This window comes from Grampus griseus (genome assembly GCF_964374135.1).
Source record: "Grampus griseus genome assembly, chromosome: 5".
Lineage (NCBI taxonomy): Eukaryota > Metazoa > Chordata > Mammalia > Artiodactyla > Delphinidae > Grampus > Grampus griseus.
Window position 1 is genome coordinate 115,102,432 of NC_138998.1, and position 72,089 is coordinate 115,174,520.

The window sequence follows — 72,089 nt, forward strand, 5'->3', positions numbered from 1 at the left end:
AACTTAACCTAGTATCTCTTCTAACCTGAAAACTTCCCCCAAGCAATTCTTATAAAGTAGAATATCAAACAAAACTAATTAGTTCTAGTGTCTCAAAGAACAAATCTTTGTGATTTTTCAGGGGACTTCTGGGAAATTCCAAATATAGCTTAAGAGTAAAAGAAATGCTGAAAATTTTATTTTACTTTTTCTGTACTTAAGACCTGAATTTGGGAAGGCTAAAATCAAAACATTTTAAGAGGAGATCTGGAACATGATTAAAATAAGATCATGAATGCCTGAGAAATAATACTTTGTTACCTATTTAAGTAAAGTGACAATAAAATATTTTAAAATAACCATGACTGTAGAAAGCTTAGCTCTTTCATAAGTGAGGAACCTTTGTTCTTTCTTTTTTTTTGTTTTGCATAATAAGGAAATCAAGTCAACAAAAAGCACAGAAAATTATTCTGATAAAATACAGAATCTCTGCTATCATCTGGATTGCTTAGTAGAAGGATAGCAATTGTATTTCCACTGGGCAAAATTCATTTGTATGTCTGTGGACAAGAATCATTTACATTGCTATTAGTTATCTACAATGAAAAGAACTGTAAATAGCTCAAAGACAGTGAAAGGACAGAGAATCTGTGGAATCTTAGAATAAGATAACCCATAGTATATGCTTATAAACAATCTTCTTAACCCATTGTAAAGTCTTTCATGACTTCCTTCTATATCCATAAAAGGTAGTTTTAAAATGATCATTCATTTCTAACTTTGTTATATTTTAAAGGCCAAAACGATCTAGAAACTCCAAAAAAAGTATTTACACAGGAGTAATCTGAATGATAAGAAAGTATGATATTTCTGAGAAACAGAAATCAAAACTCTCAAGTGAGTGTTAAGGTCCCATTTCTGTAAATGAAATTCATTGTCTAGTCCTCTTGAAATGCATTATACTTATGATTTGTTTCAATTTAGCTGTAGGAAGAATAATTAAAGTTATATTAACTGAAGGAATCTAAAATGGTAGATCATACAAATAATCTAAGATAAAAATGTGAGTTTGAATGAAACTTAGTTGATTACTATATTATGATAGAAATGCTAGCTGCTCTAACAAACACTCATATCTCAGTGTTAATAAAGTTTTATTTCTTGCTCAAAGAAAATTCTTGTGCATTGGGCAACTTTCCTGTCTCCTTCAAGTGAGACCCAGGCATCTGAGTTCCTTCCATTGTGTGGTTCTGTCATTTGGAGTCTTTCATTTCCAGACATACAGGGTAAGCAAATGAAGAATCTCATGGGAGATTTTAGGCACTAAACCTGGAGATGACTTTCAACACTTTCATTCCCATTGTCTTTGTCTGAACTAGGTACGTGGCCCTAACTCAATGGCAAAGAATGCAGAGAAATGTGTTCGTATTTTGTGCATAGAAAAAGGAACAGGCTTCTGAGTAGCACCAGTCACTTCCACAATCATTATGACTAATTTAATTAATTTTCAGCTAAAAACAATTCCTTACGAACTATGGTAATTGATTTATCTTTTCTGAATTCTTTTAATTTTTTATCTCTATTATTTTATAGTCAATGGAAAATTGCCCAACTCCCTGATCCCTTGTCACTCTGAAGACCCCATCTGGAAGACTATTAACAGAGCAAAAGCTCTATCACATTCAGAAGAGGACAACCATGTGGAAATAAATGAGCAATGGAGCCTACATGGGTATCAACGTGTCTTTCGATGCTTCGTGCATCATCAGCTATTTATTTCAATATTTTGTATGTCATCAGCACTTTGTCTGACAGCTCCATTTGTTCACTTTCATACTTCTTTTGGGTAAACAGCACATGTAATAGTTCCATTTTAGAACACCACATTAATCTTCCCTTGTTAAGGGATGACTTGTCCTCGCACTTATCATCACACTTCCCCTGTGATATGACATCATCTCCTCATTTGCTGAGATAAATTCCAAACAGCAAAAAATCACAAGGGCCTTTGAATTTCTACATTTGTCTACTTGATTTGCAGCACAATGTGGAAATATAGGGAGAGGGGGAAACTAGTCATTGATAAAGCATTTTTTTCTTGGGACTTTTATATTTCTCTCAGTGTTGAGAGACTCTAAGAGACCTAAGCTAATTGCGTGGATTGGCCAGTAGATTAAATCAAGCCATGCCAGGAAAGCTAAATGTCCACCCATCTACAGCACAGTGGACTGGTGGTAACTTGCCAATCTGCAGCCATAGGAATTCTGTCTTCTGGAGCGCTGAGCAATAACAGCCGTAAGCTGATGACTACACTTAAAGCAATTCTGGAAGTTTTCCTTACAGACAACAAGCCATAAAAGTTGTGATTCATTTATACAGTAATGTATGAGTTAAGTCCTGTCCAAAAGGTAATGCAGAGAAACGGCACATTAACAGTGTTTGTGGGCTCACAAAGGGCATTCGGCAGCCACGTTTCACTCTAAGTTAAGCACTATCATTAAGTTCCTATCAGATTCTATTTGAACCTTTAATTTACTACGGTGACTCTGAAAACTTCACCTCTACTCCACCTCTCACCCTTCCTGTTTGTGAGCTCAGCTTGGAATTTGACTACTCTAAAATGTAGAGGAAATTTGCTAGGTTTGGCATTTTAACATGTCACTATGAAAGATATATTGCAACTGAATATGTGTGCAGTAATATGTGTGTAGTAATCCTTGCCCTTAAAAATCTAGTGTGATAATGAGAAATATATATTTGATCTTTGTCCCCAGTTCTTGACACAGATTTTCTAAAACCCTTGGAATTTCCTGAGTGATAAAGATGATAAGAGCATATTTTGTTATTCACAAAGCTTCTTCCAAGCATATGTGAGTTTATACTAATAAGGTGACTCTTGGTATGTCCCTGAGTAGCTTCAGGTGGGGGCTGGTTGCCAAACAGACCAACCATGTGATTAGAGGATTGGAACTTTCAGTCCCACCCAAGGTCACCTGGGAAGGAAGGATTGGGTTCGATCACCTACGGCCAGCGATTTAGTCAATCATGCCTACATAATGGAACCTCCATAAAACCCTTAAATGATGGGGTTTGAAGATCCTCCAGGTTGGTGACCACATTGAGGTGCTAGGAGAGGGGCATACCCAGAGTGGGCATGGAAGTTCTGTGCCTCTTCCCTTATATCTTGCCCTATACATTTCTCCCATTCGGTTGTTCCTGAGTTGTATCTTTTATAATAAACTGTTAATAGTAAGTAACTATTTTCCTGAATTCTGTGAGCTTGTCTAGAAAATTATTGAACCTGAGGAGGGGGTTGTGAGAACTCCCTGAACTTATAGCTAGTGAGTCAGAAGTATAGATGGAAGCCTGAGACTTACTGTGACAGTCCTATGGGACTAAGCCCTTAAGCTATGGGACCTGTGCTAACTCTTTGTAGTTAGTATCAGAAATTTGAATTGTAGGACACTCGGTTGCGTCCAGAGAATCTGAGAATTGGTTGCTGGATGAAAGAAAAAACCCACACATTTCATGTCAGAAGTTTTGTGAGTAAAAATGTTATCACGTCTAACTATGGAGAAAACACGTTTGCACATAAAAAAGCAGATGACAATCCAAAATTACAAATGTATATATTTGAATGAGTCTTACCAATATTATTTCTGGAGTGTTCAGGAAAATTTTCACAAAGAAGATAGAAGATCTTATTATCAAAGAGGAAGACTGAAGCAGCGAGAGGACTAAGAAGAATGAGATCCATATCCCTATAGCCATAATGTATTGATATATCTTCCCACTAGAATGCCATCCCCATGAGCATAGGATCATCTGCTGTATTCAGAGGATCCCCAGTCCCAGGCATATCCTATGTCATCTCCATGTAGAATGGCTTTGATGGAAGGAAGACTGGCATTCCCTAACATCCAGGACTCTAGCCATAAAGAACACACACGCACGCACGCGCACACACACACATATTGACCAGTTAGTCATGGACTTTATGCAGTGGTTATTAACCTCATAGAACTCTTTCCTCCAGAACTATCTACATACAGTAGATAGTTCAGGTTTAACATTTATAGCTGATATATCAACAATGGATTAGAAGGGAAACTTAAGGGTATATCTAAGAAAGCAAGTATTCTGATCCCTTAAAATGAACCTGATGTTCCTATAAGAAACAAAAAATTAAACATCTGGAATGACAAAAAAAGACACAGCAAAATCTAGACCACTTCAACTATTAGTGTCAAAAGTACTGAACTGAGAATTAGTGAACCTAAAATAAGAGTTTCTTTATAGTTTACACTTATTTTTTAATTTTTAAAAAATTTTATTGAAGTACAGTTGACTTTAAATATTATACTAGTTTCAGGTGTACTGTTTATAATTATTGTTCCCAAGGTGGAATGGAGAGAGAACAGAAACAGAAAATATTGATATGTTTTAAATAGTTCTAGGTAACTTAAAGAGAAAAGAGCAGGCCTCAGAGTCATTTGAAGGCTCTACATCACAAGATGAAACAAAAGGGGAGCGCTCTAAAGTGACTTGGCCAAGATGTGTGTCCACAGGATGCCCAAGAAATCAGAAGATTTGGTGCATTAAGTCAAACAACTATAAATTCAATGAAAATTCAATCTCGTAGCGGCAGAAGCTTATTTGTGGGCTATCTTTTCCATCTCATTTATTTATCACTCTGGCAACACACAAACCTGAAACTGCATGCACTTGAGAATTAAATGTATATGATGTATAAAGCACTTAGAACAGTCTACCATATAAGTTCTCAATAAATACTGACGACTCTGCTAAAATAATAAGTATATTAATAAATGTTTTTGGTTTTGGATATCCAAAATATTTTGTTGTACTCATGAAATCTCCTTCAGTGTCATCACCTATTTTAACCATGGCTTCATATTACCCTGTCATGAAATTCTACTTTTCACCCAGTATCCAGCAAGGGGTTCTTGCACCAGAATGCACTAACACCAAAGAATCTGAAGCATGCATAATAAAGGCCATTTCTACAGTGAATAATAAACAGTATTTATGAAATTTGGTTGGCGCTCAGCTCCCCAGGGTATATTCTTTGGTCTCTGTTCGTCCCACTATCTACTGCTTTGCTCCTATTTATATCATCTTCATCAAATAATGTCTAGCAGGGGAGTTGGAGGCGGGGCGTGAAGGTAGAAACCAAATGTATGAAATCTTCAATCCACCACAATGGCTTCACTTTATCAGTACTGGTAGGAGGCTTGTTATAAGATTAAAAAAAAGAAGTGCAGAAATATTCATATAAGAATCAGGAGATCCAAGGCATAGTTCAAATTTTGCCACTGAGTGACGTTGGGACTAGTTACTTAACTTCTGTGACTGCAACAATATGTTCAAATTAGAAAATCTTCCATATCCCTTCCAGTTGTAAATTCTCTGACCAATTAATCCACTATTTCCCAAGATACTCAAGAATAACCTATAAATAGGAAGGGGCAGGTCTTTCTCCCACCTCATCACATGGTCATTTCCAACATGCACTATTGCTTTCTAATTTTTTAAATGAAATCCTCTAACAAAGCCAATGATTCCTCCATTACTCACCATGAACAAAAGGGCCATATTTGTTTTCCAGTCTCCAGAAATATTTGAATAAACATATGGTATAGCAACAAGATCCCTGGACCCAGAAGATCTGGATCCAACCTCTGATTTTACCACTTGCTAGCAGTTTCACTATAAAAAATAATATCAGTTAAAGAATTGCAGTTACATTGGAGATTTTTGTGTTTGATTTCACTTACTTTAGAGAAGAGCAACACATCCTGAGTGATTAATGATACACACTTCTAGAGATATAATGGAAGCCTAGTGGGCTTTTTTTTCAATACTTTGAAACCAATGGTTAAGAAAACAAAATTAGCACCAAAAGATGTTCTTCAAATAAAATCCAACATTCAACTTCAACATATGATCAGATCACAGTGATGCCAGACCTCAAGGATTCCACTGGACCTCTCCACACCTTCCATCTTAGCCCTGAGGCAGTACAAATTCAGTCCTAGAACTTCCAAAACCCCTTCTCAAAGTGTCCATCAGCATCACTGGGGAGCAGAGTAGAAGTGTAGGATCTCAGGCCCCACCCCAAGCTCACTAAATAGAATCTAACACGTGACACGTTCCCCAGGTGTTATGTGTGCAAGGTAAACATGAGAAGCACTGATCTAGAATACAATTTTAAAACCGCTGAATTACCCCCTGCTGCTCCCCCTAATTAAAATCGCTGGTTTAGCTTTCTTATTGCCTACCTCAGAGTGTTGTTGAGACCATAAGTGTGAACTCATTTTGTAGAGTACACAGTTTATAAACAAAAGGTACTCTTGTTAGCTCAAGTTCCTAGAAGCTTCTGCTACCTTCCTACTTGTGCTCTAGCTAAAATTTCCTCAAAATTCCCATTGAAAAGAATAAATCTACATGATAAAACTATACCTATGTCTTAACAGATATTCCACAGGGGAAAAAATGTTTATTTCATCTAATTATAGAATTTTTTTATAAACAATAATTCCATGTGTGCTTTTTCTCCAACTTCCGCTGATCTAAGTCACTTTCATTGGTTGAAATATTTTATTGTTTACTGTTTTCACTGTATACCAGGTGGGCTATATTTGTTAAGTTAACAAGTGCTTTATCCAGTTAACATACTTAAATCCCCTTTCCTCAAATATTTAAAGTCATGAAGTAAAACCAGTTAAAAACAACATAGCTAAACAAAATATAGAAAAAAGGTCATTAATAACTAAGAGACACTCAAATAAATACACTGAATGACTAAATGAAAAAAAAATGAAGAAACAGACTTGAAATAGGTTGACCATATCCATCTCCTAATACCCCTCTCTTATCCTTTCGCATTAAAATACTAGTTTTTATTTGAAAATTCACTTCCAAGAGGCTACTCCTTAATGCTAGATTTTTCCAACTGATAATGTGATACACAACAATGTAGTTATTTTGACATTTCCAAAAAGCTCAAAACCATGCAGTTAACTTAGTTTATCATGAGTAGATTTGACCCATTATGCTTTTCTTGTGTTCTCCCTATTCAATTAATTTAAGGAGAAAACCCATTTATATACCTGAGCTATGAAATGGTTGAATGATCTCATGATTCCTCTTTCATCCCTTGATTTTTTCTTTTTTTTGCTTTTACTTAATTTAAGAGTCGGGCTTCCCTGGTGGCACAGTGGTTGAGAGTCCACCTGCCGATGCAGGGGACGCGGGTTCGTGACCCCGTCCGGGAAGATCCCACATGCCGCGGAGCGGCTAGGCCCGTGAGCCATGGCTGCTGAGCCTGCGCATCCGGAGCCTGTGTTCCGCAACGGGAGAGGCCACAACAGTGAGAGACCCGCGTACGCCAAAAAAAAAAATAAATAAATAAAAGACAATACAGATATGCACACAGTACCTGGAGTATAGCTGAAGGACATCTAACTCAGCGCGGCAGAGGGAGGTTGAACAGGAATGCCAGTGTTATAGTGGTTATGCTAAAAGAAATGGAGAAAATGACATTAAACTAAAGATGAATAGTAGATGGCTGGCCATGGAGGCAGGTAAAAGGGGGAGATCAGCCAGGTAGGGGAAGGGATATCTCCAGGTAAACAGACCACAGGACCAAGGACACAAACATGAGGAAAAAGTTATAGAAAACTGCAAGTAATTCAGTGTCGCTGAACCAGAGTTCCAGGGGGATGAAGCTGGATCATGGATGACTTGTACGTATTGTCAAAGCAGTTTGAAATTTAGTCTGTAGATAATGAGGAACAGCCTGATGTAGTGTTACTGACATCTTAAATAGCAGCTTTTTGTCAGTTCTTCAGAGGATGGGCTTGAAGGTGACAAAATTAGAAGCAGGAAGACAGTTTTGATGGTCCAGCCAGAATTGAGGTAGCGTAGATAAAAGGGAAAGAAGCTGAAAATGTTAAGAAGTACTTAAGCATTAAAATTATCAACTTATGACTGTGTAGATACGGAACTGTGGGAGATGAAGATGATTAAACAGGTAGTTTACAAAGACGAGGAATTTTGAGAGAAGCTGACGTGTTCTGTTTCTGAAATATTAGGATCAAGGTGATGATGAGTGGTTGACAGAAAGTCGGATATATGAATCTAGAGCATGAGGATTAAGGCTGGGGTATATGGGTTGAAATAAGAGAACGGATAAGATCACCCCCTGAGTATTTAAAATGATAAATGAGTCAGGGATAGAATCCCGAGAAACACTGACTTTAAAGGATAAGTCATGTGCAGTAAGCCCATGGAAGAAGCAGGGAAGAGAGGAGAACCAGCAAAACACTGGGTTAGAGAAGACAAGTGTGCAAAAAATCAAAACAGACTGTTACCTCTGATGCATGCTCATTGGATATGCTACATAGAACATTATTTGTGACCTTAGAGATGTCAGTGTATGTATTGTGAGGTAGTGGGAAAACAAGCAGATTGTAGTGAGTTCCTTTGAATAGGAGACGGATGTCTGGAAAGACGTTAGAATCTCTTTTGGCTTACACAGGCAGGAGGTAATGTCCCATCACCTGGGGTGATAGTATACTATGGGATGAAGCAAACACAGAGACAGAAGTGTCCAAAGTAAGCAATGTGAAGAGAAGTCTGACCCAGAGGTAGAATTATGGTTCAAGGCTAGGATTCCTAGCCTAACACAATGTGTCCTTATCTGAGAGAAAAAAAGGATTTCAAGTGGAGAACTAGTGACTGAAAAAAGCATTATCATTCGAACTTGAAAACAAAGGAACCACAAGCAGAACTAGTAGTAAGATTGACTTTTATTGTTGTCTCCTGCAAGTTACTCAGAAAAGATCCCTTAAGTATACCCAGATTAAAGGCAGATCAGGTTACAAAGAATGTAAGGGGCTAGAATACGCAAGCAAGATCAAGTGACTCTAACAAAGGGAGAAGAGTGCGGGATAAGGAGCCCGGGAAGCAGAGAAAGGGATTGAAAGGAGAGAAACACGATGAAAGTGTTCAATCTGGCAGAAATATGCAAGAACATCATAACTAAATTGCCAGAATACATGTCAGGAAAGTAAATTATCCAAAGAAATAAGAAATGGACAAACCAAGAGAGATTAGCACTTCGGAAGTCAAAGATTTGTGAAAGCATCCATCTCAGGCACGCACAAATTACTCCATAAAGACTTGTTGAATGAATAAGCAAATTAAGAGGAAAAAATAAGATTTTTTTTACTGTGGATATTGGCAACAGTTTTATTCTGTTCTACTTTAAATTAGGATGGTTAGATAATATCTATTTTTCATCTAAAATTTTCACTTTTTAAACTGTGCATGAATTATCCCACACTTCCCTAGATGTGTTATTTTATAAAAGTGATCATTTTTACCCTGGAAAATTAAATGGAATCAGTGGAAGCCATTGATAAAAAACACTAAAAATTAGTTTTTTCTCTACTACTGCCCTATTTCTTAATGTCCTCTCTCAGCAGGAAAGGTATTAATCTGTTCAGTTTTATCCTAGAACCATATTTTTACATTTAATTAAAGATACAACACATGCACAAAGCATACCCTCACTAAAGGGCATACCTTAATAAAGACAGTATAACATGCTTCTATAACCTAGCAAAGTCAATCTATGAGAAGAATAAATTAAGGAATAATTTAGTAACTGCTAGAATAATCTGAGAAGATCTTGTCTGGAGGGCAAAACAATAGAAAAATAACTACAAAATGATTAAATCGAAAGGTATATTTTCAATTTAATAAAATGATAAGGAGAACTGGACTTTGAGTCAGAAGGAAAATGTTCTAGTTCTATGACTTACTTTGTAGTCTAGGACAAAACATTTTAGTGCATTTGTGTTTACGTTTCCCAGTTCTTGCTTCCGTTCCTTGCCCTCCTCATTTGCTATGCAGTAGCCATAATGATCTTTTTCAAGACATAAATCAAACCATATCACTTCCCTGCTTAAAACTCTCCAATATTTTCTTGTTACAATTAGAATAAAATTAAACCCATTCCCCATGACCTTCATCACCCTACATGAACAGAGCCCTGCCTACCTCTCTGAACAGATGTCTTTCACTTTTCCCCACATTTACCATTCCTGGCTTGCTTTATGTTCCTTAAACCATACAAAGCTCATATGTGCTATTTGTCTGTCTAGAACACTGAGCCCCAGGTCCTCCTTTGGTTGGTTGGTTTTCATCATTTAGATGTCAACTCAAATACTACCACCTCAAAGATATCTTCCTTGATTTTCTACAGGAAAATAGTTAGCCCACCATCATCCATCTATCTCTTATCATATAACAATGACTTTACTTTATAAAACTTACCACTGTTGAAAATCATGCTTTCACTATTTAGTGTTTTATATGGGGTGTGTCTCACCTATACAACATCTCCTTGCCTATCTTATTCATCACTGAAATCTCTGGGTCATAACTGATGCTCAGTAAGTATTTGTAGAAGAAAGAAAAGAAGGAAGGAAAAAAGGAAAGGAACGGAAAAAGGAAAGGAGGGAGGCAGAAAGAGAGAACTAAATAAATTCAATATTTGATAATAAAATGAGACAAAAATATGCAAAGGAATATTGGAAATAACCATCAAGATATTATTTAGATATCATAACATGCTTGAATATATTTAAATACCACACACTTGCTATGATTTAAAAGAACTCCATATACTATTGTTTTCATTTTCTTGATATTTCAGTGAAACCTAAACAATGCAAATATTTTATGCATATGTGAGGGAGTGGGTGTGGATATACATTTTAATTTTCATGCTTTATTTGGGTGAATATAGGGTATAAAGAAACATAAGAGACACCCCCAGAGCACCTTCAAGATGTCAGCATACCCATGTGCTACCCCTCTAAATTACATTTCTCCAGCTGGCTTGGTTAATTTTGAAGTGGATAAGCTAACAGTGCCATATCACACCCAAGCAGTATGAAACTGTATAAAAACACAATGAAATAGTGATAAACAATGGATTATTTCAGTGGCATATGGCAGAAACACAGTCAGGCCAACGTCAAATACAACCCTTGGATTCTGTCTAAAAATCAGTGCTTGAATTATAGACTTAGCATTCAAGGCACTCCTTGTAAGCAGTAAGCAGTTTTTCCAAAGAGGAGAAAAGGAGGGTCAGGTAAAGGAGAAAAAGAAAACACACTGGTCATTGGAGAAGAAAGATAAACTAGAATTAGTGAGTAGTGCATGCATGCCAATTTATAAAGGGCAACATAAAATGCATGACACATTCAACAGGATAAAATGGCAACAAATAGATTGATAAGTATGAAGGAAAATAAATATAGAGGATATCAGGGGACAGAGAGCAAAGGAGAAAGAAGATAAACAAACAAAATTTTAAAATGTCCTTCTATACAGTCTCTCTGGGTATAAAATTGAAATTTTTACACTAAAATGATGACCAAAATTCCATGTTGCACATTAAAGAAAGGTTAGAAATATGTTGCTAAAATCTGATCTCCACCATCCCTTTGTAAAAAACCCCTCTCCAGGACATGTCTTCCCCCTTTCTTCAATCCCCAACCATCTTCTTCTGGGGAAGGTATGCTTCAGAACAATGAGTACTCACTCCAAATTTCTGAGATTAAAGCTTCCATGTGAAGAACTCATAGTGTAGCCCACTTTTTGCCTCTTAATATCTTATTTATAAACTGTAGTTCAATGTCAACAAGACTTTTTCAGTAACAAGTGAGAGATTGCACACACTAATAAGCCATAATAAAGTATTTTTTTCCAGAAGGAGTAGATTCTTGACTATTTGATGCCAGTGGCTACCCACATGTTTTCAAGTGAGAGTCTTGTTGATGCAGAGTTTCTTGATGATGCAAGCAATCTGAATAAGGTGAATTATTAACATATTGAAACATTTCAAAATAGTTTGTGACATCAGCAAGATGACCCAGCCCTTGTTTACCCATAGAAACACTGATTTACCAATGATGTATCAATCAGGATACCTTTATGAGAATTCCAGAATCCAGTTAAAAAGTTGCAGTGCAGCAGGTGAGAACAAAACCGAGAACAGCCACACTGAAATAAGTAAGAAGAGTAATTTCACTTTACTTGCATCAGCCTCTCCCTCAAGCCAGCACAGCTCAATACCAAGATAGAATGCTCCATGCCATGACTACTCCCTCAGAGGGAAAGTGAATAATGGAACATGCCTCCAATGTTTTGGCTTTCTGGAGAGCTGCATGAGGAACTGGTTTCTGTCTCACCTCAGGTGGAGGACTGACAAAACCAGTATATTTTATATGTCTAGAAACGTCTGAAAACAAAGAAAACCTTTGGGTAGATTGTTGTAGCCAGCACAGCTAAGTGCAATTGGGAAAAGCAGCCCAACCTTAGGATTCTACCTCAGGAGGGAGGGAGAAGAGTGGAGCATGTGTTCAGCTTTCCAGCTCTTTAGAGGACTGCTCAAGAGACTGGTTTCTGTCTCAGCTCACTTGGAACACTGATGGAACCAACATAGTTTGGATGTCTGGGGACCATTCAGAACACAGGAAAGAGACGGGTGGCTTGCCACAGCTGGCACAGCACAGCATGATCAAGAGAAGGTGAATAACTTGAGGTTTCTTCCTCAGGAGGGAGGGAGAAGAGTGGAGTGTGTTTTCAGGGTTTTGGCTTTCAGAGGACTGCCCAAGTGACTGGTATCTGACTCAGAGCACTGAAAGAGAGCTGCTATACTCCTGAGGCCTTGAGGCAATGACAATAAAGAGGACTGGGTGGCTTGCTTCTGTAAAACTAGAGAACTTGCAGAGCCACAGACAGTCAAAATATTACAGACTCCTGAAAAAGAAATCAACAATTGAGAAATTGTCCATACAGGCCCAGAGAAGTCATATTGCCCAGAAAAAAGGTTTCAGAGGTCCTTGGAATCTCCAGTTGGCTAATTGGCAAGGGTCTTAGCCTCCATGAAGCCAGTCTGTAAAGACTGGGAGAGGTGGCTGCTTTTTCAAGTGCAAAAATCCCAGACTTCCCTGGTGGCACAGTGGTTAAGAATATGCCTGCCAATGCAGCGGACATGGGTTCAATCCCTGGTCTGGGAAGATCCCAAATGCCATGGATCAACTAAGCCCACACACCACAACTACTGAGCCTGTGCTCTAGAGCCCATGCTCTGCAACTACTGAGCCCACACGCTACAACTACTGAAGTCCAAGTGCTTAGAACCCGTGCTTGCAACAAGAGAAGCCACCACAATGAGAAGCCTATGCACCGCAACAAAGAGTAGCCTCTGCTCACCGCAACTAGAGAAAGCCCATGTGCAGCAGCAAAGACCCAACACAGTCAAAACTAACTAACTAAGTAAATAAAATTTATTTAAAGAACTTAAATAAAATTTTAAAAATCCCAACAAAAATATATAAAATATATGCAGAAAGAAGGAAACATGGCCTAATCAAAGGAACAAAAGAAATCTACAGAAAACAAACATAAAGAAACAGAGGTATATGACTTACCTGAAAAAGAATTTAAAATAACTGTCATAAAGATGTTTAATGGGCTCCAGAAAACAATGCATAAACAACATGAGAATATCAACAAAGAGATAGAAAATATTTTAAAAGAACCAAACAAATTTTGGAGCTGAAGAATATAAACCTGCACTGAAAATGTCACTATAGGGGTTCCACAGCAGATTTTATCAATCAGAGAAAGTGTAAGTGAACTTGAAGATAGGTCGTTTAAAATTATGCAACCAAAGGAAAAACAACAATGAAGAAGAAGAAGAAGGAGGAGGAGGAGAAGGGGAAGAATGAAAAAGAAAATCCAAGGGATTTATGGGACACTGTTAAGTAGATCAGTATATTCATTGTGGGAATCTCAGTAAGAGAAGGCAAGAGAAAGGGGTAGAAAGTTATTTTAACAAACAGTGGCTGAAAACATCCTAAATCTGGGAAAGGAATGGACAACCAGATTCAAGAAGACTAACAAATTCCAACTAGAATGAATCCAAAGAAGTCCAACCAGAGACATATTTTTAATCAAATTCTCAAAAGTCAAACACTAAGTAAGAAATAATTTTGAAAGGAGCAAGAGAAAAGAAACTCATCATACACAAGAGAACCTCCATAAGACTTGTGATATTGTGGCTTATAAGAAATATATATTTGGTCTTCATCCCTGTTTCTGGCATGTTGCACTCAAAACCCTTGGAATTTCCTGAGTGATGAAAGTCGTAAAGGTGTCTTTTTTATGTTAATGAGGTGACTTTTGGACCCCTAAGAATGGGGGTTTCCAGTGGAGCCAGCCATGTGATTAGAAGTTTAGAATTTTTAGTCCCACCCTTCAACATCCAAGGAGAGGAGAGGGACTGGAGGTTGAATCAATCACCAATGGCCAATGAGCTAATCAATCACTCCTATGTAATAAAGCCTCCATAAAACCCCAAAAGGATGGGGTTTGAAGATTCCTAGTTGGTGAACATGTGTAGATTCAGGGAGAGTGACACACCCAGAAAGGGCACAGAAGTTCCACACCCTTTCCCCATATCTTGCTCTATGCTTCTTCCATCTGGTTCTTCCTGAGCTATATCCTTTTATAATAAACCAGTGATCTAGTAAGTAAAATAGTTCTCTGAGTTCTATGAGCTGCTCTGGCAAATTAATCAAACCTGAGGAGATCATGGGAACCTCTGATTTATAGCCAGTCAATCAGAAGTACAGGTAATAACCTGGTCTTACACTGGCCTCTAAAGTTGAGGGAGATGATCTTGTAGAACTGAATCCTTAATCTGTGGGATCTGATGCTATCTCCAGGTAGATAGTGTCAGAATTGAGTTGAATTCTCAGACATGCTACTGGTGTTGAAGAATTACTTGGTGCTGTGTGGGAAACAACCCCTCCCCCCCAACAACACACACACACACCCATAGCTTTGGAATTGCTACCAGAACCAAAAGATTATAAGTGAATTTCTCAGCAGGAACATTACAAGCAAGCCAGGAGGGAGTGGTATGATATGTACAAAAAGCTCAAAGAAAAACCTGCCAATCAAGAATATCATTCCTGGCAAAGCTGTCCTTTAGAAATGAAGGAAAGATAAAGACATTCTGAGACAAACAAAATCTAAGAAAATTCATCACCACTAGACCTGGCTTAAAATAAATGCTAAAGGGAGTCTTTCAAATGGAAACAAAAGGGCATTTAACAGCAATACAAAAGTATAAATATTGCTGGCAAAGGTAGATATTTAGACAAATAGAGAGTGCTGTAATACTCAATGGTGTGTGTAAATCACTTTTAATTCTGGTATACAGGTTAAAACACAAACTATAAAAAATAAATATACCCTGTAAATCAACTATGCTCCAATAAATCTTTTTTAATAAAAATTAATAAATAAATAAACAAACCCAACAAATTGTGTAGAGTAGGATTGTACCTCAACATAATAAAGGCCAGGTACAACAAACTCAGAGCGAACATCATACACAATGGGGAAAGATTGGAAACTTTTCCTTCAAGATCAAAGATAAGACAAGGGTGCCCACTCTCACCATTTTTATTCAACATAGTACTGAAAGTCCTAGCTAGAGCAATTAGACAAGATTAATAAATTAAAAATATCCAAGTTGGAAATGAAGTAAAACTGTCATTATTTGCAGATGATGTATCGTATATATAGAAAATCCTGATGACTCAATGAAAAAAAAACTGTTAGAATTAACAAATTCAGTAAAGCTGCAGATATAAACTTAACATACAGAAATCAGTGGCATTTCTATACACTAACAACAGAATACCTGAAAAAGTAATTTAGAAAACTATCCCATTTATAATAATAACATCAAAAACAATAAATTACTTAGGAATAAATTTAATTTAACCAAGGAAGTAAAGGATCTGTGCAATGAAAACTATAGGACTTTGATGAAAGAAATGAAAAAAAAAAAACACAAATTAATGGAAAGATATCCCATGTTCACAGATGGAAAGAATTAATATTGTTAAAATATCCATACTATCCAAAACCATCTATAGTTTCAATTCAATTTCTATCAACATTTCAGTGGCATTTTTCACAGAAATAGAAAAATATTAAAATTTGTATGGAACCACAAAAGACCTTGAATAGCTAAAGCAATCCTGAGAAAGAAGAAAGCTGAAGGCATTACACATCTGGATTTCAAACTATATTACAAAGCTATTGTGATCAAAACAGTATGGTACTGGCCAAAAAATGGACACAGATACCAATGAAACTTTTATCTTACACAATACACAAAAATCCACTCAAAATAGATTAAAGATTTAAATGTAAGACCTGAAACTATAAAACTCCTAGAAGAAAACATAGGGGAAACTTTTTATGACATTGGTCTTGGCAATGATTTCATGGATATGACACCAAAAGCACAGGCAACAACAATAAAATGGGACTACATCAAGCTAAAAAGCTGATGCACAGCAAAGGAAAGAATCAATAAAGTAAAAATACAATCTATTGAATGGGAGAATATATTTGCAAACCATATATTGGATAAGGGGTTGATATCCAAAATACATAAGAAATTCTGACAGCTCAACAGCCAAAATAAGTAAATAAATCTGATTTTAAGAATCAGCAAGGGGGCTTTCCTGGTGGCACAGTGGTTGAATCTGCCTGCCAATGCAGGGGACATGGGTTCGAGCCCTGGTCTGGGAAGATCCCACATGCCGCGGAGCAACTAGGCCCGTGAGCCACAACTACTGAGCCTGCACGTCTGGAGCTTGTGCTCCACAACAAGAGAGGCTGCGACAGTGAGAGGCCCGCGCACCGCTATGAAGAGTGGCCCCCGCTCACCGCAACTAGAGAAAGTCCACGCAGAGAAACGAAGACCCAACACAGCCAAAAATGAATAAATAAATAAATAAATAAGAATCAGCAAGGGACTTGAATAATCATTTCTCCAAAGAAGATATATAAATGGTCAACAGGTATGAAAAGATGTTCATCCTCACTAATCACAGAAATGCAAATCAAAGCCACAATGAAATATCACCTCACACCTGTTAGGATGGCCATTATAAACACACAGACACACATAAACACACACACACACACACACAAACACAAACACACTCTAACCAATGTTGGTGAGGATGTGGAGAAATTTGCACCCTTATTAGTCAGAATGTAAAATGGTGAGTTGCAATGGAAATCAGTATGGAGTTTCCTCAAAAAGTTAAAAATAGAACTACTATATGATTCAGTAATCCCACTTCTGGATATTTATCCAAAAATCTGAAATCAGAATTTCAAAGAGATACTTGCACTCCCTGTTTATTGCAGCATTATTGACAATAGCCAAGAGGTGGAAATAACCTAAATATACATTAACAGATGAATGGATAAAGAAAATGTACATATATATATATATACACACACACACACACACACATATATATATATACACACACACACACACATATATATATACACACACATATATATATAACACAGTGGAATATTGATATTCAGGTATAAGAATAAAAGGAAATACTGTCCTATGCAATAACGTGGATAAATCTTGAGGACATTATGCGAAGTGAAATAAACCAGTGAAAGAAGGGCAAATAATACATGATTCCACTTTTATGTAGTGGAGTCACTTATATGACTATCTAAAATAGTCAGACTCACAGAAACAGAAAGAAGAATAGTGGTTGCCATGGGCTGGTGGAAGGGGAAAATGGAGAATTGCTGTTCAACAGATTTAGAGTTTCAGTCATGCAAGATGGAAAAGTTCTTGAGATCAGCTATACAACATTGTCCTTATAGTTAACAATGCTGTTTTGCACACTTAAAGTTCTGTAAAAAGAATACATCTCAAGATATGTGTCTTTTTCCACAATTAAAAAATAATTTGTAACATTCACCAAAAAAGAATTTCCTTACTTTATTTATAAATATGAAAGGACCTTTTAATCTATAGCTTATTTTAATTTATATACACAGTTTAATGATTTAAAAAGTAATCATTGTAGGGGCTTCCCTGGTGGCATAGTGGTTGAGAGTCCGCCTGTCGATGAAGGGGACACGGGTTCGTGCCCTGATCCAGGAAGATCCCACGTGCCGCGGAGCGGCTGGGCCCGTGAGCCATGGCCGGTGAGCCTGCGCGTCCGGAGCCTGTGCTCCGCAACGGGAGAGGCCACAACAGTGAGAGGCCCACATACCGCAAAAAAAATAAATAAATAAAAATAAATAATCATTGTAAAATTAAATTATCTTGGCAAATATGGCTTCTTACAGTAGGAAATATTTACCTTCATACAGTGACTGAAAAATAAAGATGTCCTAATCTCAACTCACTGCTGTCTAATAATAATATAAAATTATAAATTAAAATGTTCAACTCCTATCTGAAGTATGAAACTCCAGAGCCACTCCATATTAGGGGGAAAAATATGTGGTTAAAGCTAAGATTCAAATTTTATCTCCCTGGAGGAGCTTCTGTCCTCAGAGAACCCACTACCAATATAAATCATAATACAATGATAACCAAAGGGACTTCCACAGATAATGACATTTATTGCATTACCTCTGAAATGCCCCAGCCTAATGGAGAGTAACCCCAAAGCATATGTATGCTGCAGATCATTGTACTTAAAAAGTCAAATGTGTTTTGTCCATATTTTAAAATGTTGCTACTTACACACCAAACATGGGTTCCACTGTCCACTTCTCTCACACAGCCTTTCACACAACATAAAACCTTTAATCATGGTATTAGTATACTCTTCCAAGCAAATGAAATGATGACTTGCTCACATCCCTGCTTTTCCCATATGATAATGGCAAAATGAGATATGGGCAATTAACTGGTTAGCCCAATTCAGCATGGAGTCTTAATAAAATTGTGAAGAGGGAGGAGTCTGTGGTTCATGTAGAAAATTTGGGAAGAGCTCATTGTGAGGCTAATGAAAATATTCATTTATTCATCTCTATGAGGTCAGGAAAAGCACGTTATTCTGGTCTTCACTATGTCCCCAACACTCTGAAAGTGTTCAGTAAAAATTCCTTGAAGGAATGAGTGAAGGCATGCCCAAGATTATATGGATCTAGTCTGGAAAAGGGTAATTAAGCAAAAGTACACGCCTTGACAGTATATTAAAATACCAAGCAAACAGCTCTTTATTGCCATAAGAGTCTTCGTTATGGTCAACATTATGAAATCTACAATTCAGAGCCAGTCTCTCACTGTAATATTTATTTAAGTGTTCACATAGAATTTATTCACTTATGTTTTCTTCATAAAAGGCATTATTTAAAACTTGTTAGCTGAATCCAAAAAATTAACGACTATTTCTTTTTCCAAATGATAAAGTACACTTTAAACATATACAGTGCTGTATGTCAATTATATCTCAATAAAACTGGAAGGAAAAAAAACAGTTCATGGAGAAAGACTGCTGTAGTGTCTGAAATTGTATAATATATAAAACATGCAGCCAACTTTGCTCTAAATAATCTGAAAACAAATTTATATTCAGGGTTTAAGCTTAAACCTTAATCTTACCAAAGATTAAATATATCCTGTGGTCCAGTAGTTTGTGTTCTGTAAATCTTTCTTTAAACAATCTCGAATGAATTTATGCTCACAATTTGTGCATTGTTAGAATTGTCCAGTAATTTCATCTTAAGTAAATAACTATATTTATTTATGCCAGTAATGTTACAAACCTTTATCATTCTTCCTGAAATCACTTAGCTGGACTTGCCCACTCATTTTTAACAGATGGCCTAGCCTCCTACCTCACAGAGAAAATAGCAACCATCAGTCACAAACTCCACCCCCTACATTATCTGCATGTTCCTCATCCTTCCAAAGATAACACCTCTATCTGTATTCTCGATTTCATCTTCCCCTCCCTTCCCTTTTCCTCTCTTCATGGGTTCTTTCAATAACTGCTTATCGAGTGCCTTCTAGTGTCAGAATATTCAAAGCTGGGGATACAGTGTTAACCAAAACAGATGAAGGCCCTCTCCTCATGGATTTTCCATTCTACTGTGTCCTCCAAGCCCTTGTTAACGTTCACCTCCTTTTTCATCTTCAATATATCCTCTCTTGGTGACTCTTCTCTTTCAGCTTACAAGCCTACGTAACTCATCTTCACACTAAACATGCATCTTCTCACTTTGCTGATCCTGAAGGTATGTGTCTCCTTCCCATACTGCTGCAATCTAGAATCAGCTGCAGTTTCTGTCTCTCCTTGCACTACCTTTTTTCACTCCTCACTGCACAGCAATTTTACTTTTGGTCTCTTACTCTAGTGAAACATTATTTATCCTCAGCCTTTGACTTAGTCCTACTTCCTTTGAATTCTCATGAATTCTAGGACAGAATGTAGTTTATTCTCTTTTTGCTGCCACCTGTTCCTCTGCCTGCACCTTTACTGCTGGACTCCCCGAGATTCCTACTTTGGCCCTCTTTTCTCATTCTATCCATTTTTCCTGAACCATCCTACCTATGGTTTCAACTTCTACCTATGTGCCAATGACTCCAAAATCCTGTATATTCAGACCCTCCTAAATACCTTATCTACATTTTCAGGTAGCCAAAAGACATTCGCTCTTAAATGCCCACCAGCATCACATGTTAAAGAGATGGTACTTACTGCTACAGAGTAGCATAAAGAAAAGTATTACCAGCTATGGAACAGAAAAGCTCCAAAATGCCAGTGATTTAGTGAAATAGAAGTATTTTTCTTGCTTATATAAGGTTCAGTTGGTGTTGGTGGTGGCAGTGTAGTGCAGGGGTAAAGCTTAGGTCCCCCGACCTAAGTTTCTAGAGACTCTTTTATTTTGTGGCTTCCAAGGTCATCCAGCAGGGCTTCATCTGGCCTGCAGCTGGGAAGAGAGCTCATTAGATGGTGCGGAAGGCTTTTACACACCAGTTCTAGATGTGGTGTATTTCACTTTTACCCATATTCCAAGGAACAGAATTCAGTCATATGGTCCCATGTAGATACGAAGGGCTTGGGAACGATAGCCCATAGTCAAGCAGTCACTTTCCAGCTGTACGAGGGCAATGCAGATTTCCAATAGACAGCTAGCATCTCTGCCACAGAAGTCATGGGTGACCTCTGCAGAGACAGACTTTTGTTTCCAGTCAGTTGAATAAGGACTGGGAAGTATGAAAGTGGAGACTATCTGGGCACTTCTCTTTCTGGAAGCACAACTAGAGGTGCTAATTTAATTTAATGTTTACAGAACCAAAACTTGTTTGTTAAGGCAAGGAAAGAGCTTGGAAAGCAACTGGCCTCTCTGTCTTCTATCTTTATTCCTTTAATCCAAACTTTGCATAATTACCAGAATGTCATAGGTTTCTTCCCTAATTTTTTCCTCTGTAAATGTATAGAATTAGTTTTCTGCTAATAAAAGTAACAGATTAATCTTTCTGAAACTCAGTTAAGCATTTCATTCCCTGTGTTAAGACATTTAAAAATTTCCCCAATGATTCTAAGATAAAATATAAGCACGTACTGGGTCATGAAAGCCTTACAACAGGATGCCAGCCAACCTTACCTATCTCACTGAACTCACTTGTCTCCCATCAGTTCAGCAGCATTCTAGTCTCCCTAAGGTTGGAAGAAGCCAACAACAAAGAGGATGCTGGGAATATCCTTCCTATGAGGTTTTGAGTTAGAATCAACCATTGAGAGGCACCATACAAGACTTGGAAGGTAGAGAGAAAAAGAGGGCATTATTCCTCAGATATTGCAAGCAGGTGCTTGGGTGGTTATGAGATCTGAAGCACCTTCTGAGTGGCTCTTCAGAATCATTCCATAGATATTCCGCACTACAGTTATCTTTATCTCCCCAAGGCCTTCCAATGAATATAAGCTTCTAATTCCCTGAATTAAACATTTCAACCTTGAAATTTAGAAAGTGTCTGAAATTTTCCTGAACAAACATTGATATACCCACCCAAGTGGACACACGCACACACACAAAAACACACCCTACGCTCCAGCCAAACCGAAATTCTTGCCGTTACTAAAATCCAGTTCATTGTTTTGATAGCTGTTGCTCTCTTTGCATGGTGCAAATTTTCCCTGACATTTCTGCCTGAAAAATTCCCACTATCTTTCAAATTCACCCATCATCTTCTAACTGAAACCTTCCCTGCTTCCCCCAGTTACTGATACATTCTCCATGGGAAGCCCATAACATCTTGTTCATACCTCTCACAGGGTGCCTAAAACATTGTTTCCATACCCCACCTTGTCGAGAAGAATCATGTTTTGTTATACTTTGTGGCCTCAGTTGCTAGTGCAAAGACTGTCACATAGTAGGCTTTCAACAACATGGGTTATAGGTTCCACTTTTGAAAAAAAGGTTCCATTTTGAAATAAAATGTCATTAATATAAATGAACATTTTCTTCACAGCATACTCTCAAAATTGAGAGAGTAAACTTGTATGTGAGGAATGCATCTAAGGCTCAATGAAGCATCTTGGGAGCCCCTCTCTCCTGGAGTACGTGAATATGAACGGACAGATAAGCAAGTTATCCTGCCCGCTCCCCGCCCCCACTCCACTTGCCTTTCTCCTCTCAATCTCTTTATCACTCACAGATGTAATTATTCCATACACTGGCATCCTAGGAAGCAGGTTTTATCCCAATTCCTGACTCCGGGATCCTCATAAATTTCGCTCCCAAACACCTGCTGTAGAGGAAAGGGCTCCTCCATGTCGTCACATGAATGACACTGCACGGCTGACCTTCCCACAGGAGATGCCCTGGTTGCCCAGGCAAGTGGCACCACCTGCCGTCTCAGTGGCAGCCTGGGTGCAGGGGACCGTACTCCAGCCACATGTGCAAGGCAGTAGCAGCACAGCCAGGAGAGGAGCCCCAGCTGCAACGTCAGTTTCCCCTCATTAACACGGGGTCAAAGTGACTCTGCTATTTCAAATGGCTCCTCTTTAATTAAACTGATGCCCGCTTCTGTGTCTTGCCCTATCCCAGGAATTTTCAGACTGCTTTTGAAGTCAAAGACAGAGAAAAAAAACTAATCTGATGAGCCCTTTTGCTTGGTTTTAATTTCCATGAGAAGATTTATTCAGATGAAATACTTTTAAACATTTTAAACAAAAGTTACAACCACTTGATTCAGCAAATATGGCATTTATTGGGCATTGGCTTGACCAGGGTTGTCTTAGGAGCTAGAGTAGACTGATAAAACAAGATAAGCACGTTCCTTGCACTCTTGGAGCTTAGAGTGGGGTTTTTTTGAAGAGTTTGGGGAATAAATAAAAGAATAAATGTGCAATATAAGAGTAAGTGGTATGAAGAAAAACAGAGCGGAGCAAAAGTATAGAGAGGGCCCATGGGGGTAGATGGAACACACTCTTTAAGCCAGCGTGGTCCAACAACGCCACTGTGATGCGGAGTCCTTAGTGTCAAAATCTGAATGCAGCAAGGGAATAAACCAAGAAAGTATCTATGGGAAGAGCATTCCAGGCAATGAGAAGAGAAAGGCCTGGGGTAGTAGAGTCTGGAGTGTTCAAAGAACAGCAAGAGGGCTAATGTGGCGTGAGAGGTGGGAGACGAGCTAGAGAGGTGAGCAGGGACCAGGTCACTTAGAGATTTGCAGCTGAAGTCAAGGCTTTAGTGCGAGCCTAAATTTCTATGACACTTGTGACAGGACTTTAATTAGGGCCATGCTCAACGTTCCTTGCTCCTCTTGGGGAATGAAAATAAATTAGCCAATCTAGAAGGAGTAAAACCAAGAAAGTTATTCCTGGTGCCAATTGTTCTGTAATTTGTTATGCTATCTATTTTCTGAAAGTAATTACCTTGTTAAAACATCTCATTTATTTACACCCAAAGGACTTTGAATAAACTGAAGTTAAATGGGTGTGGGTGTTTTTACAAAGTTGGGGGAAATTCCTTAGCCTGTGGTAGAAGAGATTTTGCCAATGCCCTTGTGAAATTCTTTTAACTTCCTGGGAATGCAGTCATGGTTTTAGATTTTTTATTAAACCTTAGAAGATGATCTACTGTTTTACATATGAGAACACTGTGACTTTTGCAGAAGTCATGCAGGTCACGGTGGCTGTTCCAATCAGATTTTGTCAGCATTTCAGGATGTGGGGTGGGCTTGGGAGCCAGATACACCCGGACTTACAATCCATCCATATTCCTTCTGCTACTCTGAGCCTCATTTTCCCCAAATTGGTTGATAATTGGAATCAAATGTAAACATCTAGCCTACCGCCTGGCACATCACATGCACTTTAAACTAGTATTTCTGTCTCTTTAGTACCAGTCATTACACTTCATGAAGCTGGTGAAAAAGAATATTGTTATACTTCTTCTCTGCAGAATATTCCCCAAGGCCACAGCGTATTTTGTTTTCTCCATTAACTTTTCCCTTTCTCTTACCATGTCTCTTAGAAGCTAAGTCAGAGTAAGAAAAACCCTCCCTTCTCCCCAAATATAACAACCTTCAAACAGAAATAGGCTGCTCTTGTAAGCAGGACCTCTGCCACATCATATACACAACAGACACATGGACCCCAAACCTATCTGGCAGGATTTTAATACCTACTATTGACCCTTCTAGACCCGCATGCCGCTACATTTTGGTTTGAAAGACATTTCTACACATGTAAATTCACTCCCATTGATGGATCAACCACTTAATCTCAAAGTACGTTACATGAGTGCTCTCTGGTTCTAGGATTCATAGTAGCAATTTGTAACTTGAAGAAAGAAAAATATACAGTGGCACCTAGCAGATATTTATCTCTGGCTTCTTATGTGACAAAACCCTCTGGAACTTTTGTAGTTGCTTCAAGCTTCTAAGCTCCCAGGGAAGCATCTTTGAACAGCAACAAACTTGCTGATATAAGGGAGAATTCTTGGGGTTGTTATTCCAGATTTCATGAATCATCAACGATCTGAGGTAAACCCAAGGTTTACCAACTGGCAGTTTTGTTCATTTGCTTCCAATTCATTGTCACCATTATGTAAAAATGGCCCACCCTACACAGGATACATACCTAACTGCCTATTTGGTCATGAACTGCCCCCGGCAACTAGAGCCTCAGCCCAGTGCTGGGCTACATATTAACTTTTGGCATTGCTCCTAAGTCTATTCTTGTCACAAACTCATAGTATAAATCATTTTCAGTTTATTAAAATTCAAAGCATGAATATTAAAAATTTAAGTATCAAAATTGCAAGAAATTTAAGAAATTAGAAATTTCTTAACAATGTCAAGGTGTAAAACCCATTTGCTCTCTCCCATGGCCTTTGGTGCTCTTTCCTTCTAAGCAGGGGTGCTTGGGGGAACTTATTTCAGAGTCAGATTCCCTGGACTTCAAAAGATTCCATGTAGAATATTGGAGGTATTGAGGAATATATTTTCCTGCTTTTCCCAATGAGGTTCTAAGAAACTAGCAGACTGGCTAGAGCTGTATTGAAGAAAACAAGTCAGAAAAGAGAATTAGAAATCCACTGTGACATCATGGAGAAAAGGGAAAGTAACGCTTTTTATTATCATCTTTTTCCCTCTTCTTTGATCAGAATTCTTTTCATCTCCTCTGAAACTTCCACTTGCTTCTATGCTTCCAAAGCCCATGTCTACTGTATCTTACATGTAACCTTGCCATGTTCAATAAATTGAACAGAGAATTTTTTTTTCAACGTCTCCATTTACAGATTCGAGTTTTGACCTTTCTCTTATATAGTAATATCTGGTATTATATACTCGGTATTAATAAATAGTAACCACTATTATGATAACCAATTCATCAATATTATCTTCATTAGAATTAGTGATAATTACCATCAATAGGAATTACATAACGTGAAAGAAATAACTGTCATCTGTAAGAAACAATATCCTACTTTGCTGAAAGATTTCCCACCTTCACAATGAAATATATTTCTCCTTTCCCACGAAAAGGAGATAACAAACATTTTTGAATAGACATAGCCTCATTCAGTGTGGACAATTATACCACTGACAAAAGTACTTTACTACATTCTGGGATAAAGTTTTAGGAGATATTTCCTATTTCATTCAGTAGATGAAGCATGAGATTTAAATCAGGATTAAAAAAATTTCCCCTGAACATTTCACTTCCAATGGAGAGATTTGAATGTTAACAATTCATTTCTTCTTTGGCTCTCCATTGTCACCAGACCCTCTTACTGTCTTATGTTTAATATTTATAGGGTCATATTTAGATAAAGCAAGAAAATAAATAAGAGATTAAAAACAAGCTCATCATTGCATGGTACATATAAGGAAATGTCCTAAGTATCATTGATGACCAGGCTCCTTTCTTTCCATGCCACTTTTTTTCTCAGGTTTCTACTCTATGCACATTATTTGATGGGATAAGTATAAAATATTTATAGTAACATGTATATTACAGGTATCCCCAGAGACATGAAGCAGCAAATGTGTGCTTTTTCATAAATAGAAAAAAAATAAAAATAAAACAAACTAAAGCAGTGGTTTCTAAAGCGTGGATGCTGGACTAGTAGTAATATCATTACTAAGAACTCATTAAAAATGCAAATTATCGGGCTTCCCTGGTGGTGCAGTGATTGAGAGTCCGCCTGCCGATGCAGGGGACAAGGTTTCGTGCCCCGGTCCGGGAAGATCCCACATGCTGCGGAGCAGCTGGGCCCGTGAGCCATGGCCGCTGAGCCTGCGCGTCCGGAGCCTGTGCTCCGCAATGGGAGAGGCCACAACAGTGAGAGGCCCACGTACTGCAAAAAAAAAAAAAAAAAAGAAAGAAAGCAAAGACATGTGCATCCGTGGAAGTCAAAATGCCATTACTTAAATGCTACCTACATGTTCATAACTATTCCAAAATGAAATAAAAATTCATTTAGGTAAGCCAAGGGAATATCACTTAAAGATGTGTGGTTGGCAGAATTCTGGCTCCTTTAATATTTGTTCATTACTCCCAGGAATATATTAGATTATATAGCAAAAGGAACTTGGAAGATGTAATTAAGATCACTAATCAGCTGACTTTAAAATAGGGAGATTATCCAGGTAGACCTAATCTAATCACATGAGCCCTTAAAATCAGAGATCTTTCTCCAGCTGGTCGCAGAAGAGAAAGTCACTCAAAGCAGGAGAAGGATTTGACCTGCTACTGTTGGCTTGAAAAAGAAGGGGGTTAAGGAAATGGGGACCTCAGTCCTACAACTGGATTCTAAAAACCACCAGTGAACTTGGAAGCAGACTCTTCCTCAGAGCCTCCAGGTAAGAGCCCAGGCTGTCTGGCACCTTGATTTCAGCCTTTAGAAGGTGCTGAGCTGAGAGAACCTAGCTGAGCCATGTTATGCCCAGATTCTGACCTCACGGACGATAAGATAAGGAATGGGTGTTGTTTTAAGCTGCCGAATTTGAGGTAATTTGTTATGGCAGCAACAACAAACAAATACTAGCTGTTAACTTAAAATGCTGTTGCAAGTCACCCACATTTTGCAATGAACCTGCTACTTTTGATGACAAAAGAACCACTTGAAAATTTAACATCAGAACATGAGATCTTCCCTAGTGAGCTTTTGTAATAGTCAGATTATCTGAACTATCCCTTTGGCTTCCTAAAGGCAGTCACTCCTTCAGTACATTTGTCTTGAGGGCACACTCACTCTCCTTTTAGGCTGGATAGCAGCATCTAATATTCATATATCAATCTCTGGAAACTAGAAGGATGTGCCTACCTTTTTTCTTTGCTCTCCTCCTTCAGAGGAATCTTTCTGTGTAAAGGGAACTTAGTTCATGGGTTCAGAGAAGAGCCACAGCTAGCCACATTGCCATATCTTGATGGGCTTTAATCTATGACACATTGTCAAACCCCAGCATTTAAAGGAAAACAGAGTCTTTCAAATGTGAGTTCAGTCATTTTTCACTTTGCAGACATTTAATTTAGTTCTTTTTATTTAAGGGAAGCATGAAGAGGGCTCCTCATAAGTTTATGACATTACCCACATAGTGAAGTCCCCAAGCCCTTGAAGAAGCCAGTTTAACAAGGAGACTCTGGGCAAAGGTGACAGGTGGTATATTAGTTGCTAGGGATGCTATAACAAAGTACCATAGACCAGGTGGCTCAAACAACAGGAATTTATTTACTCATGGTTCTAGAGGTTAGAAGTCCAAGATCAAGGTGTCAGCAGGGTTAGTTTCTTCTGAAGGCCTTGTAGGTGGCTGTCTTCTCCCTGTGTCTTCACAGGGTCTTCCCTCTGTGTATGTCTGTGTCCTAATCTCCTCTTCTTATAAGGACATCAGTCATATTGGATTAGGGTTCACTCCAGTGACATCATTCAACCTTAATTATTTTCTTAAAGGCCATATCTCCAAATACAGTCCCATTTTGTGGTACTAGGAGCTAAGACTTCAACACATAAATTCAGGGTGGGGGGTGGAGAGGGAGACACAATTTAGCCCATAACAAGTGGCATTCAGTTACTTACTTCAGGAGTATAGCTCATCTATTCATGGCTACCAATGGTCCTTCCAGAGAGAGCATCAGAACCTTTCTCACTTTTGTCAAGGGGCTCCAGAAGCAGTTTATCTCCTATGTAAGGCCAGAAGGGATAATAGCTATATTTGCAAAAATTAGGTAATAGGAAGTGATAGAGCCATGATAAAGCAAAGTCTACTGATACAAAGCCCAGTGACCTTCCTATTGTGTTGTACCGTTAGTTCTGCTTTACAACAAAAAGCTTCTCAAGAAACCATTTGCATTCTCTTTATATCATAGTTACTAAGACATTCCATTAAATTATAAAAATATTAACATTTATCCATTCAACTGTTTATCTCTCTTGTGTCCTCTCCATGCTTCCTGAAGTATCCATAATGGAGAGGATTCAATTTTATTTAATTTCATGTATTTCACTGAACATAAAAGCTAATTAAAATAATCCTTGACATTGATTTCATCAGTATGGCAGACACTGTAACTGAGTGGTTTACGTGCATTATCTCGTTAAACTCACAATAACCCTGTGAGCTAAACAAATGTCAGAAATGGAAACTGAGGATTAGAGGTTCAGTATCTTGCCAAAAGTCACACACCAGTATATAACAGAGCTGGGTCTATCAAGATATATACAACTGCCACTCTGATGGTGATTAGCTTCAGAATATGATAGGCAAAAGTTCTATCACAGAATGAAGAAAAGTGGCATCATAATTCATGAGTTCCAATATATAATGAAAAAATATATTGGCAAGAGGTAACTCACTAATTGTATTGCTATATAATATAAGCTCTGGCCATCAACCTGTCCTTACAAAGTTTGGACACTTCTGCATATGAAACAAATCATGGGCTTTTAGAGGTGGAAAACCCCTTTCTATTTTGTACCAAATTATAAGATCCTCTAGAAACATTATGTACAAATATCTAAAATGGAATTAAGAATAGAATAGAATTTTCAGACAAGAGGCACACTACTCCGGTACTCAGGTCAAAATCATTAATGTAATGGCTATGACTACCTACTTCAGAGACAACATGAAAAAGGAATGGGCATTTTCAAGAGGAAAAACAAACAAGCACTGCCTTGGAGAGAACAAACAGACATACATCGAAAGCAAACCTAGACCAATTCTTCTCCAGGAATGAAAATCAATCTAAAACTCACACTAGTAAACTTCTTGCTAGGGAAAAAAAAAAAAAAAATCAATATTTGAATGACACTACAAATTCCTATTGATCTATTACAAGTAAACTATTACCATTTCCTAGTAATATTTTTATTGTTCTAGCAGGCTGTTGAGAGCAACTATTCTCTTTTCTTGTCAAGCCTTGAATTGAAACAACCTCATCTACAAATTCAGTGCCACGACCAGGAAGGACTCCAGCTTCATTGAGAGCCTGGAGGTGTAGGTGTGCCTCCCCGTCTCCAACTGTGGAGAGGCACATCGCCTTCCGCTGGTTAAAACCCTGAGGGCACAGCATAAATACCCTTCAAAAAAGTGAAGTAAAGAATCCAGATAAACATGTGCTGCAAAAATTTTCCACCAGCAAATCTGCACTGAAAGGAATGTTAAAGGAAATTTGGGGGGCACAGGAAAAGTGTATCAGATTGAGATTTGAATCTATGCAAAGGAATTAAGAACACCAGAAACAGTAAATATAAGTAAATATAAAAGAAAATTGTCCTCATTTTTAATATACTTAAAAGATAATTGGCCCACAGGCACATGAAAAGATGCTCCACATCTCTAATCAACAGGGAAATGAAAATCAAAGCCACAGTGAGTTATCACTTCACACCCATCAGAATGACTATCATCAAAAAGAACAAAAATAACAAATGTTGACAAGGATATGGAGAAAGGGGAACCCTCATACACTGCTGGTGGGAATGTAAATTGGTGCAGCCACTGTCAAAAACAGTATGGAATTTTCTCAAAAAACTAAAAGTAGTAGAACCATCATATTACCCAGCAATTCCACTCCTTGGTATATATCCAAAACAAAAACCCCAAAAACAAAAACCCCAAAACACTAATTTGAAAAGATACATGCATCCCAATGTTCATAGCAGCATTATTTACACTTGTGAAGGTATGAAAACAACCTAAATGTCCACCGACAGATAAATGGATAAAGAAGATGTGAGATAGATATATATATATATATATATATATATATATATATATATATATATACACATATATATATAGTTCATGTTTTTCCTCTTGAAAGTTATTTCCTCTTGAGCCCTCCTGGGGCTCTTCTCTAAATTTTCTTCCTGGGTGATCTTATTCATTTCAGTGGCTTTACATGTCGTCTTCATGCTGAAGACTCCCAAATTTTTGTCTCTTTTGAAAGGGGTTCCAATGCTGGCTCAGACTAAGCCAACCATGGTACTGCGTTCTGTGGCCACAGAGATTGGTTTAGGGAAGAGCATTAGACATGGTTAGAGCCTATGGGACTTTGATGGAATTTTTTCCAGTTCTTTCCTCTGTTCATGTTTTTCTTCTTGAAAATGCCCATTCCTTTTTCATGTTTTCTCTGAAGTAGGTAGTCATAGCCATTACATTAATGATTTTGACCTGAGTACCAGAGTAGTTTGCCACTTGTCTGAAAATTATATTCTATTCTTAATTCCATTTTAGATATTTGAGCATAATATCTTATTTCTAGAGAATCTTATAATTTGGTATGAAATAGAAGGGGGTTTTCCACCTCTAAAAGTGTATGATATGTTTCACATGCAGAAACATCCAAAAAGAAAAAAAAAAAAAAATATATATATATATAGATAGATAGATAGATAGATAGATAGATAGATAATGGAATGTTACTCAGCCATAAAAAAGAATGAAATTTTGCCTTTGCAGCAATGTAGATGGACTTGGAGGTCATTATGCTAAGTGAAATAAATCAGACAGAGAAAGACAAATAATGTATGATATCACTTATATGTGGAATCTAAAAAATACAACAAACTATTGAATAAACAAAAAGTAGACTCACAGACATAGAGAACAAACTAGTGGTTATCAATGGGAAGAAGGAACGGGGGGAGGAGCAATAGAGGGGTAAGGGGGAAAAGGGTTATTATGGGAAATTATATGTGTGAAACTTTTGAAAATTGTAAAACACTATAGAATTTAAAGAATCTTTCATTCAATAAAAAAAGAAACCTTTAAAAAAAGAATATAGTACACTGTACTACACGCACACAAAAAATAGACTATTTAAATAAAAAATAAAAACCATATGCTGGGATTTATAAATGTATGGTAGGGTTTGTAAATGTATGATACAAATAGCACAAAAAACAGGAGGGAGGGATGGCAGTATACTGTCATAAAGTAGAGAAGAGATATATTATTTGAAAGTAAACTGTGATAACTTAAGTATGCATATATAAACCTTCAACACAGAATAATCACTAAAAAAATTGAGAATTGAAGTATAGATATTAATTTGAGTGGAGATAAAATGATAGTCAAAAATACTCAACAAAAAACATAACAGGAAAAGAAGAAGAAAACAACAACCAAAGGAAAAAAAAAAGAAAAGAAAAAGAAAAAACCCTGAAACAAATAGAAAATGTAGAGTAAGGTCATAGATTTAACCCAATCACATTGATAGTTATAATAAAGGTAAGTGAGCATGTTGGACTAAAACAACAATAAAAGAAAACGACAATAAGAATCACACTTGAAATGTAAAATTTCAGATAGGGTTCAAATAAAAGGATGGGAAAAAATATGTATTATGCAATTATTAAATACAGGAGAGTTGGGTAGTTATATACAAAGTAGACTTCAGAGCAAGGAATATCATTAGGGAAAAAAAATGGACCTTTCCTTATGATACAGTGGTCAATCACGAACAAGACATAACACTAAGTAGACATGCACTCAAGAACAGAGCTCCAAGAATGCACTAAACAAAAATTAATATAACTGAAAAGAAAAACAGAAAAATCTGCAATTATAGTTAGAAATTTCAAAATTCCTTTCTGTTAATTCATCGAACAACCAGACAGAAGATCAGTGAGGCTACAGAAGACTTGAACAACATTCTCAAAGAACTGACTTAATTGATAGTTATCAAACACTCTAGCCAACAACACTGGCACTGGAAAAGTTACCACAGACCAAATAGACCTGAGACATAAATCAAGTCTCAAAAATTGTCTTAATAGACAGTTTCAAAATTATTATACTCAGAAATAATAGCTAACAATTGTTATTGTGGTAAATACACATAGCATAAAAGTTACCACTTTAACCATTTTTAGTGTACAATTCAGTGTCATTAAGTACATCCACATTATTCAAATTTTAAAATTATTAAAATAAATCAAAATATGTTCTCTGACTATAAAGGATTTAAACAAGGCATCAATAACAAAAAAAAATCCAGAGAATCCCCCAGTATAGGGAAATTAAACAAAACACTTTTAAATAGCCACAGGTCAGAGAGGTCACAGGGAATTTAGAAAATATTTTGAACTAACAAATATGAAAACATAACTTATCAAAACCTTAGTTGCAGTTAAAGCAGTGCTTTGAGGGAAATCTATAGCTTTACATTCTTATACAAGGAAATAAGAAAGATCTAATATCCATGATCCAAGCTCCTGTGATAAGAAGCTAGTAAAGAAAATTAAACACAAAGAGGTAGAAAGGAGAAAAATTAAAGCTGAGTCAAAATCAGTAATATAGAAAATGGACCAACAATAGAGAAAATCAATGAAAGCAAATGCAGATCTTTGAAAAGGTCAATTAAATAGGTCTAGCTAGGCCAATCAAAAAAAAATAGAGAAAGGATCTAAATTACCAATATTTTGTAAGTTAAAGAAGAAATATCACTGCAGAAGTTACTAATGTTAAGAGAAAATTATAAGGGAATATTGTGAACAACCATATCCCTATAAATTTGACAACATAAATGAGAAAATTATTTGAAAGACAAATTACCAAAGCTGACTCAAAAAATAATAAAATTCAGTATGCTTTTGACATTTATAGGAACAGTTTTAAATTTTAAATTTTAATTTAAAATTTCTTAAGGAAAAATCCTGAAGAAAATGAGCAAATCAAATCCAGTAATGTTAAAATAAACCATAACAAAGGATAATTCATCCAAGAATGTAAGGTTGATCAAACATTCAAACATAAATATAATGTGGGACTTCCCTAGTAGTTCAGTGGTAAAGAGCTATGGATGTAGAAACAGCATAGAAGCATTTCAAAAATATTATGCAGAACAAAAGATAAGCACAAAAGATTGAATACATTAAAGCTACTTTACTCAGTCATTGGTTGCCTGGAGCCAGGGATAAGAGGAATCAACTGAAAGGGATATACGGTTACTTTGGGAGGAGTGATGAAGTGTTCTATGTCTTGATTTTGGTGGTGTATGTGAGTTACACATTTGTTAAAACTCATCGTACTGTAAGTGCATTTTATTATATGTAAACTATACTTCAATAAAACTTGAAGGGGGAAAATAAACAAACCTGGAAGCCTTTCTCCAAACTCTGTGATCATCTCATCCCCTCTTCTCAGTTCAATTCCCAGAAAACTCCTACTCTTACCTTACGAATTTGTGGTATTTGCCCTTAGACTTTATTCTCCTGATAAGCACCACCACTACTCTTGACCCCAGATTGTTCTGGAAAGCAGTATATAGACTTCTCAACTTTGCCCTCTCTAAGTCTGAAATAGACTGAGATACTTTTTGTTTTCCCATTTTGACTAGAGTTAACTACAGACCAAGAGAAGTAGTGATGATAACCAAGAATGGAGAAATTTAAGTATTTATCAAATTTTTCACAGAGTACTCGAATATACTATCCATTCTCAGGTTTATCTTAAATGATCAAAGTAAGCAAGATGCTGAATATTTGCCTTTGGAATCAGCCTTCAAAACTAAGAGTGCCCTAGATGTTAGAACAAGTTAGATCAATATCTTGGTCTTTCTGTGATAGTTGGTATGTTCTGCCAAGTCTGGTAAATTCTTGTTCCCTCCAACATCGGGTAATAGTAAAGGTTTTAAATGACTTTATAATAAATCATACCTGAGGTTAAACATCAATTCTATCACTTATGTGTATGACCTACAGGCAAGTAGCTTCAGATATAAAATGGCTGGGCTGCCTCCTTAAAAGAGAGCAAGATTATCTTTTATGGCCGCTAGGATTTCAGATTCTCCCTTATGTCCTTCCTGTCATCTCCTATTCATCTATTCATTGTAGGCTTCCATGTCTTCACACTGGAAGTCCTACCACAAATCTTGGGATCATATTACAGAAAAGCTGGCAACTAGGCAGTAGATTTAGAATTGATGAACAGGAAGTAAGGAAAGACTTAAAGTTTCTAAACAATAGGTGAGTGATGAAAGCAAAATTTGATAAGATTTATTTGCCAGAGATCAGAATTCTCTAAGAAGCACTCAATTTGATAAGGTTCTTAAGTGACTATTTATTTTCATATTATGATTTTTAGAAAAGGGAAAAGATAGAAGAACAATAGATAGGAAGAATCAAATATACTACTTATTGCTCGTGTATATATATATATATATATATATATATATATATATATATATCTTTCTGAGAAATAACAATAGTCATATAATCCCCCACTTGAAAATCTCTGGTGCTTCCCCATTTCCTAGAAATCAAAGCCTGAACTCCAGTGTCTAACATTCAAGTCTTTTCACACTCTCACCTGAGCCTATTTTCCTCCATGTGCCTCATGTTCCATTAAAATTAAAATGCTTATTGTTTCTCATAAACATCCATGCTTTTCCATCTCTGACATTTTGCTCATGAATCTGACCTTCTGGAATGTCTTTTCCTCCATCAAACCTCGTTAAGGTAAATCCTTCCTTCCCAGTCAATTCAAATGTCACTTCCTCCATAAACGTGACTTCGCACCACCTCCTGAAACGAGAAATCTATACTCTTCCCTCAGGATTTCCACCACCCTTCATACATTTCTTGTTCTAATCCAAGAATCTGTCTCTTCCTTGATAATATCCTCCTAGTCCTCATGGAAATAATTGATGGATGAATAAAGAATGAAGATACCATAGTTCTTCTAAACAGTCACTTTCCTGAGAAACTTCTAATGTCAAACACTTATAACAGACTAATATGTACCACATTTCTCTTTTTGAACTTAAGCTGCTCACTGCCATCTAGCCTATTGATCATCCATTATATAGTGATAGAAAACATACATACTTATGGATATTCTTCACAGTTGAAAGTTCTGTTCCTCATTACGTTCAAATGTGTAAAACAATGGATACCATCAGTCCTTTCTTAATGAGTGCAAAGGGACAGCCTGCGCTATGGTTGGCAGTCATGGAATATTGTCCACAGGGTCCATCACAGTATATGACCATTTCACAGTCTATATACTGTACTAATCAGCTTTGGTTATGGAAACAAACGACTCTAAAGTCTAAGGAGTTTGCAACAATAAACATCCATTTCTCACTCAAGGTCTAAGAGTTACTATAACTCTGCTCTTCTGCAAATAAAGTCACATGGTCAAGCTTAACAGTGACATGGGAAGTGTATTTTGCCTAGTGGAAGGCGTTGACAGTCACATGGCAAAAGGAATGGATGTATACCTCTTAGGGACAGAGCACATGTTTGGGAACAATAATAAAATCCACCCCATGTGGTTAATTAAGCTGAAAGAGTGGTTCCACTCTTCAGAGTCAGGCTACGCTCTCGCCTGCTACTCTTCTCCAGCCATCCACAGCTTAAGACAATACATATAGCAATCATCACTCCCTTGATATATTTGCATAAGCACTTAAGTTCAACTCCAAAATGCAGGCTACAAACATATGGAAAGAGAAAATAAGGCAGTTTCTAGAAAGAGACCTTGGGGGTGTGGCTTCCCTGCCATCCATCAGATGCCCAGAATCAATTATACAGTAAGTACTGGAGCCTGGATTTAAAAAAAAAAAAAAAATCCGTCGGATCAGGAGTAAAGCCTAAATACTCTTTCATTCATCTGTTCTGAGTGAAAAATAGATGCAATTTAAATGAAACAAAATTCCTCCAACTAGTCAAGGATGATCACTTTGATAAGTCACCGATTGACATGTTAAACTTACTATTTTCATCAACTCTTCAAATCTTATTATACATGTCAACTGGTCACAGAGATAACCCAACTGTGATCTTCCTTAAACAGTCTATTGGAAAGGACCCCAGTTTTACCAATTCCTTTTTTGTTCACAAAAGAGAGGTAAGGAGTCCTAAACTGTGAAAGAACTGTTTTCAATCCAGTCTTGCATGCAGATGAATAACTGTGGAAACATGGACTCTAGGGGTGAGATGGCATAAAAGGAATTCTACCACCTTATATAAATATCCTCAGTGAGGCCTCCTTCCAATCTGCTTTATAGAGAGAGATTCAGAACTTTGAAGAACTGGCCAAACAGGCTAAATGCTGTGGAGGAAGCCATGGGAAAAAAATAAGCAAATGTCTGCTTAGACCTGAAGCTTTGTCTTTTTACCAAGTAATCATTAAGGTAAGGACTTATTGAATTTACAGGCTAGTCTCACAGAAATCACCATCTAAGGCAGGGGATATAGGCCCAGAATCCTCAGACAAGGTAAGCAACTCTCTCTGTCAGCAAGTAAGGAGAACCATTTCCTCTCAGTGGTAGCCAGTCTCCAAAATGGCTCCCAAGGATTCCAGTCTCCTGCTTACTGTAACATCTCCTCCCACTTCTTATCAGAGTTGGTATGTATGAGCAACAGGATATAGCAGAAGTGGTGGTGTGTCATCTGCAAGGTTAGGTTATAAAACCCTGTGGCTTCTGCCTTGGGCCCTCTCTCTCTTGAGTCACTTACTCTAGGGAAAGCCAGCTTCTATGTTGTGAGTTGCCCCATAGAGAGGCTAATATGACAGGGAACTGAGGAGGCCTCTGGCCACTAGCCAGAGAGAAAATGATACTCTCTGTGCAGCAGCCTATGAGGAACTGAGGCCTGCCAGCACCATGTGAATGAGATCAGAAGCAGACTTTACCTTAGTCAAGACTTCAGATGAGACTACAGTCCTGGCCAACAGCTTGACTTCAACTACATGAGACACATTAAGGCAAAACTGCCCAGCTAAGCCACTCCCAAAGTCCGTGAAATAAGAAATGTTTGTTCTTTTAAGCTGCTAGGTTTTGGATTCATTGTTATGTAGCAGTAGATTTTAATATACCCTTACTCTTGAAGTATGTCTGTTGGATCTTATTCTTCAAAGGACAAAGGAAAAAAAAAAATGAAACTGTTATTTTGTTTCTTACTTGTTTCTATTTTTTCTTAGCATTAAATTACTATCAATATTTTATAATATATACCTTCTAATTTCTAAATGCATTAGAAATCTTAAATTAGGTATATATACATTAAAACATCAGGGTCAATATCTATCAATATAGAATTTCCCTTTGTACAGTGGGAGGTTAAAATTCTATTTTTAGTGATATATAATTCACTTTTCTGGCAGTGAGCAATATAATATGAAATGATAAGATCCTGTTCCCATTGCTTCTGTTAGACTAACACAACAGACACCAAACTTTTCTAATTTTTTAATAATTGTAATAGAGAAAAATCTACTGTAGTATTTATATCATCACCATATGTTACTTATCAGCATTATTTCAACACTAATTACATAACTTTTTAAAGCAAAGAGTTCTTATTAAACACATTTCATTGAGAGATCCTTATAAAAAAAGACAACAAAACTGAAAGTAAAATGGAAAAGAAATAGCAAAATAAATATTTCTAGTTGTTATTAAGACAACTTAAAATTTCATTTATAACCTTGGCAAAATCCAACCTTGATGTGACTAAATTTTGAGAGTTAAGCTTTATGTGTATAGTACGAGCTAGTTTGAATATATACTTCCTCTGGCTGTACTGACCTAACTAGCCAATTGCCAGATTTTATCAAATTGTTCGGTTAGTAGTAAAATAAAAGCTAACATATACTGGATATTTATAATACACCAAGTTTGTGCCCCTGATACACTTGGGCATAGGTTTTATCATTATAAACTGGAGGAAACTAAAGCTTTTAAAATTACAACTAAATTGTCCATAATTCTAATGTTAGTAAGTGGCAGAAAATTTATACCCAAATTGTCTTTCTCTAGAAGACTTAGTTTTACAAGTGTGTACTGTGGTTTTCTACTACCTGACTGCCAATCTGCTTTCTCCATTCTTCATTATCATTCTTTTATCTAAACTCCTATGGCACTAAATATAGTCTTTGCCAGATAACATAGAACCAATGCTGCTGCTGATGGTTTCACATACTGAGTCCTTACTATGTTCCTAATAATTAATATTTGCTTTACAAGTATTTCTTCAGTTAATCCTCACAATGATTATGATAAAATGCATAAGGCATGATAATAACACCCATTTTACAGAAGGAGAAAACGAGGCACAGCCATCTTTCATTGTTTAATGTAGAAAGAAAGAAAAAAAATCCTTGAGTTGAGCCCCAACTCTGCCACAAAATTCTATCATCCTATGAATACCTAAAGTAACATAATTTCCTTATTTATAAAGTAATGTGGTTAAACAAGAAATTTTAAAAATTTTATTCGCCCATACAAATATGTCTTATCTAATTGTAAACACCTTGAAATCTAGAGCTATATTTGGTTATTTGTTTTCTCATTACCTGAAAAAGTAGAAGCAGCTCAGAAAATACTACAGAATACCCTTGAACTTTAACTTAAAAGGAAATAAAAATGCCAGCCTCCGTATTAGAGGCTTGCATCAATCACAAGCCCTCTTTTCTGATGTTCTTGAACACATGAATGTCTCCTATGATATCTTGACTCCTATGAACAATATTTCTTTCAACATAGTAATGCATCTTCTTACTGATTTATTGCTATATATAATTAAAGTCCAAGAAATTTATGTAATTTTCTATAAAAAGTCTGCATACTATTTAAATATGGCTCCTGGGTACTTAATATTTTCATTATTATTTACCTAATTTTGTGTCAAACATGCTTTTTTTTAAATGTCAAAGCCAAATTTTGGCTTCCAGAACAATCTATTATTTGAAAGTCTATTAGATTAAATGATTAAGTGCTTTTCTAAACACTGAATAAACAATGTCATAAAATAAACTGCCAGTGTCAGTCTGTAATATAATTTCATCATAACAGTTAAGGTTAATTAGGAAGAAGCCCATCCTTCTACATCCAAATAGGTTTAACATAATGAAGAATGGATCAATTACTAGATATAACACAAGAACATGAATCCATATAATAGATTTGAATACTTGGCAATGATGTCAAAAAGTCAAGGTCATCAAACATGACAAAGACCAATTATAAATTTCAAATGTAAATTATGTATAACTGAAGGGAAAAATTATTTTTGTAAAATTGTTCAGATATTTATTGATCTAAACCTTTCAAAGCCAAGTTCAAAGCATATTTCTCTACTATTATGACATGTATTTCTGAGTAATAACCAGGATTAAAGGTGGAATATTAAAATGTCTATCTTTATAGAAGGTTCTCAATAATGACTAATCTTAAAAATATGACAAATATTTAATAATTTTAGTAACAAAAATAACAACAGTTTTAAATATCTGTTACAAAGGTAATGATATATTCATATTTAATATTTTTAATGATATATAAGCTTAGCATACCTGCTTAAAAAATGCTCCCAAAATCTGTCAAATAAACAATATTTTAGTAATTACCACATGCCAAATTTTTTTCTAAGCAATTTAATGCATTATTTCATTTTATGTGTGCAGTAACCATATGAAGTACTATTATAATTACCCCATTTAACACATCTGACACCTTTGAAAATTGATTTTTACTGGTTCTCCAAAATTGTCTATATGTCTTAGCTATGCCTGGAATATCTTTTCCTCCATCAAACCTCATGATGTAAATCCTTCCATTTCCAATTCAAATGTCACTTTCTCCGTGAATCTGACTTCCCACCACCTCCTGAAACCAGAAGTCTCTACCCTTTCCTCAGAATTCCCACCACTCTTGGTACATTTCCCACTGTAAAATCCAAGAATCTGCCTCTTCCTTATTAATATCTTCTTAGTTCTCATGGGAATAATAATTGATGGGTGAATGAATGAGTGAAGATTACATGGTTCTTCTAAATAAGGCAGTTTAATGAGAAATTTATAATGTCAAATCCTTATAATAGATTATCATGTACCACACTTCTCTTTTTGAACTTAATCTGAGCATTCATTAAAATTAAGAGAAAACATACATAAGATGTAGCTAATATAGCACTACAAAAACTTCCACTACAGAAATTTCCCAATAAAGCTTAAAAGCAACACTCAAAATGATTAATCACATACTCTAGAAAATTAACTGTCTACTTGAATATAATTCAACATTCTATTAACAAAGACCATAAAATCCAGACAGTCAAGAAAGTAAGCTCAATAATGTCCATCATCCAATAAAAACTTACTAGATATGTAAAGAAGAAGAAAAGAAGAAAAATAAGTAAATAGGCACAGATTCCAAAAAGGAAAAAAAAAAAAAAAAAAAGATGGAATTACCAGAGACTGTAAAGCAGTGATTCAACATATATTGAAGTATTTAAAGTACTGGGTTGGCCAAAAAGTTCGTTTGAGTTTTTCCATAAGATGTTATGAAAAACCCAAACAAACTTTTTGGCCAATGCAATAAAACATACACATAATAAGGAAACAAATAGAGAATCTCAATAGAGAAATAGAAACTATACTATAGGATAGGCTTAGCAGATTAGACACTGGTGGAGAAAAGATCAGTTAACTTAAAATCAGGGCACTAGAAACTATCTAAACAGTTTCTAGTGAATTGTTAGAATTCACTAGAATTGTTAGAATGGTAATTTCAGCAGAAAAATGAAAAATATAAGAGTTTAAAGAAATTTTAAAAATAAAAATCAATGATAGTAGTCATAAAAAAATGACTTTGAGAGACTCATCTGCAGACTTGAAATAGTCAAGAAAAGAATCATGGAGTCTAAAGGTAAGTCAGTGGGAATTATCCAAGTTAAAACATAAAGATTAAAAAATCTAACATAAGCATAACTGGAATCCCTGAAAGAGAACACAGAGAAAATAGGGCAGAGAAAAAAAATGCTCAAATCTAGGCACATCAGATTCAAATGGCTGAACATTAAAGGCAAAGAGAAAATATTGAAGACAGCCAGAAAATAAAAGACAAATTATATACAAAAAAAGTAAGAAATTAGAGAAGTTTTGACAGAAACTAGGCAAGCCAGACTATAGAGTGACAGAAGGAAAATAACTGTAAAGCCAGAAAAATAAATTCATCAAATATAACTTTCAAAAATAAGGGTAAATATTTTTTCAGATTAAACAGAATTGAGAGAATTCTTTACTAACAGACCTGAGCTATAAGAAAAGCTAAAACAAGTTCTTCAGCAAGAAGAAATATGACATAAGACATAAACTTGGGTCTATAGAAAAAAAAAATAAACATTGCTGGATATGGTTAAAATAAAGGTAAATAGAAAATATCTTCTTAATCACACTAAAAAGATTCACTGATTGTCTAAACAGGAATTGTCAAACTTTTTCTTTAAAGGATAAAATAGTAAATATTTTCGGCTTTGTGGGTCATAAGGTCTCCCTTGCAATTACTCAACTATGCTGTTGTAGCATGAAAGCAGCCATAAATTACACAAAAATGAATCAATATAACTGATTTTGGCCTAAGGGTTGTATTTTTTAATGTCTAAAAAATATTTGAGCAACAATAGCAAAAAAATTGAGAAGGGTGCTTTGGAAGTATACTGTTGTAAGTTTCTGACGTTATACATGAAGTGGTGTAATGTTACTTAAACTGTGATTAATCAAAGATGTATATTGTAAATCCTAAGGAAACACTAAAAATAATTTAGTAAGAGGTATAAATAATAAGCCAATAGTGAAGTTAAATGGAATCACAATAATTCAGAAGCAGGCAGAAAAAGGAAAAGTGGAAGAGAAAAACAGGTGGAACACATAGAAAACAACCAGCAATTGAGTGGCTTTTAATCAAATCACACATATAGTTACATATGTAACTATAAACGATCTAAACATACTAATTAAAATATGGAGATGGTCAAATTGAATAATAAAGCAAGACGCAAGTATTTACCATCTACAAGAGACTCACATATGAAGACATAGAGAGGTTAAAAGGTAAAGGATGAGGAAAACTCACTATGCATACACAAATCAAAAGAAAACTGGAGTGGCTATATTAATAACAAAGTAGACTTCAGAAGGAGTAGTATTACCTGGGATGAAGGGGGAAATTTCATAAAGTATTAGATTTACCAAGAAGACATAAAAATCCTAAATGTGTATGAATTTAGCAACACAGCTTCAAAATACATGAAGTAAAAACTGATAGAACTAAAAGGGAAAATACACAAATCCACAACTATTGATGGAGAGTTCAACACAACACTCTCAGAAACTGATAGAACAAGTAGACAGAAAATCACTAATCAAGAAGACCTCAGTAACAATAGCCACTGATTTAAACTAACAACAGCAGATTAAACATTCTTTTTGAGTGCATGGAACATTTGGAAGATAGACCATAATCTGTGCCCCAAAGCAAACCTCAACCAACTGAAAATAACTGATACCATACAGAGTATCTTCTCCGATCATAACAAAATTAAATTGGACGTCAATACCAGAAAGACATTCATAAAACCTCCAAATATTTGGAGATTAAACAACATACTTCTAAACATCACATGGGTCAATGAGCAAGTTAAAAGGAAAATTAGAACATATTTTGAATTGAAGGAAAATAAAAACAGAATGTATCAAAATGTATGGTAAGGTGCTAAAGCAATGTTTGGAGGGAAATGTACAGTGCAAAATGCTCATACTGGAGAAAAAAGAATAGTTCTAAATTATCTAAGAACAATAACCCTAACACCTGGTCCTCTCTTCCTTTCCATCAGAGTTAATTATCTTAAGGAAGATACATAAGTACAACAGATAGATTTTCCAAACGCATGCATGTGCATTTTGAAGTCAGACATTATAATCAATTAAGATGAATTCCTAGAACATCTGGTCACCAGCCAGGTATCCGATTTAGGACATATCACTTTAAGCACTAAATGCAACCGCTTTCAATAACATTTTGCTGCCTTCTTCCTTTGAAAGCAAAAATGTCCACTTCAAAACTATAGTGTTTTAATTTAAAGAAAAGTTTATTGTTTACTGCTTATTATTCTTACAGATAAAGATGTAAAAGGGCAAAACACATGATAGGAAAATATAATTAATATGTATATAATAAAATGATAAAGATATGATTATAAATAATGTGTCTTGAACTTAGGGTGACCAACCATCACCGATTGCCCAAGTCCAAAGGGATTCTGGAAACATGGGTCTTGAAATGCTGAAACTGGGAAAGTCCTGGGGAAATCAAAACAAGTTAGAGATCCTGCTTCACCTATACTCCAGACAGGTTTACTTTTAAGACATCTAAAAGACTAATTGAATGAAGCATACATCTGTAATGAAACATAGGGGTCTATTTTAACAATTTAAAAAACAAACTTATCAAATCCCTAAAAACAAAGTAATTCAATGTCTTAAAACACATGTTAAATTGATTTTTTTTTCTTATTTTCATGAGATCTAACTATACGTTTGTTGATAAATCCACAGGTTATGCCTCATGACCTCAGTCCTGGGCCCACTGATAGTTCCTAGACTGCCTCTGTGCATTTGCCATCTTTTCAGTTTGTTTTCTCTCCCTCTCTCTTTTTTTCATAGCTACCACTTTTATTTCTCGGCATTACTCTTCAAGATTCTTGGCCAAAATATACCCACAATCCCCAGTTCTGCTTTCCTCAGCTTCTCAAATGTGTTACAATGTAACCAAGGATAGGCCAACTACTGACTAGTTTTCCTTTTTTCTCCTCTTTAGATGGTGTAGTCAGTGCAGTGGTTCTCCATAGACGTGTGAGTGCTTGTGTGGTAGTGTGTAAGCCTGTATGGGGTGATCTGTTGGGGATACCACAACCAGCAAAGGGCTTCTACAAATGACAGAGACTCCCACCCCTAAAGACTCTACTTTAATTCCTGGAGAACTGGGCTTGGAAGTAGCAAAGAATAATTTGAAAAGACCTCATGATTGATTCTGATATATCTATCCCTAACTCCCCAAGTTCTACCAACACACACACGTGAGTGTGCACACACACACATATACATGTGAGTGTGAGCACACACCCACGCACACCACACACACCAACATAACAATGGAATCCTGATACAAACCAATTATCGATTTCATTCCTGCTAGTAGGTTCTCCAAACTTCCTTCTTTCCCATCCTGCCTCCCTCACACCTACCGCCTACACACACACACACACACACACACACACACACACACAGAGACATGCACACACACGCGCACACACACACACTCCAGGAAGACATTTTTCTTTGGGCAGAAAAACAATAGTGAAATAGAAGGCAATTCAAATGATGGTGGGTTGATCTTAGAAGAACTCTACCATCCAAGTGCTCCCCTTGCAGTCTAACAGCTCTGAAGAGAGACTGTGCTATGTTAAGCCTATTATTAATTCACAATAACCCAAAGAGGTAATTACTGTTCTCAGCATCACGTTATAGAAAGGAAAAGTGAGATACAGAGACAGAAAGTAGAATGGGGCTGAGGGGAAGGGACAGTGAGAAGTTATTACTTAATGGGTATAGAGTATCAGTTTGGGTGATAAAATAATTCCTCAGATGAATACTGGTAATGGTTGTGCAACAATGTGAATGCATTAATGCCACTGAACAGTATACTTAAAATGATATCAGATAATGATAATAGTATTGAATGCAAACAATTATTTCAAATCTTAGTTTACCTATTACATTTTTCAAAGCAAAACATATACACTCTTAAAAATATCTACTAATTTTAAAACATTATACAATTCAACTCTACCCACAACAAAGATTTATTCCCAGGTAATCTGAAAAAGGTAGTATACAGGACTGACTCAGTAGTCAGACTACCTGGATTGAGTCCTTCACCCCTTGCTAGCTGTGAGGTTGGACACGCCTCCTAATTTCTCAATATATCACTTTACCCTTCTATAAAGTGATGCTGAAAACAGTAACTAATATTAGGGTTATTGTGAATTAATATATATAAAACACTTTGAGCAGTTCCTGGCACATAGCAAACATTCAGTAAACGTTGGCCAAAATGTTTTGTATGGTGTAACAAAAAAGATAAGCTTTTTACTATGTAAAACATTTATATACTGATATAGTATGGATTTTTTAAAATAACATACAAGAAAAACTTTTGATAACTAACAAAGAGAATATGCTAAAGAATTTGCAAAATAAATAAATAAATCTATTCCAGTTGTGTATATTTAAAGTTTTATAGATGATTTATTTTTCCATTGTATAATGATTCTGCAACTCAGGAGTATGGTTTATGTAGGTATGTCCTCTAAGCAGTAGACCATGTGCAATAACAAACAGCCATTGACACTTTTCACTTGCAGACTATTAATGGGAAACAACTTTAATTGCTATTTATGCTTAAAACTTAATGAAGATATGAATAATTTAAATTTTTTGCTATATATACACAAAAAAAGGAATATTAGACTTGCAGTGTTATCCAACCATTTATTTCCTAGAAGCACATCAAATGGAATTTACCACAAAAACATTTATTAAAACATATGGGCTTCCCTGGTGGCGCAGTGGTTGAGAGTCCGCCTGCCGATGCAGGGGACACAGGTTCATGCCCCAGTCCGGGAAGATCCCACATGCCGCGGAGCGGCTGGGCCCGTGAGCCATGGCCGCTGAGCCTGTGCGTCCAGAGCCTGTGCTCCGCAACGGGAGAGGCCACAACAGTGAGAGGCCCACGTACCACAAAAAAACAAAAAACATGAATGAACTTTAATAATGAATATTAGGAGTGGCAATTACCTATTAAAACCATCACTTATTACAAAGAAGGAAATATTATACTAGAATCCCTGTTTCTCTTTCATAAATCTTATTCAGGGGTCCAGCCTTCCAATGAACTGACACTAACTAATTGTTTACTGTCTATACCAAAATTTTCTCCAACTGTTGACAAACCAGTCACAAGGGTACACAGCAGGGGATGGGACCATTTCTTCTACTAATCTTTTAGGCAATTTCTCCTGCATATCTTGGCAGGAAGCCTGTAACAGTTTGAACAGAGTTGTGCACAATATGTGCAGTGCAGCCAAAACTCATTAAGTGCCTTTGTCTCATGCATCTTGTGAAATACAATATTGCACTCCGGATGAGCAATGCCTCCAAATGTTATGTTAACGTTAAGATCACCAGAAACCATTAATTTACTAGTCAAATTACATCTCTCAGAAGCATTTAGACAATGTTATAGGGAATGATCTGCCTATCACCAAATATAAATGAAATTTTAATGACTGTTTTCCAGGTGCTTCAGACACAGGTTAAGAAAGTGTTCTACAATATACTTAATGACTAATTTGTTACAGCATTAAAGTTTATTTTAAACTTTAATTTAAATGTAACACTTTCTATACATTATTTTCCAGGTTAAAAGTCTTGGTAGCACTCTGTATTCATTAAAAGACTACTTTCTTTCAGAGATTTAAGAAAAGACTTCAATTTTTAGTTCCACCTTTTTTTTTTAATTCAACTATAATTGACTTACAATATTAGTTTCAGGCATATAACATAGTAATTTGATATTTTATACATTACAAAATGATCACCACAGTAAATCTAGTTACAATCTGTCATCATACACAGTTATTTACAATATTATTGCCTATATTCCCTATACTGCACATCACATTCCTATTACTTTTTTTTTTAACATCTTTACTGGAGTATAATTGCTTTACAATGGTGTGTTAGTTTCTGTTTTATAACAAAGTGAATCAGCTATACATACACGTATATCTCCATACCTCCTCCCTCTTGAGTCTACCTCCCACCTTCCCTACACCACCCTCTAGGTGGTCATAAAACACCAAGCTGATCTCCCTATGCTATATGGCTGCTTCCCACCAGCTATCGACTTTACATTTGGTAGTGTATGTATGTCTATGCCACTCTCTAACTTTGTCCCAGGTTACCCTTCCCCCTCCCCGTGTCCTCAAGTCCATTCTCTATGTCTGAGTCTTTATTCCCGTCCTGCTCCTAGGTTCTTCAGAACCTTTTTTTTTTTTTTTTAGATTCCATATATATATGTGTTAGCCTATGGTATTTGTTTTTCTCTTTCTGACTTACTTCACTCTGTATGACAGACTCTAAGTCCATCCACCTCACTACAAATAACTGAATTTCGTTTCTTTATCTGGCTGAGTTATATTCCACTGTGTGTATGTGCCACATCTTGTTTATCCATTCATCTGTCGATGAACACTGAGGTTGCTTCCATGTCCTGGCTGTTGTAAATACAGTTGCAATGAATATTGTGGTACATGACTCTTTTTGAATTATGGTTTTCTCAGGGGGAATAGTGGGATTGCTGGGTCATATGGTAGCTTTATTTTTAGTTTCTTTAAGGAACCTCCATACTATTCTCGATAGTGGCTGTATCAATTTACATTCCCACCAACAGTGCAAGAGGGTTCCCTTTTCTCTACACCCTCTCCAGCATGTATTGTTTGTAGATTTTTTGATGATGACCATTCTGACTGGTGTGAGGTGATACCTCATTGTGGATTTTTTTTTTTTTTTTTCGGTGTGTGGGCCTCTCACTGCTGTGGCCTCTCCCGTTGTGGAGCACAGGCTCCGGACGCGCAGGCTCAGCGGCCATGGCTCACGGGCCCAGCTGCTCTGCGGCATGTGGGATCCTCCCAGACCGGGGCACGAACCCGTGTCCCCTGCATCGGCAGGCGGACTCTCAACCACTGCGCCACCAGGGAAGCCCCTCATTGTGGTTTTGATTCGCATTTCTCTAATGATTAGTGATGTTGAGCATCCTTTCATGTGTTTGTTAGCAATCTGTATATCTTCTTTGGAGAAATGTCTATTTAGGTCTTCTGCCCATTTTTGGATTGGGTTGTTTATTTTTTTGATATGGAGCTGAATGAGCTGCTTGTAAATTTTGGAGATGAATCCTTTGTCAGTTGCTTCATTTGCAAATATTTTCTCCCATTCTGAGTGCTGTGTTTTCATTTTGTTTAGGGTTTTCCTTTGCTGTGCAAAAGCTTTTAAGTTTCATTAGGTACCATGTGTTTATTTTTGTTTTTATTTCCATTTCTCTAGGAGGGGGTCAAAAAGGATCTTGCTGTGATTTAGGTCGAAGAGTGTTCTACCTATGTTTTCCTCTAAGAGTTTTATAGTGTCTGGCCTTACATTTAGGTCTTTAATCCATTTTGAGTTTATTTTTGTGTCTGGTGTTAGGGAGTGTTCTAATTTCATTCTTTTACATGTAGCTGTCCAGTTTTCCAAGCACCACTTATTGAAGAGGCTGTCTTTTCTCCATTGTATATTCTTGCCTCCTTTATCAAAAATAAGGTGACCATATGTGCGTGGGGTTATCTCTGGGCTTTCTATCCTGTTCCATTGATCTGTATTTCTATTTTTGTGCCAGTACCATACTGTCTGGATTACTGTAACTTTGTAGCTTTGTAGCTTTGTCTGAAGTCAGGGAGCCTGATTCCTCCAGCTCTGTTTTTCTTTCTCAAGATTGCTTAGGCTATTCGGGGTCTCTTGTGTTTCCATACAAATTGGGAAATTTTTTGTTCTAGTTCTGTGAAAAATGCCATTGGTAGTTTGATAGGGATTGCATTGAATCTGTAGATTGCTTTGGGTAGTAGAGTCATTTTCACAATGTTGATTCTTCCAATCCAAGAACATGGTATATCTCTCCAACTGTCTGTATCATCTTTAATTTCCTTCATCAGTGTCTTATAATTTTCTGCATACAGGTCTTCTGGCTCCTTAGGTAGGTTTATTCCTAGGTAGTTTATTTTTTTGTTGTTGTTGCAGTGGTAAATGGGAGTATTTCCTTAATTTCTCTTTCAGATATTTCATCATTAGTGTATAGGAATGCAAGAGATTTCTGTGCATTAATTTTGTATCCTGCTACTTTACCACATTCATTGATTTGCTCTAGCAGTTTTCTGGTACAATCTTTAGGATTCTCTATATATAGTATCATGTCATCTGAAAACAGTGACAGCTTTACTTCTTCTTTTCCAATTTGGATTCCTTTATTTCTTTTTCTTCTCTATTGCTGTGACTAAATCTTCCAAAACTATGTTGAATAGTAGTGGTGAGAGTGGGCAACCTTGTCTTGCTCCTGATCTTAGAGAAAATGGTTTCAGTTTCTCACCATTGAGAATGATTTTGGCTGTGGGTTTGTCATATATGGCCTTTATTATGTTGAGATAAGTTCCCTCTATGTCTACTTTCTGGAGGGTTTTGATCATAAATGGGTGTTGAATTTTGTCAAAAGCTTTTTCTGCATCTATTGAGAAGATCATATGGTTTTTATCCTTCAATTTGTTAATATTGTGTATCACATTGATTGATTTGCGTATATTGAAGAATCCTTGCATTCCTGGGATAAACCCCACTTGATCATGGTGTATGATCCTTTTAATGTGCTGCTGGATTCTGTTTGCTAGTATTCTGTCGAGGATTTTTGCATCTATGTTCATCAGTGATATTGGCCTGTAGTTTTCTTTCTTTGTGACATCTTTGTCTGGTTTTGGTATCAGGGTGATGGTGGCCTCAAAGAATGAGCTTGGGAGCGTTCCTCCCTCTGCTATGGTTTGGAGGAGTTTGAAAAGGATAGATGTTAGCTTTTCTCTACATGTTTAATAGAATTCACCTGTGAAGCCATCTGGTCCTGGACTTTGGTTTGTTGGAAGATTTTTAAGCACAGTCTCAATTTCAGTGCTTGTGATTGGTCTGTTTATATTTTCTATTTCTTCCTGGTTCAGTCTTGGAAGGTTGTGCTTTTCTAAGAATTTGTCCATTTCTTCCAGGTTGTCCATTTTATTAGCATATCATTGCTTGTAGTAATCTCTTATGATTCTTTGTATTTCTGCAGTGTCAGTTGTTACTTCTCCTTTTTCATTTCTAATTCTATTGATTTGAGTCATTTCCCTTTTCTTCTTTATGAGTCTGGCTAATGGTTTATCAATTTTGTTTATCTTCCCAAAGAACCAGCTTTTAGTTTTATTGATCTTTGGTATTCTTTCCTTCATTTCTTTTTCATTTATTTCTGATCTGATCTTTATGATTTCTTTCCTTCTGCTAACTTTGGGGGTTTTTTGTTCTTCTTTCTCTAATTGCTTTAGGTGTAAGATTTGGTTTTTTTATTTGAGATGTTTCTTCTTTCTTGAGGTAGGATTGTATTGCTATAAAGTTCCCTCTTAGAACTGCTTTTGCTGCTTCCCATAGGTTTGAGTAATATTGTTTTCATTGTCATTTGTTTCTAGGTATTTTTTGATTACCTCTTTGATTGCTTCAGTGATTTCTTAGTTATTAAGTAGTGTATTGTTTAGCCTCCATGTGTTTGTATTTTTTACATATTTTTTCCTGTAATTGACATCTAGTCTCATAGCGTTGTGGTCAGTAAAGTTAGTAGATATGATTTCAGATTTCTTAAATTTATCAAGGCTTGATTTGTGACCCAAGGTATGGTCTATCCTGGAGAATGTTCCATGAGCACTTGAGAAGAAAGTGTATTCTGTTGTTTTGGGATGGAATGTCCTAGAAGTATCAATTAAGTCCATCTTTTTAAATGTATCATTTAAAGCTTGTGTTTCCTTATTTATTTTCATTTTGGATGATCTGTCCATTGGTGCAAGTGGTGTGTTAAAGTCCCTTACTATTATTGTGTCACTGGCGATTGCCCCTTTTATGGCTGTTAGCATTTGCCTTATGTATTGAGGTGCTCCTATGTTGGGTGCATAAATATTTACAATTGTTATATCTTCTTCTTGGATTGATCCCTGATTATGTAGTATCCTTCTTTGTCTCTTGTGATAATCTTTATTTTAAAGTCTATTTTGTCTGATATGAGAATTGCTACTCCATCTTTGTTTTGATTTCCATTTGCATGGAATATCTTTTTCCATCCCCTCACTTTCGGTCTGTATGTGTCCCTAGGTCTGAAGTGGGTCTCTTGTAGACGGCATATATACAGGTCTTGTTTTTGTATCCATTCAACCAGTCTATGTCTTTTGGTTGGAGCATTTAATCCATTTACATTTAAGGTAATTATTAATATGTATGTTCCTATGACCATTTTCTTAATTGTTTTGGGTTTGTTTTTGTAGGTCTTTTCCTTCTCTTGTTTTTCCTGCCAAGAGAAGTTCCTTTAGCATTTGTTGTAAAGCTGGTTTGGTGGTGCTGAATTCTCTTAGCTTTTGCTTGTCTGTAAAGACTTTAATTTCTCCATCGAATCTGAATGAGATCTTTACTGGGTAGAGTAATCTTGGTTGTAGGTTTTTCCCTTTCATCACTTTAAATATGTCCTGCCACTCCCTTGTGGCTTGCAGAGTTTCTGCTGAAAGATCAGCTGTTTACCTTATGGGGATTCCTTTGTATGTTGTTTGTTTTTTCTCCCTTGCTGCTTTTAAATTTTTTTCTCTGTATTAATATTTGATGGTTTGATTAATATGTGTCTTGGCATGGTTCTCCTTGGATTTATCCTGTATGGGACCTTGTGTGCTTTCCGGACTTGATTGACTATTTCCTTTTTAATATTGGGAAAGTCTTCAACTATAATCACTTCAAATATTTTCTCAGTCCCTTTCTTTTTCTCTTCTTCTTCTGGGACCCCTATAATCCGAATGTTGGTGCATTTAATATTGTCTCAGAAGTCTGTGAGACAGTCCTCAATTCTCTTCATTCTCTTATCTTCATTCTGCTCTGAGGTAGTTATTTCCACTATTTTATCTTCCAGGTCACTTATCTGGTTTTCTGCCTCAATTATTCTGCTATTGATTCCTTCTAGAGATTTTTAAATTTATTGCATTGTTCATCATTGTTTATTTGCTCTTTAGTTCTTCTGGGTCCTTGTTAAATGTTTCTTGTATTTTCTCCATTCTACTTCCAAGATTTTGGATCATGTTTACTATCATTACTCTGAATTCGTTTTCAGGTATACTGCCTATTTCCTCTTCATTTGTTTGGTCTGGTGGGTTTTTACCTTGCTCCTTCATCTACTGTGTGTTTCTCTGTCTTCTCATTTTGCTTAAGTTACTGTATTTGGGGTCTCCTTTTTGTAGGCTGCAGGTTCGTAATTCCCATTGTTTTTGGTCTCTGCCCCCAGTGGCTAAGTTTTATTCAGTGGGTTGTATAAGTTTCCTGGTGGAGGGGACTAGTGCCTGTGTCCTAGTGGATGAGGCTGGACCTTGTCTTTGTGGTGGGCAGGACCGTGTCTGGTGGTGTGTTTTGGGGTGTCTGTGACCTTATTATGATTTTAGGCAGCCTCTCTGCTAATGGTGGAGTTGTGTTCCTGTCTTGCTAGTTGTTTGGCATAGGGTGTCCAGCACTGTACCTTGCTGGTTGTTCAGTGGAGCTGCATCTTAGCATTGAGATGGAGATCTCTGGGAGAGCTTTTGCCATTTGATATTACATGGAGCTGTGAGGTCTCTGGTGGACCAATGTCCTAAGCTCGGCTCTCCCAAGCTCTCCTCTGAGCTCTCAGAGGAGAAAAAAAAAAAGGAAGAGAGCAACCAAATCAATAAAAAAAATCTACCAGTGATAATAAACTCTAAATATTAAACTAGATAAACATAAAACCCAAAAGAAGTTAAATGCAGAAGGCAAACCCCAAGTCTACAGTTGCTCCCAAAGTCCACCACCTCAGTTTTGGGATGATTCGTTGTCTACTCAGGTATTTCAGAGATGCAGGGTACGTCAAGTTGATTGTTAGGATTTAATCCGCTGCTCCTGAGGCTGCCAGGAGGGATTTCCCTTATCAAGCATATCGTTTGCAAATATCTTCTCCCATTTAGTAGGTTGCATTTTTGTTCTTTTGATGGTTTCCTTCATTATGTAAAACTTTTCAGTTTAATGTCATCTCGTTTGTTTATTTTTGTTTTTGTTGCCCTTCCCTGAGAAGACAGAGCCAAAAAAATTTGTTAAGATCAACGTTGGAGAGTGGACTACCAATGTCTTCTTCTAGAAATTTTATAGTTTCAGACCTTATATGTAAGTCTTTAATTAATTTTGAGTTTATCTTTGTATATGGTATGAAAAAGCAGTTCAGTTTTATCATTTTGCATCTAGCTGTCCAGTTTTCCCAACACCATTTATTGAAGGGACTGTCTTTTCCTCATTGTATATTCTTGCCTCCTTTGTCATAGACTAATTGACCATATGTGTGTGGATTTAGTTCTGGGTTCCCTATTCAATTCATCTATACATCTGTTTTTGTGCCAGTAACATACTCTTTTGATTACTAAAGCTTTGTGTTATAGTTTGAAACCAGGGAGCTTGATACCTCCAGGTTTGTTGATCTTTCTCAAAATTATTTGGGATATTCAGGGTCTTTTGTGGTTCCATTCAAATTTTAGGATTATTTGTTCTAGTTCTGTGGAAAATGCCATAAGCATTTTGATAGAGATTGCATTGAATCTGTATATTGCTTTGGATAGTATGGACACTTTAACAATATTAAATCTTCCAATCTATGACAACAGTATACCTTTCCATTTAGTTGTGCCATCTTCAATTTCTTTCATCAGTGTCTTATAGTTTTCAGAATATAGGTCTCTCACCTGCTCGTTTATATTTATTCTTAAGTATTTTATACTTTTCATGCAATTATAATTGAGATTTTCCTCATTTCTTTTTCTGGTAGTTTGTTATTAGTGTATAGATATACACTAATAACTTTACTGAATTTATTTATTAGTTCTAATAGTTTTTAGGTCAAGTCTTTAGGGTTCTGTCTATATAGTATCATGTCATCTTCAAACAGTGACAGTTTTACTTCTTTCTTTCCAATTTGGATGCCTTTTATTTCTTTTTCTTGTTTTATTGCTGTGGCTAGGACTTCCAAAACTATGTTGACTAAAAGTGGGAAGCAGCTGCATAGCACAGGGAGATCAGCTCAGTGCTTTGTGACCACCTAGAGGGGTGGGATAGGGAGGGTGGGAGAGGGGCTCAAGAGGGAGGGGATATGAGGATATATGTATACATATAGCTGATTCACTTTGTTATACAGCAGAAACTAACACAATATTGTATAACAATTATATTCCAATAAAGATTTTAAAAAAATAATAAAAATTTTGAAAGAACAATAAAAGTGGTGAGATTGAACATCTTTTATTGTTCCTGATCTTAGGGGAAAAGCTTTTAGCTTTTCACCATTGGGTATGATGAACCTATTTACAAAACAGATGTTGAGTCACAGATGTAGAAAACAAACTTATGGTTACCAAGGGGGATGGGGGAGGGATAAACTGGGAGATTGGGATTGACATATACACACTACTACATATAGAATAGATAACTAATACGTACCTACCGAATAGCACAGGGAACTCTATTAGATACTCTGTAATGAGGTATATGGAAATAGAATCTTAAAAAGAGTAGGTATATATGTATGTATAACTGACTCACGTTTTTGTACAACATAAACTAACACAACATTGTAAATCAACTATACTTCAATTTTTAAAATTAATTTAAAAAACTATGGGATGCAGCAAAAACTGTTCTAAGAGAGAAGTTCATAGTGATACAGACCTACCTCAAGAAATAAGAGAAATCTCAAATAAACAATCTAACTTTATACCTAAAGGAACTAGAAAAAGAAGAACAAACAAGCCCAGAATTAGTAGAAGGAAAGAAGTAATAAGGTCAGATTGGAAATAAATGAAATAGAATTTCATCTTCTATTAATTTATGTGTATTGCCAGGTCCACATTTTACTTTGCCTCCAGTGCTATCATTCCACATATGTATTTTCCTATGTTAAAGTCTGCTCCTAGAATATCTTTAGTACTCCAGATAAAGTCCACTAACAGCTACTTCCCTCTCTCTCCAACTTCTCTTGAAAATGCACCCCATCGATGAATTATCTCTGACTAGAAAGAAGGCAGAGTGATCTCCTCTAATGCCCTTTGTTAAACATTCTCAATTGATCCTTGATACAACAAAATACAGTTATACTTTCTTGTTCCACATATAATATATTAATTATTTAAACTTACATTTTAAAATTATGCTTTTTTTTGGTCCTAGATTATAAACCTAAAGCCATCAAGTTCTTTGCCTGATTTGGCATGGAATCTAGATCATCACCATATACCAAGAGGTATTTAACAAGTAACGTGCAAATAATTCATTATCTACAAAATTTTATAAACATAAATAGCCAAGCTGATTAAGCAAAATACTAAAGAATTATGTTCTTCAACATCAGTGATTTCATTAATTCAATGTTCTAACTTCCTTATTGTCTGAGACACATCCCTAATTGATAGGTGAACAATCCTTTATCGTTTAGTGACAAAATCAAATAAACTACATGACGACCTGAACAATAAGGCAAAAATTGATCTTTAAAGCTTCCCCCAAAAGGCCCCGAATCAACAAGAAATAGATCAATTTAGTCATTAACGGTAGACAAGGCCATCACACCCAGGTCAAAAATTCAACTACATTTGATCTAACGATCAAGAGGTCATTTTTTCCTTTTGCCATTTGCTAAAGTCTACTCATTTAGCCTCCCTTAACTCAATTTTTAAAAATATTTTAAGACAATGATAACATAGCACTTATTGATTTGAAAAATATCCCAATTTATAAAATAGCTATAACACAAACACATTTTTATTGACTTTGTTTTTAATAGACAGTGGGCTAAGACTTAAAAGCACATTTTACAAGTGTAAAGTCCTCATATTTGAGCCACACACAGAAGAAATACTGCCTCCTTACTTACTGATAGATAGTATTAAAGAAGAAGGCAAATAAAATGGATTGTACAAGCATCTGAGCTCATCATTCAATAGAATCCATGAGAATGATAGGTCATGTGCTAAAATGGTTATTTCTGGAGAGCTGAACATGGCAATATTGTAAGATCAGCCTTATTCAGATTTTGTGACTGGTGATTCAGAAAAAGTCAGGCTGGAAACAAATGTAGGCTTGGAACAACTTCTCAAATGTTAGGTGCTCTGAGAATTTTGTAGTGACTTCAACTTTTTATTAATTAAAAAATGTTTTCAGGGTATATGCCCAGTAGTGGGATTGCTGGGTCGTATGGTAGTTCTATTTTCAGTTTTTTAAGGAACCTCCACACTGTTCTCCAGCGTGGCTGTATCAATTTACATTCCCACCAACAGTACAAGAGAAAACCATAATTCAAAAAGAGTCATGTGCCACAATGCTCATTGCAGCTCTATTTACAGTAGCCAGGACATGGAAGAAACCTAAGTGTCCATCAACAGATGAACAGATAAAGAAGATGTAGCACACATATACAATGGAACATTACTCAACCATAAAAAGAAATGAAACTGAGTTATTTGTAGTGAGGTGGATGGACCTAGAGTCTGTCATACAGAGTGAAGTAAGTCAGAAAGAAAAAAACAAATACTGTATGCTAACACATATACATGGAATCTAAAACAAAAAATGGTTCTGAAAAACCTAGGGGCAGGACAGGAATAAAGACGCAGATGTAGAAAATGGACTTGAGGAAACGGGGGGGGGGAAAGGGTAAGCTGGGATGAAGTAAGAGAATGGCATTGACATATATACACTACCAAATATAAAATAGATAGGTAGTGGGAAGCAGCCGCATAGCACAGGGAGATCAGCTCTCAGTGCTTTGTGTCCACCGAGAGGGGTGGGATAGGGAGGGTGGGAGGGAGATGCAAGAGGGAGGAGATATGGGGATATATGTATATGTATAGCTGATTCACTTTGTTATACAGTGGAAACTAACACAGCATTGTGAAGCAATTATACTCCGATAAAGATGTTTAAGAAAAATGCAGAATCTAGTGTCTTCTATAAGGCAACATTAAAGAGATTTGTAAAAATAGAAAATGATTCTACTCTTTCATTAGTATTTTTGGAAAATAAATTTTTTTAAAAAACCAAAAAAAAAATATTTTCAAAGCCCCCATAAAGGTTTGAAAAACTATGAAAGTTCAAATGAATGTTTGTCCTTCAAAAAGCAAAATTAGACAAAACAATCAAAAACCTGGAGAAAGACATCAGGGCACAAAACTAAAATATGACAATTGAAGGTTGATTCTGAAGCCAGACTACCTGGTGAAATTCCAGCTCTAGCACCTGTTAGCTGAGTAGTTAGGAAAAGTTTCTTTCAAGTGACAAATGGGGATAATAATAGTACCTGCTTCAAAGACTTCTGTGTTCATTTAGGTACAGCTATTAGAACAGTGCTGGGCACATAGGAAGTACTACATATGATAATGTTGATCATGATGACAACAATGACGACTTATAAACTTTTCTGTCATTAGTGCATTTTCTGAAAGCATCACCAGATTAGTTTGTCTGTATTTCTTTTATTGAGGTTCTTTGCACTTAAGCCAAAAGAGAAGTAGCTGCTTGTTTCCTGATATTCCTAATAAGATGAGACCTATTCCAGTGAAGCATTCTTTTTAGAAGAGTAGTTGAAATTCCCCAACGTGATGAGTCCTCCAGGGGAGAATAATGGTCTTCAACTTAAAATTGAAGTTAAAAAAAAAGAAATTTCAAAATATTAAAAGTACTATGATGATGTCTGAAAATTAAAATAATTGCAAAAGATAAAAACAGCCATTTCTAATATGGTAATTATTGTCTGAAATGAGTGCCAATTATAGGTCAGAGGAACCTACAAAATACTGCGTATTCTATTATATATTACCAATTTGGTTAAAGAGGGATGGCAGTATCTGTATGCATATTGTGCAAAGAGAACAAATATATTGCAAATATACTTCTATAGTTATATTACCTATTTTACTGCTGCATGTCTAATGAACAAGGGAATTCCACTCTTCATTATTAGCCTGCAAGACTGGCATTTGCTTTACAAGGGTATTGTCAATACAGGAAAGGGGAGATCTCAGAAGTTATCCACTCTACCAATCAGCTCATTTACCACTGGCACATGGATTTAAAAATTGCCCAGCATGGAATCAGAAGCCAGTAATACAGTGTTTTATATCTAGGCATGAGATATAAAATGGTCAATTAGCAGTGTCCTAATAAACAAATGTATTTTGAACAAGAAAGCATTTCAAAACCATTTTTGCTGTGTCCTAATGTTTCAAGCACTTTACCCAAATACTCTTACCATATAAGTACTCTCCCACTGGGAGGGACTGGTCCAGGATATTTCAAAATATCATTTTGAGGAGCACATTCTTGTTTCTCCCTAATCTTACAAGCTTTACTTTCAAAGACCTTTAACAACAGGTGCTAATAAGGTAGTTATCACAATTGGCTACTGTTTATATATATTTAACACTAAGTATTAGAGAATGTAGTGATGATAGATAGAATATATTATCATCATTATTTATTTTCCATTATTTTCTGGAGTGTCTGTTGCCTTTAGGAAATATTACTTGGCAAAAGGCACAATACTCTCCAGCACCACTTTTGCTGTGGTTTTCCGGAAATGCCAAATGCTACAAGCCTCCTGGGGATGAAGACAGTTTTGCAAACATGGATGAGGGCTTCATTTGCTGCCTTTTCACTTAAGAGTCCTCAACAGAACCAATTCTGCACTGATTATTTCTGACGCCATTCTATTTTGAAATGATTTCTCTAGCAAAATTTACGTTGGAAAAATCACAAACACAAGGAGAATGTTTTTTGTTCCCATAACACATTATTTAATAGCATTCTCTCCAAGTGACAGTTATTTTTCCTTCTGGAATATTCTACTTATGAAGAACTATTTTAGATATGTAGAGGTATTGTTTTACAAATAAATTATGACAGGGATTTCTGTGAAGATGCTAAGTAACTTATATGAGAACCACTGTTTCAAATTTTGCAGGAATTTCAGAATCCTACTTTGAAGAGAATGTTATGGCCAGGATCACTGAAGCTAAATGGGAACTAAAGCAATTATCTCCTACAGACAGCCTTTAAAAGAAACCACCTTTACTCAGTTCTCCAGATACTTATGTAAAAAATGATGTTTGGCATTTGATTCTACTAGAAAACCCTCACCTTTCCTTCGGCTATTTGGTTATGTAGACTTGATCTTAGATATCACAGAAGAAATACAGACTTCAGGTAAATGAAACCAGAGTAACACATGAACATCTAGTGTTTCCAATTCTAATGATTTCTTGGGCAACTAGAGTTTACTTCACTTTACTTCACTCTTGATAAGAAAAATAATCATCAGTGATATATTGATAAAATACCTTTAAAATCCTGTATCTGACAGTTTAAGGTAAAGTTTATGCTCTGGGAGTTCAAATTTTACTGCCTTTTTAATAATTTGTAAATTATGTTGACACTTTTAAGAAAAATGTCCATATTATCTAAGTCCAAATTTTACCGCTTTATTATTTCTATTATGTATTTTGAAAATGGAAGTCTTTTGACCTTAAATAACCAAGTAATAAAATAAAGTAGCAAAAGAAACTGAAAAGCCATGCATCTGACTCTTTATTTCAAACCATTAAAACTCAGAAAAAAATTGATGACTTAATTCATAACCAATAGAAAAAATGAAAAAAATCCTTCTTTATACTGAAAGTATACAGCTAGAGAATAAAAATGAGTAATTTCTGGTTGGTCAAGATAATGGGTAGTTATTATTGTACCGATATATTTAATAGCTTAACCCAGATGGCACTACCTTCCTTCGTCTGTTCTTTGTGAGAAATTACTTGGCTATTTACTACACTTATTTCCCAAAAGAGTGCTTATTATTCTGGGAACACTACTTTACAAACACTCTATCATAAAGAAAAATAGGAAAAGATAATGTCCTCCACCTTTGAAATCTCAATAACATTTTAATGTTAAAAATGATTTGCTTTTTCCTATATCAGTGGTAACACAAATACAGGCATATTTCAGAGATATTGTGGGTTTGGATCCAGACCACTGCAATAAAGTGAATATTACAATAATGTGAGTCACACAAATTTTGTGGTTTCCTGGTGCATATAAAAGTCATGTTTACACTATACTAAAGTCTATTAAGTGTGCAATAGCATTATGTATAACAATGTGCATACCTTAATTAAAAATACTTTATTAATAAAAAATGCTAACCATCATCTGAGCCTTCATAGAGTCTTAATCTTTTTGCTAGTGGAGGGTCTTGGCTTGATGCTGATGCTGCTGACTGATCAGGGTGATGGTTGTTGAAGGCTGGGATGGCTGTGACAATTTCTTAAAATAACACAACAGTGAAGTTTGCTGCATCAATTGACTCTTCCTTTCACAAATGATTTCTCTGTAGCATGCAATGCTGTTTGATAGCATTTTGCCCACAGTAGAACTTCTTTCAAAATTGGAGTCAATCCTCTTATGCCCTGCAGCTTTATCAACTAAGTTTATGTAATATTCTAAATCCTTTGTTGTCATTTCAACTATCTTCACAGCATCTTCACCAGCATCTTCCATCTCAAGAAACCACTTTTTTTTTTTTTTGCTCATGCATAAGAAGCAACTCCTCATCCACTAAAGTTTAATCATGAGATTGCAGCTATTCAGTCACATCTTCAGACTCCACTTCTCATTCTAGTTCTCTTGCTATTCCTACCACATCTGCAGTTACTTTCTCCACTGAAGTCTTTAACCCCTCAAAGTCATCTATGAGAGTTGGAATTAACTTCTTCCAAACTCCTGTTTATGTTGATATTTGACCTCTTCCAATGAATCACAAATGTACTTAATGGCATGTAGAATGGTGAATCCTTTCCAAAAGGTTTTTCAATTTACTTCACTCAGATTCATCAGAAGAATCACTACCTATGGCAGCTATAGCTTTACAAAGTATATTTCTTAAATAATAAGACTTGAAAGTCAAAATCACTTCTTGGTGCATGGCTGCAGAATGGATGTTGTTTTAACAGGCATGAAAACATTAATCTCATTGTACATGTCCATGAGAACTCTTGATAATCAAGTGCATTGTCAATGAGCAGTTATGTTTTGAGAGGAATCTTTATTATGAGCAGTAGGTTTTAACAGTGGGCTTAAAATACTTAGCAAACCATGTTGTAAACAGGTGTGCTGCCATCCATACCTTGTTATCTCATTAATAGAGGACAAGCAGAGTAGATTTAGCATAATTCTTAAAGGCTTTAAGAGTTTCAGAATGGTAAATGAGCCTCAGCTTCCACTCAAAGTCTCAAGCTCCATTAGCCCCTAACAAGAGAGTCAGCCTGTCCTTTGAAGCATTGAAGTCAGGCATTGACTTCTCTCTAGCTAAGAAAGTCCTAGATGTGGCATCTTCTTCCAATAGAAGCCTGTTTCATCTACATTGAAAATCTGTTGTTTAGTGTAGCTAGATATTCTGGAACACCTGCTGCAGCTTCTACATCAGCACTTGCTGCTTCACCTTGCACTTTTATGTTATAGAGGCAACTTCTTTCCTTAAACCTCATGAACCAACCTCTGCTAGCTTCAAATGTTTCTTCTGCGGCTTCCTCACCTCTCTCAGCCTTCACAAAGTTGAAAAGAGTTAGGGCCTTGCCCTTGATTAAGCTTTGACTTAAGGGAATGTTATGGCTGGTTTGGTCTTCTATCCAGACCACTAAAACTTTATCAGCAATAAGGCTGCTTCGCTTTCTTACCATTTGTGTATTCACTGGAGTAGCACTTTTAGTTTCCTTCAAGGACTTTTCCTTTGCATTCACAACTTGGCTAACTGTTTGGCACAAGAGGCCAAGCTTTCAGCATAACTCAGCTTTCAACATGCCCTCCTCACTAAGCTTAATCATCTCTAGCTTTGGATTTAACAGTGAGAGACAGCAGCACTTCCTTGCACTTGAACACTTAGAAGCCATTGTAGGGTTGTTCATTGGCCTAATTTCAATATTGTTGTGTCTCAGGGAATAGGGAGGCCTGAGGAAAAGGAGAAAGACAGGGAACAGCCAGCTGGTGAAGCAGTCAGAACACGCACAACTCTTATCAATTAAGTTCATCTTAAATAGGAGTGGTTGGTGATGCCCCTAAATAATTACAGTAATAACATCAGGGATCACTGAAAACAGATCACGATACACATATAATAATGAAGAAAAAGTTTGCAGTATTGTGAGAATAACCAAAATGTAATACAGAGACATGAAGCGAGCAAATGCTGTTGGAAAAATGGTGCCAATAGACTTTCTCAACACAGGGTTGCCACAAACCTTCAGTTTGTATAAGAAAACACGATTATTTGCGGTGTGTAATAAAGTGCAATAAAGTGAAGTAGGTCTGTACTAAAAAATCCTATTTGACAGAAATCCAACAAGAAGCTGAAGTAACATGCCAGGCATGTGGGAAAAACACTGTGGAAAACAGAAAAAAATGCAGTAACCCTTTACCCAATAAATTCCTAGCATTTTAACAGACGGCTTTGTTATTGGCATTCCCACATTATTTCAACAATTACCATGCTGTCTGCCAATCATTGCTTACTAAAATTTGTAAGGACAAAAATGATGCCCATTTCTGTGAAAATACAGTTGACCCTTGAACAACACAGGTTTGAACTGCATGAGTCCACTTATACGTGGGTTTTTTTCAACAAATACATACTGCAGTATTATACAACCTAAGGTAGGTTGAATCGATGGATGTAAGACCACAGATATGGAGGTTAGTGCCCTTAACTCCCATGTTGCTCAAGAGTCACCTGTATTGAATTAAGAAGTTCAAAAGTATGATACCCTTATTAATATTACTTATTGCATATTAAGTCAAATGAAGTATAATACTAATCCCGAGAAGTAGCCTCTTAAAATATAAAAATACCTCGCCTGAATCTATTTCTGCTCTGTACTCTTATTCCACCAACTCGGCTCCCTGTACAAGTCTGATCTATGTTCAAGCTTATTTAAACATATGAAACATTTCAGAGTTTAAATATGAAATGTATCCTGTTACTCAAGCTTTCCCTACTAGCAAACTTGGCTTCAAGCAGACCCTAGAGGCAAACCCTGTCAGAGAAATATTCTCTAGGCCTACCTACCCTCTTCCAAATCCATCTCACTAGAGTAAACAAGCCGCGAAAGAAAATCCCCATCCCTAAAATGTTGCTTAGCTTTTGTGTTGCACTAGAGGGTATTATCGACATCCATTCAGAGTTGCGGTCCAGATTTCCCCTGTATTGGTTTCCACTACTACATCTATTATATGATATTCTTTTCAAGCTTATGTTTATAGGAGAAAATCTGAAATACTCAGCCATTGAGCAGACCAAACTCCTAAGCTCAATATACTTCTATCTTCTATGTATTTATGGTCCAAGACTGGTCTTCAGTTTAAAAGTAAAAGAATCAAATGAGACAAAGCATCAAAAAATATATTGCAACTCAATTTAGGGTTTAGTCTAGAAGGCCAAGGAGACTGTCACTTAAGAGAGAACTTCAACCTCTCAACAAATCAAAGTTTATTTTCTTTGACTAGTTCCTTAACTGAAATGAAAAGGTAATTTGTATCATTTCTTGACATGCACAAGCAACTAGTAAATTGAGTCAATCAGCCATAAGAGGTACAATAAGCATTAATGTAATTGATATTAATCATATCCACTGCAATTATGTAAATATAGCTTGGAATGCCATGTGTCAATTTAGTATGCTACTGGTGCTTTTAGAGAACCTATGAATTTCTAAACTCAAAGGCACTAAGAATGCTTGAAAAGCATTGGTATTGCCATTAGCTATGTTCCAGCTGACTTAGGTATTAAAGATCATCTTGACTTAAGATGGTTACATCCCAATAAACCCATGGTTAAGTTGAAAATATCCTAAGTTGAAAATGTATTTAATATACATAACCTACCAAATAACACTGCTTAGCTTAACTACCTTAAATGTGCTCAAAACACTTACATTAGCCTACAGTTGGGCAAAATCACCTGACACAAAGGCTATTTTATAATAAAGTGTTGAATATCTCCTGGAACTTACTGAATACTGTATTGAAAGTTAAATAAAGAATGATCATATGGGCACAGGATGGCTGTAAGTGTATTGATTGTTCACATTTGTGATCACATGGCTGACCGGGAGCTGCAGGTCATCACCACTGCGCAGCATCATGAGAGAGTATCATACTGTATATCGTTAGCTTGGGAAAAGACCAAAATTCAAGCTTCGAAGTACAGTTTCTACTGAACGCGTTATCATTTTCACATATTGTAAAGTCAAAAAATCGTCAGCTGAACCATCATAGGCTGGGAACCATCTGGATAGGTTAAAAGCTACTCTTGCCACATCTCACAAATAAAGCTGTGAGTGATTCCATCCTAGCCCTCTGGTGAAGCACAATTAGATGAACTAGATGAATTTTTATGCCTTGTATTACATTAACAGCCAATGCATTGAGGTTCTTCATTTGCACGTGGGGGCATGAGAGGAAAGGAAGCACTGAATTGTCCTTCAGAATGTGTGGTCCTGAAATCTATTTTTGTAGGTGAGCTCTTTGAGATGCCTTCTGAATAAGGGCTCAAATTATTAAAACAAAATGCCATCGTCTATGGCAAAGAAAGAGTTTGACTACATGAATGAGACAAAACAGAAACCCCTGCGAGTTAAAGGAATGCTTTAAAAGAAGGATAAGACGGGGCTTACCTGGTGGCGCAGTGGTTGAGAGTCCGCCTGCCGATGCAGGGCACGCAGGTTTGTGCCCCGGTCCGGGAGGATCCCGCGTGCCGCGGAGCGGCTGGGCCCATGGGCTGTGGCCGCTGGGCCTGCGCGTCCGGAGCCTGTGCTCTGCAGCGGGAGGGGCCGCAGCAGTGAGAGGCCAGCGTACCGCAAAAAAAAAAAAAAAGAAAGAAAACTAGGATAAGACAATTGTGTATCTGTCACATATTACAAAAATATAACTTCAGGAACATCCACCTCTGTTTCTGCTTTTGCAATTTTAAGTTTTAGTCAAAAACTCTCAGCCATATCTTTCTCTCTTCCTATTGCGGAGATATAGCTCATGTGATGTCACAAGATGAAGGCTGTTAAGGCAGCTGCTCATCATAAAAGGTCTCTAAAAAGCAATAGCTTCAGCTGTATCAAATCTTCCCTGTGGAGCCATATTCAGACACATGAGCCAAACTCATACCATGTGCCTTCTTCCTCTCATACAAATGAAAAGCAAAACACTGGGGGGAAAAGACAGTAAAATCAACATTAGGCCTGTCAACTTAATTATTTCAGCACAAATTATTGAGTTTTATGTAATGGATTCACCCCAAATTATGTGCTCCTATAAAAAAATCATCTTTGATAACAGATATTGTTATTTAACTTATGGCTTATTTTCCATTTAGAATCTCCAGGTATTTAATGTCACATGTTTTAGGCAATAGGACTCCTCTATATAAATACAATGCATCAAAAATTTAACCTGGGGGCTTCCCTGGTGGCGCAGTGGTTGAGAGTCCGCCTGCCGATGCAGGGGACACGGGTTCGTGCCCCGGTCTGGGAAGATCCCACATGCCGCGGAGGGGCTGGGCCCGTGAGCCATGGCCACTGAGCCTGCACGTCCAGAGCCTGTGCTCCGCAAAGGGAGAGGCCACAACAGTGAGAGGCCCGCGTACAGCAAAAAAAAAAAAAAAAAAAAAAAAAATTTAACCTGCTTGCTCTTCTAATCAGAGGCAGCTCTACTGTGAAGTGATCGAGGTAGCTACCAAGGACTTCATGGAGGAAGTTTCAAGTAATACAGTCAATTTTACTCTCACCTTACAGAATTAAGAATAAAATTCAGTTTTCCCAACATTTGATAAAACATGTGTTTTGTTTCTTCTATTACAATTTTAAATAACAAGATAAACAAGTGTATCACACACACAGGCAAGAGTATTATGAAGTCACAATACAGCTTTGGTTGGGTATCTCACTAATTCTAGGCCCACCTTTATTTCAAATGGATAATATTTGAGAAAAATGATTAGCCTCAATCCAAATGCCTAATATATCCAGCCATATTCACCAGAGCTATGCATTTCAGTTCAGAATTTTGTCATTTTATTTCACTCACAAAATTCTTTATGACTGAATCAATTCACTTACATCATATGTATAAATGATGATCAATGGTTTGGAAAAACCAAAAAGCCAAAAACACTCATATTCTTCAACCCAGTGATCCAATTCCTGAAAATTTGTCCTATGGAAATAACATAAGAAACAGCAGCAAAGTAAGCACATGTTCAGTGCACTGCTACTTTAAGGGAAAAATAAATACTTCTACATGTTTGCTAAATTATTCTATATTCACTATACGACATTATATAGCTATTAAAATTATTGAAAGCTGTGTATTCTTATATTTAATAAGCAAAAGACTGTTTGAAGGTGCTGTTTATATTTGCTCACCTTTAGTGCTACCTGGTGTTCTCCCTCATCTTTCTTGTGAACTGCACGTACACTGGTCACCAATAATTTCCTAATGGTTAAATTCTGGGCCACTATCAACCAGTTATTTTGATTGACTTCAACAAGGAGCAAAAGGAACTCAACCTTCTCTGCCATCATCTTCCATTTCTCCACTCCCTCCCTACCACATATACTTTGCTCCTTTTCCTGTATGTTCTAGTCGTAAACTTGGGGGCCTTCCTTGTCCCCTAAAATGATCTCTTAAATATCTGTTGTAATCCTGAGTTCCTCTCTATCTCCTGCACCAAGCTGCCTCGTTCAGTCCCTCATGATCTCCTCCCTAAACTACTGCAATTGCCTCCCTACTCATCTCTCTGCTCCCAGTTCCTCCCCAGTCTACTTCATCCTCCACCTTCCCAATTTCTCACCATGTCACTTTCTCTTTAAAATCATTGATGCCTTCAAATTAAACTCAAATAGCTTGTATAGTATGCAGGGACTTTCTCGCATCTCGCATCTTTCTCGCATCTCTCCTTTTCTCAAAGGAGAAAAGGCCCTATTTCACATTGCTATGTGCTCCCACTTATACTGAACAACTTGCATCTCTCCTCATTTCTGCACCCGTTGGAATCCCTGCCTGCAACGTCTTTTCTTACCTTATTTGCCTCACTCACACACCTGTGTCTCCTTTTACTATTCCAGAGTACTCTAAACATAACTTCTAATTTAACTGTTTACATGTACATCTCTTCCACTATATCTTGACCTCCTCTGGTCAGGCATTGTGTCATATTCATTTTTTTATCCCCAACTATGTTATAACCTCTGGTATTTAGTAGAAACCTAAGAAATATTTATTGAATGAATGAATGAGTGAATGAAAGGAGTAAATAAAGGACCTACAGCTATGTAAAATATGCATACATGTAGGCAAAGACTAGAAGTAAATGTGGGAAATAGCCAATTTCTGATAACTGAATTAAAAGTATTTCTATTTTCAGTTATTTTATGAAAATATTACAATTATAAATATCTTTAAAATCCATAGTAAATGCCTACTATAGAAATTTCCATTGATGAGTAAATACTGATTAGCAGTATTCTCCTTGCTTATAGTACTGGTAACTTCTGTATGTACTAGTGCAATATAAGTAGAGATCTTTTGAGAAAACTTTTAGGCCAAATAGAGTTCCTGTATAAAAAATTACTGGTCCAAAGTCACAATATTCAAAGTCATTCAAGATATTAGAATCTTGGGGACTTATTTGAAATGGACAGGCAATTTCTGAAAGGTTTGCTTAAGGCTTCTGTCCTAAGTAGTAACCCTGCTAGTTCATGTATGCAGTTCTGTCCATAGGCAGAATATGAAATTGCAAATGGGAGTGAAATGCTCATCAATCAAACATCAAATACTAACAAAATCCAGAAAATCTTTGCATTTTCAATTATGCTAGATCACTTTACATATCCCAAGCTCCCTAGCAGGTAAGCAACTTCTTGTGAGATATAATAAAATACCATGCTTTCTTGGAATACACACACACACACACACACACACACACACACACACACACATATGTATATATGAAGTAGAGAAGGATAGCAAGAATATGCGATCAGAAATAATCTATTTTAATCAACCATGATTAGTCATGTATCTCAACTGATACTACTTTCTGTAAGAATATTCTTTGCCCTTTATCATTAGCTGAAGGTACAGTGGAAAAAAAAAACAATTTCCATGACTACTGATATATAAAATCATATAGGAGCAGAAACCTAAATATTTTAAATATGTTTTACTGCTTATTAGAAAAATCACATAATATTAATCAGTTCCCTCTCTGCTGGCTGAAATTCTTCCATGGTAGCCTAAAGAGCTTAGAACCATAAAAGACTATAGAGATCATCTAGAGCTTCTAACTTTTGCACATCCTGCTACATAGAAAATGGTAATATTTAAGCCAAATACTATGGGAGGGGAGTTACTACATGGTGGATCACCACAGAGAACTACTCTTAAATCTTAGGCATCAAAATCTCAGGAGTTTATCGGGACGTCCCTGGTGGTCAGTGATAAAGAATCCACCTTCCAATGCAGGGGACTAGGGTTCGATCCCTGGTCGGGGAACTAAGATCCCACTTGCTGCAGGGCAACTAAGCCTGGGTGCCACAACTACTGAGCTCCAGCACCTCAATGAGAGAGCCCGTATGCCGCAAACTACAGAGCCCACACGCCCTGGAGCCCGCGCGCCACAACTAGAGAGAGAAAACCGGCCGCCACAACTAGAGAGAAGCCCGCGTACCGCAACAAAGAGTCCGCACACCTCAACAAAAGATCCCGCATGTGGGTGCTGCGACTAAGACCCAAGGCAGATAAGAAAGAAAGAAATGACGAAAGAAAAAATCCACTGAAAAAAAAAATCTCAGGAGTTTATCAAAGGAGCCATACAAATCTGGTAATGTAATTTCAACTGTTGTAAAATTTTGAATGGTTGTAGGAATACAGAACAAAACAAATGATGCTCAAATTTTAAAGAAATTCTATTAAATTAATTTATTAACATATAATTAATAAACCATAAATTTAATAATAATTAAAATTACATAAAATTAATAAAATTTTAATGAATAAAATTAATATATATTAATGACTTTATATTATAAAATTATACAAAATTAATAAATTAATTCCAGTCCCATAGCATTTTAAATATCACATTTCATTTCAAACTTTAAGGATCTAAGCAGGCTGCAGTCTTGGTCTAGCCCGTGGTCACTGGGATTGGAGAATATGTGTGGCTGTGCCTTCATATCAGCTAAAATCTATCTGAGCTTCACCTCTGTCCCAATCCCTGCTCTTCTTCTCTTTCCTCCTCTGGTCTCTGATCAAGGGCAGGTGGACTCAGAGCCTGGGTTCTCCTTCCTCAGCCCCCTCTCCAGATCCCTCCGTACCCTGCAGTAAGCTGTCCCCTGCAGCAGCCATCCCGGCCTCGGGGTAGCTGGGTGTTAGGGCTTCGTGCCCTCTGTAGACTCTAGCTTAACCTTGGTAGGTTTATGGGAGCCTAGAGCATCCTCTTTTTTTAAATCTGGCCTCTGGCTGGCAAGGACCATGGCTTATTTGTTCCTCTTCATCTTTAACTTGTATATCAGTATTCACTTTGATATTCTTTCTTCTCTGTTTTTCCCATTTGTGCCATTCTGAGAGTGCCTCATCATCCAAGCTTTCAGATGAACTAGACAAGGGGATCTGAGCCCCATAGCCCCTCTCCCAGAGCTTTCTGGTGGCATCATCTGCATCCTCTGAGGACTGAGGGGGACGGGATGGTAGCTAGGTATGTGGTTGACTCGGATAACTCTTCCCTTGATCTTGATTCCATTAAAATTGTCAATGGTCAAACTTGTACTCCTCTGGTCCTCATAGAAGATAAAGAAGAATCCTTTAGACTTCCCTGTCTTCCTGTCCTGCACGAGAATAATGCTAACAATCTCCCAGTACTGGGAGAATACACAGAGGCTATCTCCTTCAGTCAATTCATAAGAAAGGCCTCCCAGGAAGATCCAGGCACTGTCCTTGTACTCGGAGTGCCATGATGCCTCAGCTATCACCATAGTACCAGTCTCGCATTCATTCAGCTTGTCAACCAGCTGCACTTTGGTTAACAGGTTCATCTCCCTGGTCTGGGGCACCACACAAGAGCACCCCAGTGCCTGGGCAAAGCCCACTTCTGGTGGACGCAAGAGAGCACTGCTTCTGGTGAAGACCTTCAGGGCAGGTGACCCATCCCTGCCCTGCTCTCCCCACATGCCCTCAGCTGCCGTTCAAGTTTCAACTTTTCATGGTACCTCATTCACTATGAAGAAGTGTGCTACTGCTCACTAGTTTGAAAGCCCTAATCTAGTCCATTTAAAAAATAGATGATTAGGTTGAAACAAAGGCTTCCATTCTGAAAAGATGTCTGATCATAGAAGTTGTAACTTCTGTTTCATTTTTTTCCCTTATAATAAATCCATTTGAGAGTCTACAATGTGCTAGTTTCACTTTGGCTAAATTATTAAAAGTAAATATGTTACAAGGAAGAAACTTAGATTGAGCTTTACTTAATATGACTCATTGTATTAGAGTTCTCCAGAGAAATAGAACCAAGAGGATGTAGGTAGGTAGGTAGGTAGGTAGATAGATAGACAGACATATATCTATGTATAAACAGATTTACTATAAGGAATTGGCTCACGTTGTTACAGAAGCCGAGAAGTCCCAAGATCTGCAGCTGGCAAGCTGGAGACCCAGAAGAACTGACGGTGTAGTTCGTGTAGTTCCATTCTGAAAGCTGAAAGGCTCAAGACCCAAGAAAAGATGATATTTTAGTTCAGGTGGAAGGCCAGAAAAGACTGATGTCCCAGCTCAAAGCAGTCAGGCAGAAGGAACTCCCTCCTACTAAGGGAGGGTTAGCTTTTTTATTCTATTCAGGTCTTCAACTGGTTGGATGAAGGCCACCCACATTAGGGTGAGCAATCTGCTTTACTCATTCTACCAATTCAAATCTTATCCTCATCCAGAAACACCCTCACAGACACATCCAAAATAACATTTGACCAAATATCTGGGCACCACATAGTCTAGTCAAGTTGACACATGAAATTAACGATCATCCCCATCAGATTTCCAGATTAAGTCCCAAAGCCACTCTAGTTCTGCTTCACTTTTTCATACTTATTTTATTGATGTAGAGAGTGATCCTTTGCTCTCAAAGACGGAAGTTCCCAGGGTGAATGCAACACATGTTTGTGTGTACAGCCTAAAATGGCAATGAATAACCAATACCTACTAACATAAGCAATGACTCCATTGAGTGACTCGTGGCATTTTGCAGAGTCTTAGTTTTATTTGATTTCTCAAAATCAGCCACCCAAATTTCTGTGAAACTACTGCTACTTCTGTAACCCACAAGTCTATAAGAACTGACCTTTTTTTCCCCCAA